Source organism: Phyllobates terribilis, unplaced genomic scaffold (genome assembly GCF_046119375.1).
Source record: "Phyllobates terribilis strain yellow unplaced genomic scaffold, ASM4611937v1 Scaffold_5__5_contigs__length_657084704, whole genome shotgun sequence".
Classification (NCBI taxonomy): Eukaryota; Metazoa; Chordata; class Amphibia; order Anura; family Dendrobatidae; genus Phyllobates; species Phyllobates terribilis.
Window position 1 is genome coordinate 86,141,594 of NW_027362765.1, and position 72,089 is coordinate 86,213,682.

Here is a 72,089-nt window from a genome sequence, read left to right on the forward strand (position 1 = left end):
GGGACTCCTGGCATAGCTCCTGGCGGGGACCTGGTCTACACTATATGATAAGTATGCACTAAACTCCAAATCCCTCCATTACCCCACCCCCTCCTTGTTGGGCCATGGAAAAATGATCTTGCTTCAAGCCGGTCCCTGGTGCAAAAAAGGTTGGGGACCACTGGTCTATATAATTCTTTATGCAGTTTGATGCTACAATATGTTTGTTAATGCATTTTTTATTTTTATGGGTTTTCATTGTGTATAATGATGTCGACTCATTTCCTATGTGTTATCCTATATATTGTGTTCAGGCTTGGACTGGCCCACAGGAGAACAGGAGAATCCTCCGGTGGGCCACCACCCTCTTATATGAGCTGTACTTGGCACAATATACTTGAATCACTATGTACAGACAAAGGCAGCATCTTATTCATTTAACAATCTACCCAGTTCATTGTTATATAAATGTGTAATTAAGGATAATGTCACATTTGCATGTAGTTAAAAAGTGGGGCCCTGGAGTTGGTTCGGTAAACCGCGCGCCTACCGGCGCGCGCATTTTGAAGCTTTTTTTTAAGCTTTTTTCACTGTTTTCAGAACATTAACAATAAGAACATGGAAGAGTCCAGGAGCCATTTGGTGAGCTGCATATCCTGCTACATGTTCACAGACTTGCCAGTGGAAAAGCCAAACTTCACATGCCAGAAATGCAAGCTTGTGTCCCTGTTGGAGGAAAAGTTGCGAAATCTAGAAGAGAGGTTAACTACCTTGAAAATCATTAAGGAAGGTGAAGAGTTCTTAGACAGAGCAGAATTATCTCTTCATGATTCAGAAAGAGAAGAAATTCGAACTGCACCTGAGGAAACAGAGGAATGGAAGCATGTGACCCACAGAAGCAGGAGGATCGAGAGGCAGTCAGCACCCATACTGCTCAGGAACCAGTACCAGGCTCTCACGCAGGAGAACCATGAAGAAATATAGCAAAATAAGACTTTGCCAGCAATGAATAACCTTGTAAGCCCTCAGAATCCTCCTGGATGGAGAAAGAAGAATGTTGTGAAGAAAAAACGGAGAGTGGTGGTCATGGGGGATTCCCTGTTAAGAGGAACAGAGGCCGCTATCTGCAGACCAGACATAACCTCAAGAGAAATGTGCTGTCTTCCAGGAGCAAAAATTAAAGATGTGTCTGACAGGATATCAAGACTCTTCAGACCTACAGATCACTACCCATTCCTGCTAATACATGTGGGGACAAATGACACCGCAAGAAAGGACCTGGAAACCATCTGCAGTGACTTTGAAGACTTAGGCAAGAAAGTGAAAGAATTGGGAGCGCAGGTGGTCTTCTCATCCATCCTCCCAGTGGATGGCCATGGAACAATGAGGTGGAATAAGATTCTACAGGTGAACAACTGGCTACGTCGATGGTGCCGTCAACAAGGATTTGGATTTCTGGATCACGGAATGAATTACCTATACGATGGACTACTTGCTAGAGATGGGGTGCACCTTACGAAGACTGGAAAACATGTATTTGGAAGTCGCCTTGCTACACTCATCAGAAGAGCTTTAAACTAGAACAATGTGGGAAGGGAAGCAAAAGGCCAGAAAAAGCCATACAGCTGACAAATACTATTGAGATCTCTGCTACTGGAAGTGGAAAGGAAGAACAAAGACAAAACAATTTAAATAATAAAAATATGGGAGGAAGAGAAACCAATCACAAACTAAAATGTTTTTATACAAATGCACAAAGCATGGGCAACAAACAAGGAGAATTGGAACTACTAATGCAGGAAAAGGAATATGATGTCATTGGAATCACTGAAACTTGGTGGGACGATACATATGATTGGAATAAAAGGCTAAAAGGATACAACTTATTTGCAAGAAACAGACTTGATAAACGAGGAGGAGGTGTTGCATTGTATGTTAGAAAAGCGTATATCTGCACAGAGATTGAAGCTTCAGAGACTGGGAGTTCTGTGGAAACTGTTTGGGTAAGAATACAAGGAGAGAACAACGGAAAGGACACCATTGTAGGCATTTACTACAGGCCACCTGGGCAAGCTGAAGATATGGATGAACTCTTTATGTATCAAATGACCAAGTTCTCCAAAAAATATGACGTAGTGGTCATGGGAGATTTCAACTATCCAGACATTTGTTGGGAATCTCTCTCAAGTAAAACTAACAGGTCAAGCAAATTCTTATCCTCTCTTGCTGACAACTTTATCTTCCAAAAGGTAGGGGAGAAAACAAGGGGATCTGCTACTTTGGATCTAATCCTTATACACAGGTAGGAAATGGTTGAGGAGGTAAAGGTGGCTGGGACCCTAGGAGGCAGCGATCATGCTATTATAGAATTTTGGATAACTAGAGGAGGAAGACATGTGAAGACTCAAACTTCAAGGTTAGATTTTAGAAAGGCAGATTTTAAGAGACTCAGAAAGAGAATAGGAGGGATCCAATGGCTGGATGTCCTTAAGGACAAAAATGTCCAGGAAGGATGGGAAATTTTTAAAAATGAGATTCTCAAAGCACAATCGTTAACAATCCCGAAAAGTAGGAAGAATGGGAAGCATTTAAGGAAACCAGGATGGATGAACACAGAACTTAAACACATGCTAAAAAGAAAGAAAGAAATGTTTATTAAATGGAAAGAGGGAGGCATATCTAAAGAAGATTATAATGCAGTCTGCAGATCCTGCAGGGCACGTATCAGGTTAGCTAAAGCTGACAATGAATTAAGGCTTGCAAGAGATGTCAAAAGCAATAAAAAAGGATTTTGGGGGTATGTCAAAAGTAAAAGAAAAGTCAAAGATACTATAGGATTTTTACAGGATGAAAATGGAGAAATGGTAAGAGAGGATGTTGAGAAGGCCGAACTTTTTAATTCCTATTTTGCATCTGTTTTCTCTCAGAAAGAAAATGTAACATCAACTGATCTTCACTGTCCTTTTAAAGGAATAGAGGAATCCAAGTTATCTGTAAACAGAAAGATTGTGAGGGAATATTTAGCTAACATAAATGAGTTCAAGTCTCCAGGTCCAGATGAATTACACCCCAGAGTACTGAAGGAGATCGTAGAAGAAATTTTAGAACCACTCTCCATAATCCTTGAAAATTCTTGGAGAACAGGAGAAGTCCCAGAAGACTGGAGAAGAGCAAATGTTGTTCCTATCTTCAAAAAGGGGAAGAAGGTGGACCCAGGGAACTATAGGCCGGTGAGTCTGACTTCTATACCAGGAAAGATCTTTGAACAAATTATTAAACAACATGTATGTAAGTACATGGATAAGAATGAAGTGATTAACCAGAGTCAGCATGGGTTTGTAACTAACAAGTCATGTCAGACTAACTTAATTTCCTTCTATGACAGAATCACTGACTGGGTGGAGCAGGGAAATGCTGTAGATATAGTATATCTTGACTTCAGCAAAGCATTTGACAAAGTATCTCACACCATCCTTATTGAAAAAATGACCAAGTATGCAATGGACCAGGCAACTGTTAGGTGGATTCATAACTGGCTTAGTGATCGGACTCAAAGGGTGGTTGTAAATGGCTTCACATCCAGCTGGATGAATGTCTCAAGTGGGGTACCACAGGGCTCCGTCCTGGGACCTGTATTGTTCAACATCTTTATCAATGATTTAGATGAAGGAATTGAGGGTAAACTGATTAAATTTGCTGATGACACAAAGCTAGGAGGGATAGCTAATACTAGAGAAGAGAGAGAAAGGATTCAAAAAGACCTAAATAAACTGGAGCAGTGGGCAGCAACCAACAGAATGGTTTTTAACAGGGAAAAATGCAAAGTACTACATCTAGGCAATAAAAATGAAAAAAGCATATACAGAATGGGAGGAATAGAGCTAAGCAACAGTACATGTGAAAAAGACTTAGGTATACTAATAGATCATAGACTGAACATGAGTCAACAGTGTGATGCAGCAGCAAAAAAGGCAAATACAATTCTGGGATGTATTAACAGAAGCATACAGTCTAGATCACGTGAAGTCATTATCGGTCTTTACTCCTCTTTGGTCAGACCTCATCTGGAATACTGTGTACAGTTTTGGGCACCACATTTTAAAAAAGACATAGACAAACTGGAGCAAGTTCAGAGAAGAGCGACCAGAATGGTGACTGGTCTGCAAACCATGTCCTATGAGGAACGGTTGCAGGATTTGGGAATGTTTAGCTTGCAAAAAAGAAGACTGAGAGGAGACTTAATAGCTGTCTACAAATATGTCAAGGGCTGTCACATTGTAGAAGGATCATCTTTATTCTCATTTGCACAAGGAAAGACTAGAAGCAATGGGATGAAACTAAATGGGAGGAGACACAGATTAGATTTTAGAAAAAACTTTTTGACAGTTAGGGTGATTAATGAGTGGAACAGGCTGCCACGAGAGGTGGTGAGTTCCCCTTCAATGGACGTCTTCAAACAGAGGCTGGACAGACATCTGTCTGAGATGATCTAGTGAATCCTGCTTTGAGCAGGGGGTTGGACCAGATGACCCAGGAGGTCCCTTCCAACTTTACCATTCTATGATTCTATGATTCTATGATTCTATGGTTACTGGTGGGCCCTTGGCATTCCAGTCCGACACTGATTGTATTGTAAAAGTTTTCGGTTCCATTATTAATGAAAGCCTGGGATGGGCTGAAACATCTAATTGGATCTCTATGTGTGGGCTGGACAAAAAGCTGTTCATTTAATATGTGAGTGCCCGGACCTTCCTTATACACTGTGTCCACTAGTGGGCTGGGACCCATATGTAAACCTTTTGGGTTGAGGGGTCTTATGGAGCACCTATACCTAAAGTACTTTTAGGACTTCCATAGCTAAGAAATGTATAGGGTTAGGGAGATTGTTTGGTTACAGCACCTATCGGGGTATTGTGGGGTGCAGTATTTGGGCTATTATGTACCTACTTTCCATCTCTAAATGCTGTAGGGCAGGAGAAAGTCCCAGACTAAATTCCACAGCAGTATGTTAAACTGTGTTATGACACGCAGAAGAATCAAGAAGGAAAGTGAAAGCAGCGTCATACAACACTTAAAACTCTAAGGACTTCTGAACACAAACCAGTCTGATGACGGCATTTTACCCCCTGCAGAGCTCCCGTGTAATCCTGCACTGTGCAACGGACCCCACGAGGGAGAAGTAAATCCCACGTCCTCTCGCCTGCCCTGGTCACACATCTCAGGTAAGTTACAAATGTAATGCAACATTGCAATGGAGGACACTAAACCTGCAGAGTGATTAGTTACAGCTCAATATGAGTGGTATGATCAGACCATGTTCCTCTATGGTCAGACACAGCCATTACACAGTACACAAAAGGGGCACATTTATAAGATTATCTCAGCACAGGAACATTTTTTTAACACATTCAATTGTGGAACTAATTTTTATTCCAAAATCTATTGATTAAAACGAACTTTGCACATGGGGAAACCCCTAAGAGTTTTTACAGGCTTGAGACAAAAGTCTGCAGTCACTCTATATTATGACAGCGCGCCGAGCAATTTGCATAGTTGCGGTAACGTGCCAACTAGATATGCTCGGCCTCTTTTAATAGAAGTGCATTGAGAGAAACAGGATATGTCTAGTTGGTGCTATCCGCAAATATGCAAATCACATGCATGCAGTCACGTGATTGTTCACTCGCAACAGAAAAACTGGGGAATCCTGACAGTGTGCACACAAAATGCTGTCACAATTCAGAAGTCTGCAGTCATTTAGCGTGTCTGCAGACTTTTGTGTCAAAACTGGACAACCCTGTTAAGCCTAGTAATGATGCATGAATCCATCACTCATCCAATATATATACAGTCCTGTAAGTATTTGATACACTGCCGATTTTGCAAGTTTTCCCACCATCAAAGAATGGAGAGGTCTGTAATTATTATTGTAGGTACACTTCAACTGTGAGAGACAGAATCTAAAAAAATCCAGAAAATCACATTGTATGACTTTTACATAATTAATTTGCATTTGATTCCATGAAATAAGTATTTAATATAATAGAGCAACTTAATATGTGGTGCAGAAACCTTTGTTTGCAATAACAGAGGTCAGATGTTTCCTGCAGTTCTTGACCAAGTTTGCTCACACTTCTCCAGATCTTTCAGTTTTCGGGGCTGTCTCTGAGCAACATTGAGTTTCATCTCCCTCCAAAGATTTTCTATTGGGTTCAAGCCTGGAGACTTCTTATGGAGCCACTCCTTAGTTGCCCTGGCTATGTGTTTCTGGTCATTATCATGCTGGAAGACCCAGTCACGACCCATCTTCAATGCTCTTACTGAGGGAAGGAGGTTTGTTGGAAACAATCTTGCAATATATGACCCCATCTATCCTTCCTTCAATACGGTGCAGTCGTGCTGTCCCCTTTGCAGAAAAGCACCCCCAAAGTATGATGTTTCCCCCACCATGCTTCACCGTTGGGACGGTGTTCTTGGGGTTGTACTTATCCTTCTTCTTCCTCCAAACACAGTGAGTGGAGTTGGTACCAAAATGTTCTATTTTGGTCTCATCTAACCACATGACCTTCTCCCATGCCTCCTCTGGATCATCTAGATGGTCATTGGTGAACTTCAAACTGGGCTGGACATGGGCTGGCATGAGCAGGGGGACCTTGCGCGCCATGCAGGATTTTAATCCATGACGGCGCAGTGTGTTACTGCAAAATCAGCAGTGTATCAAATACATATTTTACCCACTGCATATATGTTTAACATAGATGCATTTAGCTCATTCTTTTTCTCTCTGGTATCTCAACAATTTTATACTAAGGAACATATAATACATTGTATAAGCTTCCATTAAAGACTCCATCAGCAAAATAGTGAGTGGAGCTCTGGAGTATAATACAGGATATAACTCAGGATCAGTACGGGATAAATAATGTAATATATGTACACAGTGATTGCACCAGCAGAATAGTGAGTGCTGCTCTGGGGTATAATACAGGATGTAATTCAGGATCAGTACTGGATAAGTAATGTAATGCATGTACACAGTGACTCCACCAGCAGAATAGTGAGTGCAGCTCTGGGATATAATACAGGATGTAACTCAGGATCATTTCAGGATAAGTAATGTAATGTATGTACACAGTGACTCCACCAGCAGAATAGTGAGAGCAGCTCTGGAGTATAATACAGGATGTAACTCAGGATCAGTACAGGATAAGTAATGTAATGTATGTACACAGTGACTCCACCAGCAGAATAGTGAGTGCAGCTCTGGAGTATAATACAGGATGTAACTCAGGATCAGTACAGGATAAGTAATGTAATGTATGTACACAGTGACTGCACCAGCAGAATAGTGAGTGCAGCTCTGGAATATAATACAGGAGGTAACTCAGGATCATTTCAGGATAAGTAATGTAATGTATGTACACAGTGACTGCACCAGCAGAATAGTGAGTGCAGCTCTGGAATATAATACAGGAGGTAACTCAGGATCAGTACTGGATAAGTAATGTAATGTATGTACACAGTGACTGCACAAGCAGAATAGTGAGTACAGCTCTGGAGTATAATACAGGATGTAACTCAGGATCAGTACAGGATAAGTAATATAATGTATGTACACACTGAGTGCACCAGCAGAATAGTGAGTGCAGCTCTGGAGTATAATACAGGATGTAACTCAGGATCAGTACAGGATAAGTAATGTAATGTATGTACACAGTGACTGCACCAGCAGAATAGTGAGTGCAGCTCTGGAGTATAATACAGGATGTAACTCAGGATCAGTACAGGATAAGTAATGTAATGCATGTACACAGTGACTGCACCAGCAGAATAATGAGTGCAGCTCTGGGGTATAATACAGGAGGTAACTCAGAACCAGTACTAGATAAGTAATGTAATGTATGTACACAGTGACTGCACCAGCAGAATAATAAGTGTAGCTCTGGAGTATAATACAGGATGTAACTCCGGATCAGTACAGGATAAGTAATGTAATGTATGTACACAGTGACTCCACCAGCAGAATAGTGAGTGCAGCTCTGGGGTATAATACAGGATGTAACTCAGGATCAGTACAGGATAAGTAATGTAATGTATGTACACAGTGACCGCACCAGCAGAATAGTGAGTGCAGCTCTGGGGTATAATACAGGCTGTAACTCAGGATCAGTACAGGATAAGTAATGTAATGTATGTACACAGTGACTGCACCAGCAGAATAATGAGTGCAGCTCTGGAGTATAATAGAGGATGTAGCTCAGGATCAGTACAGGATAAGTAATGTAATGTATGTACACAGTGACTCCACCAGCAGAATAGTGAGTGCAGCTCTGGGGTATAATACAGGATGTAACTCAGGATCAGTACAGGATAAGTAATGTAATGTATGTACACAGTGACTCCACCAGCAGAATAGTGAGTGCAGCTCTGGGATATAATACAGGATGTAACTCAGGATCATTTCAGGATAAGTAATGTAATGTATGTACACAGTGACTGCACCAGCAGAATAGTGAGTGCAGCTCTGGAGTATAATACAGGATGTAACTCAGGATCAGTACAGGATAAGTAATGTAATGCATGTACACAGTGACTGCACCAGTAGAATAATGAGTGCAGCTCTGGGGTATAATACAGGAGGTAACTCAGAACCAGTACTAGATAAGTAATGTAATGTATGTACACAGTGACTGCACCAGCAGAATAATGAATGTAGCTCTGGAGTATAATACAGGATGTAACTCAGGATCAGTACAGGATAAGTAATGTAATGTATGTACACAGTGACTCCACCAGCAGAATAGTGAGTGCAGCTCTGGGGTATAATACAGGATGTAACTCAGGATCAGTACAGGATAAGTAATGTAATGTATGAACACAGTGACTGCACCAGCTGAATAGTGAGTGCAGCTCTGGAGTATAATACAGGATGTAACTCAGGATCAGTACAGGATAAGTAATGTAATGCATGTACACAGTGACTGCACCAGCAGAATAATGAGTGCAGCTCTGGGGTATAATACAGGAGGTAACTCAGAACCAGTACTAGATAAGTAATGTAATGTATGTACACAGTGACTGCACCAGCAGAATAATGAGTGCAGCTCTGGAGTATAATACTGGATGTAACTCAGGATCAGTACAGGATCAGTATTGCAATGTATGTACACAGTGATTCCACCAGCAGAATAGTGAGTGCAGCTCTGGGGTATAATACTAACTGTAACTCAGGATCAGTAATGTAATATGATAAAAAAGTGAGTTATGCCCCTATACAGATCATGTGAACCATATTAAAGGTCCCACAGTCCAAAATGGCTACTAGTTGAGCCCCTGGAAACCCTGATATAGATTATACTGCAGTTAGAATCAAAAGTCCAAAGACTATAATTACCTTACCATGATAATAGTCTTCTTGAAATGTTAAAGGTAAAGGTAAAATGTATACAAGTCTGTACTTCTCTACATAGTTGCAGCTCTGGTCCATATAATATTGTTTGCACAGTGTGAATAGTAAGATAATATTTCCTGAGTAGAACGTGCCGTACTGTACAGCCCTAATTATATTTATATTATGGCTCGTAGCCGTAGGGCGTTAAATCAGTATACAATATCAAAATAATATTCCACAAAGTGACACAATACTCCAGTGCACTAAATAAAACTGCCATTTGATGTTCAGTGCTTTGCAATACATAGATATAATATTACAACCCGCAAATTAAAAAGTCATTCAACCCCCAAATTTCTCTGCCATTTAACTCTCTTAATAATGATGGTGATAAGCGTCCACCAATAACACTGTCATACTATGTACAAATAATACTTCATACATCTCCAAATTTATATGCAGTGGTGGCCAAAAGTATTGGCACCCCTGCAATTCTGTCAGATAATACTCAGTTTCTTCCTGAAAATGATTGCAATCACAAATTCTTTGGTATTATTCTCTTCATTTAATTTGCTTGCAAGGAAAAAATACAAAAGAGAATGAAGCAAAAATCAAATCATTGATCATTTCACACAAACTCCAAAAATGGGCCAGACAAAAGTATTGGCACCCTCAGCCTAATACTTGGTTGCACAACCTTTAGCCAAAATAACTGCAAACAACCGCTTCCGGTAACCATCAATGAGTTTCTTACAATGCTCTGCTGGAATTGTAGACCATTCTTCTTTAGCAAACTGCTCCAGGTCCCTGATATTTGAAGGGTGCCTTCTCCAAACTGCCATTTTGAGATCTCTCCACAGGTGTTCTATGGGATTCAGGTCTGGACTCATTGCTGTCCACCTTAGAAGTCTCCAGTGCTTTCTCTCAAACCATTTTATAGTGCTTTTGGAAGTGTGTTTTGGGTCATTGTCCTGCTGGAAGACCCATGACCTCTGAGGGAGACCCAGCTTTCTCACACTGGGCCCTACATTATGCTGCAAAATTTGTTGGTAGTCTTCAGACTTCATAATGCCATGCACACGGTCAAGCAGTCCAGTGCCAGAGGCAACAAAGCAACCCCAAAACATCAGGGAACCTCCGCCATGTTTGACTGTAGGGACCGTGTTCTTTTCTTTGAATGCCTCTTTTTTTTCCTGTACACTCTATGTTGATGCTTTTTCCCAAAAAGCTCTACTTTTGTCTCATCTGACCAGAGAACATTGTTCCAAAACGTTTTAGGCTTTCTCAGGTAAGTTTTGGGAAACTCCAGCCTGGCTTTTTTATGTCTCAGGGTAAGAAGTGGGGTCTTCCTGGGTATCCTACCATACAGTCCCTTTTCATTCAGACGCTGACGGATAGTATGGGTTGACACTGTTGTACCCTCGGACTGCAGGGCAGCTTGAACTTGTTTGGATGTTAGTCGAGGTTCTTTATCCACCATCCGCACAATCTTGTGTTGAAATCTCTCGTCAATTTTTCTTTTCCGTCCACATCTAGGGAGGTTAGCCACAGTGCGATGGGCTTTAAACTTCTTGATGACACTGCGCACAGAAGACACAGGAACATTCAGGTCTTTGGAGATGGACTTGTAGCCTTGAGATTGCTCATGCTTCCTCACAATTTGGTTTCTCAAGTCCTCAGACAGTTCTTTGGTCTTCTTTCTTTTCTCCATGCTCAATGTGGTACACACAAGGACACTGGACAGAGGTTGAGTCAACTTTAATCCATGTTAACTGGCTGCAAGTGTGATTTAGTTATTGCCAACACCTGTTAGGTGCCACAGGTAAGTTACAGGTGCTGTTAATTACACGAATTAGAGAAGCATCACATGATTTTTCAAACAGTGCCAATACTTTTGTCCACCCCCTTTTTTAGGTTTGGTGTGGAATTATATCCAATTTGGCTTTAGGACAATTCTTTTTGTGTTTTTTCATTGAAGACAAATTAAATGAAGATAATAATACCAAAGAATTTGTGATTGCAATCATTTTCAGGAAGAAACTGAGTATTATCTGACAGAATTGCAGGGGTGCCAATACTTTTGGCCACCACTGTAGGCATGCAACCACCAAATAATTCTGTCATATATTACTCAACTTCTACAACCGTTTCCTTTCCTAAATGCTGTAGAGTACCCAAATAATATAATCTGCAAGTAATACCAACATATGTTACTCAAATGTTATAATTTCCAAATAATATAGTTATATAATATCTAAATAACACAGTCATACTCAGCGCTCAAACAATATGATACATTGACCGAATATTAACGATATAGTATTATCTCTATCATTCCATGATCCTACATTCTGTTGCTGCTTGTGTCATAACATTTAAATGTCCTGTGAACCTTGTCTACCTTTATGTGGGCACCTAGGGGAACTTTTGTATATGTAATTTTTGCCACTTTGGGTAGTTTCAATGTGTGGGAGGATCGTTATAATTGACAAGACTTGTCCTTCATCCATATTCAACACTCATTGGAAGCTCTTTGTAGATAGATCATCACATTCACTAAACTAACTGCATTGATGGTCAACCACTGAACCAGCAGGAGGTAAGGGTTTACAGATGAGCTAAGACATAGTCAACTTTGACTAGCGTCAAGTATGAATATTGATTTCTAGGAAACTTCTTGTCCTTTCACTGAGTTTGCAATGGATGAGATTCATGATGGTGACCACCACTTCCCCAACTGAGTGTAGAGTTCACAAACTCCACTTTCCTCGAGACTATTTCTACTTTTTTTTCCTTAGAATCTAGTAAGGTGTCAATAATCAATCATTTTTACTGCTTAGTTAGTTTCTCATACTCAGTGAAACCCTCTATCGAGAGAAATCAAGATACCCAAAAGATATATATATTTTTGCAATTAGTAGCTGAAACAGTAACACAGATAATCATTGTCAATAAATTTATACCAGACTCCCATGACCCAGAAAAAACTGTGCTAAAGTAAACTATATTGAGGCTACCACACCTTTAGTAAATATCTGGCACGTTTTACAGGAAAAGGTATGAATGGGCAAAAATGAGATATTGTAATAGGCAGATAGTAAATAAAAACAGGAGCAAAGAAAACAAGCTGAAGGAATAAGAAATAGAAAATTGGTTATTACTATAATTGGTGCCAAGTTGCCAACACCTTTAGTAAATATCTTGCAGTTATTCTAAGAAAAGATGGACACAGAGGGGAAGAATGGTGAAGAAATGGTGATAGTTCTTAAATACAAAAGCAAAACAAGGCTGGTTTATACTACTGGTTAAACCGTGGTGTGAAAGTCTAAAGACGCTATCCTGATGATGAATACACCTTTACTAAATATCTGACAGATCTTCTGAGAAAGAGTAAGTGCGGTTGAAGATGAGATATGTGAGAAGTGGTAAATAAATATAATAGCAAAATGAAACAAGATGAAGTCATAATGAATAATGGTTATTAATATAACAGGTGCCAAGTTGCCAACACCTTAAGTAAATATTCTGCAGGTTTTCAAAGAAAAAATGGGCACAGGCAAGGAGATGGCACTGAGTAATAAGCAGATTTTTACTTGGCACCTGCTGTATCTCTATTAGAAATAATTAGCAAAGGTGTAACTTAAAGCTCTGGGGCACCAGAGCAGAGTCTGTGAAGGGGCCCTCAAAGTCCTATGCCACGGTATAATTAACTTACATGACTCAGATATACTCGGTTGTGAAAGCCTAGAGAGGCTATAATAATGATGACACACCTTTACAAGATATTTGATGGATTTTCCAAGAAAAAGTAGGAACTGGCAGAAACGAGATACGGTGACAGGTGGTAACAGATGCAACGAGAAACAGGCTCAATGCATAGAATAATGGTTACATGCTTTCCATCTTTTAGATGAAACAAGTCAATATCACAGAATCTAAAGCGCCTTGCTAGGAATTGTGGTTGGCTACGACCCCAACATGTCTATTCTCTGCTCCCTTTTGGCACCCGCACATCACTTCGAATTGACTCGCATCACTGCTAATACTTGTACTTAATTGACTGAACATGGACTGGACCTAAAGATTAGTAATTGATATTTCCTGATTTAAAGGGGGCCAATTTGCCAGCTTCTAAAAATTTACACTAATTGTATAATAAAAACTCAATGCGAGATGGAAAATTAGCAATAGTCATTAATTTACAACACCCTACATCCTAACAAAAGGCTAGCTGAAGGGTATACTTGGCACCATGGTACAAAGGTAGCCATCACATCCAAGTACGGGTACTAATATAAATGGTGCCAAGTCAAACATTAGCCACTTATAAATCGGCTACCAATATGTGATTGGATAGATGTGTTCTTGATGACAGTTTCTTAAGGCACAGATGGCGCTGACTACTAAGTCGTTTTTTTCTTGGCACCTTCTGTATCTTTGTTATAATGTATCCATAGAAGAGTAACTGGAAGATGCGATAGTAGACAACCCAAGTATTATAGAGGGGAGCTCTGTTACACATTTTATATTGGGGTTCCTGGAGTTTTAAGGTTCTTTATTTTTATAAAAGTAGATAATGTATGAAAGTTTATGTGCCTATCAATGTAACAATAAAGATATGATTGCAAACCTATATAATAGGTGACACATTAATGGAGTAAATGTCACAACTAGGACACATAAATAAACATGGGGACTGAGACGTGGTAAAAGTCTAAACAGGTTGTGTAGGTGACCTGACAGATGTACTCACGTATGGTGAGGCAATAAGTGAAAGCTTACTCAGCTGTATGGGGAGGTAATAAATCCCAGCATGTACCGTAAATAAATAACACAAAGTACTTTCCCCTTCGCTGAGTTTCCTCATCGGAATGATCAGTTGCTGAAATCAGCTTTTCCTTTTATTATGTTGTGTATGAGAATGAGAGTTTGCCCTTTGGCTTATTAAATTGTAATTCGTAAGAACTGTTTTTTCTTTTTTTTTAAGATGACTCATTCATACACTCACAAACTCGTGAAGATGTAATGTAGGTAACTCAGGTCTAATTCTTAGTTTAACGTATTGACTCTTTTAACCCCTTCCCTCAGTGGCCAATTTTCGCTTTCATTTTTTTCTTCTCCTGCTTCCAATTCTTGCAAGAGCCAAGTTTTTGGTTTTTTTTCATTGACATAATAGTACAAGAGCTTGGAAATCATGGAAAAAAGTGAGGTGGAACAGTGTAAAAAAAAAAAAAAGGAGTTTCAGCATTGTTCCTCGGGTTTTATTTTTAGGGCGTTCACTGTTCATTATAAATCATTTCAGGTCAGCTTGATTGAAGTATGATCATTTTTATTCCAGTGGTGAAAAAAAAAAAATCAGAAATGTATAAATGGAAAAACAAGAAAAACTGTTTTGTGTCGCCAACTTCTAAGACCCATAACTTTTTTTTCCACTGCGGGGGCTTGCTTTTAGTATGGGCGTGTTGTAGTTTTTATTCGCACAATTTTAACATACATACAGTATAATTGTTTGATCACGTTTTAGAGCATTTTTGAGGCACTGCAATCGAAAAAATAGCAATTCTGGCTTTTCAATTTTTTCTTTCCTTTATGGCTTAAGTAATTTTATATTTTGAAACACTGGACTTTAAGGGAATCTGTCAGCAGGTTTTTGCTGTGTAATCTGAGAGCAGCATAATATAGGGACAAATACTCTGATTCCAGTGATGTGTCACTTATTGGGCTGCTTGGTGGAGTTTTGATAGAATCCCTGTTTTCTCTGATGCAGATCTAGCAGAGCTCTGAATGCTGAGCTCTGTATAACTCCACCCACACCACTGATTGGCACCTTTTGTGTACACTGTGCATAGACAGAAAACTGCCAATCAGTTGTGAGGGCGGGGTTACACAGAGCAGGACGACTATACAGTACAAGACAACTGTGATAATCTCCTGCTGATAAAACACTGATTTTTTTTGAACCTACAGCAAGCAGCCTTTTAAGTGACACATCGCTGGAATCGGTCTCTGTCTCTACATCATGCTGTTCTGTTTACATAGCAAAAATCTGGTACAGATTCAGTTTAGTGATACCGCTTTACTGAAGATTTTCATCTTTTATTTATTCATTTAATTTCTTTGTTTGTGGATGGGGAAAAGAGGGGTGATCCATTATATATATATATATATATATATCTATATATATATATAGAGAGATTTTTTTTTTATTTCTTTTTACTTTTCCTTTTATTGTTCTAGTCCCTAAAAGGACTGCATTTGATTATTGTACTATATACTGCAATGCCTAAGTATACAAATAACAATCTCCTATGAAGCCCACAGCAATCAGCACATTATCACACGGAAGGTAAAATATTGGAGCAATATCTTAATGTTACCGTATGAACATGTTTGAAGAGTAAGTGAGGTAAACAGCATTATATTTTCTCCCCTCCCCCACAAACGTGACAATCTGTCCGCAACAACAAAACTTGTCAGACGGCGTCGGACTAATCTGTTTACACAACTCCATTTTACAAATTAGGGGAAACTTAGAAAAATATACTTCCCCATAATACTGTACATAGATAGATATATAGATAGATAGATAGATAGATAGATAGATAGATAGATAGATAGATAGATAGATTGTATTGCCAAAGTTTTTACCATCCAAAGTCCTGGATCCCTACACCGATCAGTAATCATAGAATTGTACCCATTCTCTGCTACTAATTAAAGCGATATGTACTTTCCATTGAAATCTCAAACCCCCATACACATTAGACTAAAGTCAGCCGATCCCACTGATATCAGTGGGTCCAGACGACGACTTTATTCTAAAATGTATGTATGTCGACTGTGAGGAATGGCCCCAGAGAGATCCGGCATAATCCCACCGCTGCCACCAATTTGTCAGGGACGACACCGGCGAGATCATACAATATCTCACCCCTGCCACCACTTTGTCAGGGATTCGCACACACAGACAATCCGGATTACTCACTACGTAATTATCAGCAAGCGAGCAGTGAGTGTATGGAATACACACCTCCGAATTCCAACGCATGGAATATGTTTATATGCCCCCCTACAATCAATGCCAGTTTCACGATAACCCAATTAATAGTATTCGCTGCCACCACCGATCAGCTTTGGCCGATCGGAAGCCTTATAGGTAGCGTGTGGCTTCAGGGGAGGAACGATTACAGAGCACAAGAAACAGACTATTACATTTTATATTTAATCCAAAAGGAGGCAGTGTTTCTGAAAAATATACAAAAAGTTTTACAACGGGGGACAATACCATACAGAATATACAGTTACACCAAAAAAATGGGTTAATAGAAGAACTTACTAGACAGATCGCAGAGACGATTCAGTTTAGCTGGAGGGGAGGCGCTCCAATGGACAGCTATGGAACGGGACTCCCGGCATTAGTATAGACCCATCTTCAGCTGGATCTTTTATGCCGAAGGGGGGCCCTGCCCACACACTCCCCCCTTGATGACCTTACATGGGCTGATCTTCAATCTTCATAGTTTTATTGAAATCTCTAATTTCCGCAATAACTTTTCGCGAGTTGAAGTTAGCAAGTGATACCATATTTTTTATTGTGAATTTACCTTTCTTTATAGACTAGACATGACATAACTGCCATTGGTTATCTCTGCCCTTAGAGGTTACAGCTCACCCGTAGGGCTCTCAGATAAGGAAAAATATGCATACTGTTCCCTAGCTAACCCTGCCGCTAAAAATATGTGTCCCATCGCAATCGGAATTATAGAAACTCTGGTATTCCATATTTCATTATGGTGGCTAGGCGTCTAGTGAGCAAAAGGAGTTTGCACATGAGGATGACCCGGCTATTGTATGGAGTGTGATACAATTCCTTTGAAGCTTAAACAAGCTGTTTCCTCTTTACTCAGGTGTCTATTCATCACCCATGTCTCTCCATTTGGTATGGTTATTAGCCTGGACACTTGAGTTAGTGGCTCCTGCTGTTTGCATAGAAGCCACTTCTTAGAGTGTTAGCTCTAATTCTTTGACAAATGGTATAGAGGAGGGGGGGGAGTGAAAGGGATTTCAGAGGGAGAGAGAGATTCTTAATGTTTTCTATGACATTGACTCTCACCCAACAGATGAGATATCGAAGGAGAGATGTTTCCAGCCTGTTGGATTTGCAGAAGGCAGATTCTTTTTGTTCTCTGGGCGATAAGCCACTGCTATTAAACAAAGAAGCCTTCAGCCAAGCCAAGTGTTTCTGTTTATGGGGATACTTCAGAGAGATATCTGTTTCTCTGACAGTTATCTAAAGTGTATGGGGGCTTTAAGGTTCACAGTAATGCCACCACCCCCCCCCCCGTACAGTTACAACAGCAGGGCCTTCTCATATTCTCTACTACAATCAACTACACAACACTGTCTCCTCAAAAACAATACAAAGTTAAAGATGTGCATAACAATAATGAATAATTGACGACTATTCACTGACCTGACTAGCTATTATAATATTGTGCCTTATGTACAGAAATATATTGTACATAACACTGCCCCTATTTGCAAAAATGTGTAAGAATATAATTACTATAATAATGCTCCTATGTACAGGCACAAAACTTCTATAATACTGTCCCTATGTACTAGAATATAACTACTATAATACTGCTCCTATGTACAAGAATATAACTACTATAATACTGCCCCTATGTACAAGAATATAACTACTATAATACTGCCCCTATGTATAAGAATATAACTACTATAATACTGCCTCCTATGTAGAAGAATATATCTACTATAATACTGTTCCTATGTACAAGAATATATCTTCTATAGCACTGCCCCATGTACGAGAATATAACTACTATAATACTGCCCCCTATATTCAAGAATATAACTACTATAATACTGCCCCTATATATAAGAATATATCTAATATAACACTGCCCCATCTACTATAATACTGCTCTTATTTACAAAAATATAACTACTATAATACTGCCCCTATGTACAAGAATATAACTACTATAATACTGCTCTTATTTACAAGAATATAACTACTATAATACTGACCCCTGTATACAAGAATATAACTACTATAATACTGACCCCTATATGCAAGAATATAACTACTATAATACTGCCCCTATGTACAAAAATATAACTACTATAATACTGCTCTTATTTACAAGAATATAACTACTAAATACTGCCCCCTATATTCAATAATATAACTACTATAATACTGACCCCTATATACAAGAATATAACTACTATAATACTGTCCCCTGTGTACATGAATATAACTACTATAATACTGCCTCCTATGTAGAAGAATATATCTACTATAATACTGTTCCTATGTACAAGAATATAACTACTATAATACTGACCCCTATATACAAGAATATAACGACTATAATACTGCCCCTATGTACAAGAATATAACGACTATAATACTGCTTCTATATACAAGAATATAATTACAATAATACCGCCTCTATGTACAAGAATATAACTACTTTACTACTGCCCCTATGTACAAGAATATCACTACTATAATAATGCCCCTATGTACAAGAATATAACTAGTATAATACTGCCACTATGTACAAGAATATAACTACTATAATACTGCCTCCAATGTACATGAATATAACTACTATAATACTGCCCCCTATGTACAAGAATATAACTACTATAATACTGCTCCCTATGTACAAGAATATAACTACTATAATATTTGTATGCTAAAGACTAGGAGGTAGTTGTTAAAATTATGCTCCTATGCCATTGGGGCTGTAATCTAGTTAATTTATTCTTGTCCATAGAGCAGTATGATATAAAATGAGAATAGAATTTACCTACTTGAAATTATCTTTTCCTGTAGTCAAGAGAGCAACACACAAAGGATTAAGTCTGGGCATGGCCCTTTTGGATAGAAAACAGAACTATTAGCAATGCAAATTAATAAATAATAGTAATAGCATTTAACACTTTATGCAAGAAAATAAGATACCTGACGCCACCGGGCTATGATCAGCATTAATACATTTATTTAAGGAGTGAAAGTTGCCTTGCATTTGAACTACAGGAAAAGGAAATTTCAGGCAGGTAGCTATTCTTTCTGGACATCCTTGAGACAGCAAACAAAGGGAATTGAGAAGCAATCAGACACTTAAAGGGAGGAACAGGAACCAGGTTTTCAGCTTTGTTTTGTGACAGACAGAACATTCGACAGACTTGATGTTCAGCCAGTAGTGTTTGAGAAAGGTAAGTGGAGTCAACCAAATTGCTTCTTAACAAATCTGGTCCAAAAATGGATTAGTAGAAAGTTCAAGTGGAACACATAGAATGGGTCGTAATCAGAAGAACAGAATATGAGCCACCTAAGCCAATATAAATTTGCTGGATTTTTTTTTTTTTTTGGGACCCAGGTATTGAAGGACTAGACTAGAGCATTTATTTTCCAGAAACTGGCCAACTTCTTCTGAAATATAAGTACTAGTTACTACTCTCTTCCCATCCACAAGATGAACATCCTGATCTTGAGGGTCAGAGCAATCTGAATTAAGAACTGGAAAAATAATTTCATGATCCAAAGAAAGATAAGAAGACACTTTTGGCAAGAATGAAGTCACAGTTTTTCACACGAGAGGAAAAGGAACTTTAAGATCTCTAAAATAAGGGGCTTTAAATATTAGTGCGTGCAACTCACACATCTTGAGATGATTTCCATCAAAAATGCTGCCTTCCAAGAAAGCTATCTAAAGCCAGCTTCTTCCGAAGTTTTAAATGGAGGCAGGAGAAGCCATTTGAAAATGACTGATAAATGCTACAAAGGAGCTGGAGAATGAATAGACAAAGTTATGAATGGATTTAAAAAGTTTTCCTGACCAAAGAGTAAAAGGAAAAATTTCCTTGAAATGCAGAGGAAATTTAAAAAAAGTTATCTTTAAGAGTATTATATTTAACTTCTTTATTAGGTCCTTCTTTAAGTAATTGAAGAGCATTAGGCATCTTAGGTGAGGACATTTTCTTGGCAGGAAACACCAGGAAGAAAAGATCCCTTGAATTCTAGTATACTCTTTAGTGGTGGAGGAACAATGATCAGCAAGAATGGTGGAAATTGATTCTACTGAGAAGCTTAGGTTGATTAACCTCCTCCTTTCAGTTTCCAGACTGAGAGCCAAAGATTGACTATGCCTGGATGAAGAAAATTCTGGGGTATTAGGAGATCTGGCTGCACCGCCACTGATAATTTTCCTTCAAAAGATCTAACAAAGGAAAGCCCTACATGGTCAAAAAATAGCACTTAGCATGGCTGCTGTCATTTCCTTCTTGATTTTCTGCAGAATCTTTGGAATCAGAAAAAATGGAGGAAACAGATATATGAACCAGTTGGTCCAATCAATGATTAGACCGTCTAGGGCTATAGACTTATCCAATTTTTAGAGAGAGCAACAACGTGGAAGTTGACTGCTGAGTTTGGTTGCAAAACAATCCATGGAAGGAGAACTCATCTTGGAGGTGATGAAAAAGATCTCTTTGTTCAGGGTCTACTCTCTTGGTTTGATTACATCCCAACTCATCCAGTCCTCTCTCATATTGAAAAACCCATTTGATATGGGCTGTCTTCAGAGAGATTAGATTCTTCTCTACTCAAGATAGTAATAGAGCACATTCCCTGGCTAGTGTTTTGTTCCTTCTCCCCTCCTTACTTGTTCAGGTAGAAGTAGTGTAACATACCTGGCGGCGTCCTTGCATAGTGGTCCATCTCCCACTGTGCAAGAGTGCGCACTTGATCTCCTGTCCAGAATGTCTCTCTGGCTTCCCTCCTTGCTGTCTGTTTGTCTGTTTTGGCTGCATAGGGCGACGCCCGCTGAACTTCCTGTTTCTTGTACCTGCTGCGGACACGCCCCTGTTGCACCTTCAGCCTATTGCTGTCCATCTTTGGGTATTTATACCACCTTCTTCCTCAAGATGGCGCCTGAGCATTGTTTCTTGTCAGTTGGCTTTTTGTCTCTGACATGCCAGGTCCTATCCTGTTTTCCTGCCTGGTTTCCAGTTCTGTGTCTGAACTGTGGTCTGTTCTTGTGAACACGCTTCTTGCCTGTTCTTTCGCCTTCTAGGGGCCGTATTCCTAGATCTGCCTGTCTGTGCCCTGCGGTATCTGTTCCCGTCTGAACAGAGTCCTGTTTGTGTCTCTGCCTTGCGGTATCTGTTCCCGTCTGAACAGAGTCCTGTTTGTGTCCCTGCCTTGCGGTATCTGTTCCCGTCTGAACAGAGTCCTGTTTGTGTTCCTGCCTTGCGGTATCTGTTCCCGTCTGAACAGAGTCCTGTTTGTGTTCCTGCCTTGCTGTCTCTGTTCCCGTTCCTCTGTTCCCTGTTGTCTGTGCCTCGTTTCTACTTTAACCTTGTCTCCCTTTTCCCGCTATGTCTGTTTTCTGCGTCTTTCTGCAGAGTCTGAACCCGCTCCTAAATTCCTTCTCGTCGTCTCTGTACCTCTGTTGTGAATTTAGTGTACGCTCGCTACTTCTATGTAAGTACTGTGCATGCTTCTGGTTCTGCCTTTCCTTCTCCGTCTGTTCTTTGTGAACAGAGTCCTATCCCCTTGCCTTGTTTACTACTCTGCGGTGTCCGCTCTGCTCCTGCTTAGCTTGCCGCTCTTGCGGTTTCTGCTCTGCTCCTGCCTTGTTTACCGCTCTGCGGTGTCCGCTCTGCTCCTGCTTAGCTTGCCGCTCTTGCGGTTTCTGCTCTGCTCCTGCCTTGTTTACTGCTCTGCGGTGTCCGCTCTGCTCCTGCTTAGCTTGCCGCTCTTGCGGTTTCTGCTCTGCTCCTGCCTTGTTTACCACTCTGCGGTGTCCGCTCTGCTCCTGCTTAGCTTGCCGCTCTTGCGGTTTCTGCTCTGCTCCTGCCTTGTTTACCGCTCTGCGGTGTCCGCTCTGCTCCTGCTTAGCTTGCCGCTCTTGCGGTTTCTGCTCTGCTCCTGCCTTGTTTACCGCTCTGCGGTGTCCGCTCTGCTCCTGCTTAGCTTGCCACTCTTGCGGTTTCTGCTCTGCTCCTGCCTTGTTTACCGCTCTACGGTGTCCGCTCTGCTCCTGCTTAGCTTGCCGCTCTTGCGGTTCCTGCTCTGCTCCTGCCTTGTTTACCGCTCTGCGGTGTCCGCTCTGCTCCAGCTTAGCTTGCCGCTCTTGCGGTTTCTGCTCTGCTCCTGCCTTGTTTACCGCTCTGCGGTGTCCGCTCTGCTCCTGCCTTGTTTACCGCTCTGCGGTGTCCGCTCTGCTCCTGCCTTGCTTTCCGCTCCTGCGGTTTCTGCTCTGCTCTTATCTTGCTTACTGCTTCTGCGGTTTCCGCCCTGCCCTGCTTCTGCCCGCTGCTCCGGCAGTCCTGTCCTGCCCTGCTTGTGCTCGCTGCTCCTGCAGCCCCGTCCTGCTCTGTTCTTGCCCACCGCTTCGGGCGTTCCCTCTCTGCTGTGGTTGTCTACCGCATCTGCGGTTCTGTGACCCAGTCTGTACTGGGTCTTAACCTCTCTGTCTCTGTGCTCCAGCCCGTCCTTTCGGCCAGTACCTCCCTGCCTGCATACTCGCCTGTATCCACCCATCTGCATACCTGCCGTGTTTGCTTACATCCACCAGTCTGTGCCAGCCTAACCTGCCTGTTCCAGTAATCCCAGTGTGGGTCAACCCCCGTGTCCGGAGTTTGACCTGGAGTAGCACCTGGTCCCTCTGCCCGGTTTCTCCCTGGTGCACTGGCGTTGTATGCCGTCGTGCCACCTTGGTCGGATCGGCCAGATACTTAGTCACGCCCCTCCAGGCACTCTCCGGTCCATGGTCCAGTGGAACCACAACACCCGCACACGCCAGTCAGTCCGGGCGTGTGCATAACAGCATGCTCAGGCCATGGTTCCCGTTGAGCCCCACGGCCTTCGCTCTCTGAGAAGTTTTCCAGCGAATACATGCATTAAAATAAATAAATAAATTTTTTTTTTTTTCCTTTAGCTGAGTTCCAGACGAATTACGCACCCGTCCAGATGGATCTATCTGCTCTCGTTCCTGCGGAACCGCTACGTTATTATGAGGATCCAAGACAAAGTCGTGCATTTGTGGAGCAATGCATGCTACACTTCAAGTTCTACCCTCTATGTTTTCCCACCGATCGGGTTAAGGTGGCATTCATTATGTCTTACCTGGCGGGTGATGCCTTGGAATGGATCAACCCCCTATATGAAACACAGGATCTGATCCTCCTGGACCTAATGGCCTTCCTGGTGGCCTTTCTAATGGTCTTCGATGATCCTAACCCGGAGGCTCCTGCTGAAGCTTCACTTCCCAATATCCCGGAGCAGCCCCAATGGGTAATGTGTGTGGGTAGCGCAATAGTCCTCCAGCCCAATGAGACTACTGCCCACCCAGAATCCTCACAGGGTGACTACGCTTTCCGGAATACTTCTCCCAACCTCAAGAGGCAGTCCAGACGTGCTAGACGTAGAGGCAAGCCGTCACGCCAGGGTCTGTCCTCCCTGAGACCTCCTGACCCCAACCTTGATGTCCCTACTGAAGCTTCATCTCCCTGTATCCCGGAGAAGCCCCAACGGGTAATGTGCGTGGGTAGTGCACCAGTTCTCCTGCCCGAAGAGACTTCTGCCCATCCAGACTCCACACAGGAGAACTTCCTGCACCAGGCATCAGATGGTTCACCCACTTTAACCGGTGTGCATGTCCAAGGATGCTCCAAAGCTGTGGTTACCTCAGAGTCTGTGCACCTCTACTACCTGGCGGAGGACCCCCTGTTGCCTCCTGAATCCTCCGGGATACCACTCGATGACAAATGGAGAGAGACTTCTCTACACCCGGTACTCGATACTTTGTCCGCTTCGTCCTGTGAGCCTGACAATGGGTACCCCAAAGTGGTAGTTACCCCCGAGTGTCTACACCCCTCCGACCAGGCGGAGGACCTCCAGTTGTCTCCTGAACCCTTCGGGGTGCTACCTGGTAGCGAAAGGACAGAGACTCTCCTATACTCTGTACCTGATACCTCGCTCGCTTCGTCCAGTGAGTCCAACCTAGTGTACTCCGAAGCAGAGGTTACTCCCGAGTCTCTACACCCCTCCGACCAGGCAGAGGACCTCCAGTTGTCTCCAGAATCCTTCGGGGTGCTACCTGGTGGTGAATGGACAGAGACTTTCCTATATCCTGGATCTGATACCTCGCTTGCTTCGTCCAGTGAGTCCGACCTAGTGTACTCTGAAGCAGAGGTTACCCGTGAGTCTCTACACCCCTCTGACCAGGCGGAGGACCGCCAGTTGTCTCCAGAACCCTTCGGGGTGCCACCTGGTGGTGAATGGACAGAGACTTTCCTATACTCGGTACCAGATACCTCGCCTGCTTCGTCCAGTGAGTCCGACCTAGTGTACTCTGAAGCAGAGGTTACCCGTGAGTCTCTACACCCCTCTGACCCGGCGGAGGACCTCCAGTTGTTTCCTGAATCCTCCGGGGTACCACCAGATAACAAAGAAACAGTGACTTTTCCTCATTATGTACCTGATAACCCGTCTATTTCTTCCTGTGAGCTTGACAAGATGTACCTCGAAGCAGAGATTACCCCCAAGTCTCTGTCCCCCTCCAACCCGGTGGAGGACTTCCAGTTGTCTCCTGTACCCTCTGGGGTGCCACCTGAAAATATGTGGAGAGAGACTTCCTTGTGTGCTGTTCCTGGTACTCCACCCGTTTCGTCTGTTGCTAAGGGTGGCTGGATGGGAGGTAGCATCCTAGCTACCCAGAGGAGACCAGTTTTTCCGGTGGACAGTGGAAGTGATCTCTTCGAAGTGAAGAATTGGCCCTCGAATTCCCTGCGGAAGATTCTGGCAGGCCTGAAGAAGAGGGGGCGTAAGGGGGGGGGGTACTGTAACATACCTGGCGGCGTCCTTGCATAGTGGTCCATCTCCCACTGTGCAAGAGCGCGCACTTGATCTCCTGTCCAGAATGTCTCTCTGGCTTCCCTCCTTGCTGTCTGTTTGTCTGTTTTGGCTGCATAGGGCGACGCCCGCTGAACTTCCTGTTTCTTGTACCTGCTGCGGACACGCCCCTGTTGCACCTTCAGCCTATTGCTGTCCATCTTTGGGTATTTATACCACCTTCTTCCTCAAGATGGCGCCTGAGCATTGTTTCTTGTCAGTTGGCTTTTTGTCTCTGATATGCCAGGTCCTATCCTGTTTTCCTGCCTGGTTTCCAGTTCTGTGTCTGAACTGTGGTCTGTTCTTGTGAACACGCTTCTTGCCTGTTCTTTCGCCTTCTAGGGGCCGTATTCCTAGATCTGCCTGTCTGTGCCTTGCGGTATCTGTTCCCGTCTGAACAGAGTCCTGTTTGTGTCTCTGCCTTGCGGTATCTGTTCCCGTCTGAACAGAGTCCTGTTTGTGTCCCTGCCTTGCGGTATCTGTTCCCGTCTGAACAGAGTCCTGTTTGTGTTCCTGCCTTGCGGTATCTGTTCCCGTCTGAACAGAGTCCTGTTTGTGTTCCTGCCTTGCTGTCTCTGTTCCCGTTCCTCTGTTCCCTGTTGTCTGTGCCTCGTTTCTACTTTAACCTTGTCTCCCTTTTCCCTCTATGTCTGTTTTCTGCGTCTTTCTGCAGAGTCTGAACCCGCTCCTAAATTCCTTCTCGTCGTCTCTGTACCTCTGTTGTGAATTTAGTGTACGCTCGCTACTTCTATGTAAGTACTGTGCGTGCTTCTGGTTCTGCCTTTCCTTCTCCGTCTGTTCTTTGTGAACAGAGTCCTATCCCCTTGCCTTGTTTACCGCTCTGCGGTGTCCGCTCTGCTCCTGCTTAGCTTGCCGCTCTTGCGGTTTCTGCTCTGCTCCTGCCTTGTTTACCGCTCTGCGGTGTCCGCTCTGCTCCTGCTTAGCTTGCCGCTCTTGCGGTTTCTGCTCTGCTCCTGCCTTGTTTACCGCTCTGCGGTGTCCGCTCTGCTCCAGCTTAGCTTGCCGCTCTTGCGGTTTCTGCTCTGCTCCTGCCTTGTTTACCACTCTGCGGTGTCCGCTCTGCTCCTGCTTAGCTTGCCGCTCTTGCGGTTTCTGCTCTGCTCCTGCCTTGTTTACTGCTCTGCGGTGTCCGCTCTGCTCCTGCTTAGCTTGCCGCTCTTGCGGTTTCTGCTCTGCTCCTGCCTTGTTTACCGCTCTGCGGTGTCCGCTCTGCTCCTGCTTAGCTTGCCGCTCTTGCGGTTTCTGCTCTGCTCCTGCCTTGTTTACCGCTCTACGGTGTCCGCTCTGCTCCTGCTTAGCTTGCCGCTCTTGCGGTTTCTGCTCCTGCCTTGTTTACCGCTCTGCGGTGTCCGCTCTGCTCCAGCTTAGCTTGCCGCTCTTGCGGTTTCTGCTCTGCTCCTGCCTTGTTTACCGCTCTGCGGTGTCCGCTCTGCTCCTGCTTAGCTTACCGCTCTTGCGGTTTCTGCTCTGCTCCTGCCTTGTTTACCGCTCTGCGGTGTCCGCTCTGCTCCTGCCTTGCTTGCCGCTCCTGCGGTTTCTGCTCTGCTCTTATCTTGCTTACTGCTTCTGCGGTTTCCGCCCTGCCCTGCTTCTGCTCGCTGCTCAGGCAGTCCTGTCCTGCCCTGCTTGTGCTCGCTGCTCCTGCAGCCCCGTCCTGCTCTGTTCTTGCCCACCGCTTCGGGCGTTCCCTCTCTGCTGTGGTTGTCTACCGCATCTGCGGTTCTGTGACCCAGTCTGTACTGGGTCTTAACCTCTCTGTCTCTGTGCTCCAGCCCGTCCTTTCGGCCAGTACCTCCCTGCCTGCATACTCGCCTGTATCCACCCATCTGCATACCTGCCATGTTTGCTTACATCCACCAGTCTGTGCCAGCCTAACCTGCCTGTTCCAGTAATCCCAGTGTGGGTCAACCCCCGTGTCCGGAGTTTGACCTGGAGTAGCACCTGGTCCCTCTGCCCGGTTTCTCCCTGGTGCACTGGCGTCGTATGCCGTCGTGCCACCTTGGTCGGATCGGCCAGATACTTAGTCACGCCCCTCCAGGCACTCTCCGGTCCATGGTCCAGTGGAACCACAACACCCGCACACGCCAGTCAGTCCGGGCGTGTGCATAACAAGTAGGCAGATAGATTGTCCATTTATACTAGGACCCTCTTGTTTGTAACTAATAGCCTAAAAGAGATGCAAGCCAGTCTAATTGCTCCAAGTTGTTTGAGATGCAAGTAGATGGATAGATCTTCTTGTTTCCATTTCTGCTATACCCATTTGGTACCTACAGTACATGGGCACCCCAGCCTCAGTTTGACTCATATCTCGTGAGGATTACTGGAGTTGAGGACTGAAGATGATTCCGAACCTTGAAATCTAGCTTTAGCCACCATGTAAGATAATCTTATAATGGGATCACATTATCAAATCCAGGACAAAAGGGTAATCAGACTGTTGAAGAATATTAACCTGAAGTTTCCTGACATGAGCTTACAGGACAGCATTTATGAAAGATGTTAATATCCCCAGTAGCTTCATAGCTGATTTTACTGACAGATATGGGTGACGATTACATTCTTCACTGCTGTTTTCAGAGTCAGAATTCTGTCTGGAGACAAAGAAAATCATATCTACAGAATATATGATGGACCTCAAAAATCTTAATTTGGTACATGGAAGATATTGTGACTTTTCACAGTTCTCCAGAATTTCATGCTGGTTCAGAAGAGATAAGCTGAGAGACTGATGCTGCAATGTATGGCTCTTCAATGATGCTGTGACACTGAGACATCAATGTGCCACTGAGTCACTACTCACGGAAAAGTCATGAGAAGGATAGTTAAGAGATCCAGCTTCAGATACCAAGAGAGCTTGTCATAAACAGACTAAGGCGTAATCAGGTCATAGTCTGAGGTCAGAATTCCAGGAAGGTAGCGGATCAAGACAAAAAGGCTAGGCAAACAGATGGTCAAAGGTAAGGTCCAAGATCGGGCATCAAAAGGTCAGAAATAGAGCACTGGAAAACAAGGTACACACACACCACTGAGCTAAGGTTATGACCGGCAATTCTTAGTTACTGACTGTCACGGGTGTGTCGGAGGTGACGGACAGTCGCCCTGCGGTGGGTTGCAGGAGATCTCTACGTTTAGCATTGCAGACAGCTTCTTACATAAGAGGCTATATTTAGGACCCAGGGGCTACCTCCCTCTGGTTAATTAGCTCTCGTGCCTGGGTGTATAAATACCTGGTGTGTCTGAGAGGGAGGTGCCGGCTATATTCTGTTCCACTTGAAGCATAGCAGGAGTTGTATATTGTCCTCTCTGGAGCTGGAGGCCGTGTGCATATCTGGAGTTCATCTACAACTAAGCTATTATTCCCTTGTGTCGTTTACCCCTGTTGTCTATAGAGTTTTGTGGAGGTTGACTAGTGCTCATCTCCTTCCTTCCTTAGCCGTAGCCTTACGTCAGGGTCAGTAGGGCGAGGCACGCGTGCGGCGATTGCTGAGGAGGCAATATAGGGACATTAGTTGAGACAGGGTGACGCTAGTCCAGACTAGGAGATCTCCACTTCCCCCTTTCCCTAGTGTCTGGGCACCCCTTCCTTTTTCCCTCTGTGTTGCACTAGTCTCTCCCACAACGGGCGTGACACTGACAGCCAGCTAAATAGGCAGATAATCACCCAGAATAGGTGACACCTGGGAGAAACCCAGCACGCCCCTGCCCTGATTGGCGGTTGGACTGTCACTCACAATACTGACAGGTCAGCACGACCCTGATCCTATAGGGCAGCTGAGCTGTCACTCACTGAATCCAGGACACAGTGAGTGGTGGAATCTTAACAGATGCTATGAGGAGCCAGTCATTCAGGTATGGAATAAGAAAGACTTTCTTCAGACATAGTACTGCAGTCAGGACCACTATCACTTTGTTGAAGACCTTGTGGAGAGATGACAGCCCCATTATCTCTGTAATAACAGGAAAGCTTTCATTTCTCTTTTTGTTAACAACAGTCCCACTCACAACAATTCCTTGGAATTAGCTGTTTCAGGCAGTGTAGATGACGCGCCCCTGGGCCTGTGTCGCGCTGCGTTGCGCACGCGGGAGCTTACCCGGAGCCGGATCTCTTGAGGGTTGTAGTCTCGTGGCGGTGACCTGGTCCGTGCCCAGGGAGTCAAACTGAGCGGCGATGTATCAGCGGTAGATGTTGTACGACTATGCCACCCGTTGAATGCAGCTATGGAGCTGCCGCTGCAGGACAGTCCGCTGAGGCCGGTGGATGGATGGTGCAGCGTAGATGGTATAACCCCCAACGGGAGGGGTATGGCCTCAGGGCAGCAGATGTGGATGATGGGGGTAGCAGGAACCACTCGGAGACGGTACGGTGTAGTTCAGGGTCTTTACTGGTGACAACGATAGACCCTCCCGGAGTACTGGCTAGCGATTGGGGCCTGGTCAGTCCTTGAGCAGATGGGATCTCCCCTGGCCAGGCGGAGTTGTAGGCCTCCCAAACTGACTGTACTCTTCTGGCTACCTTGCTAGAAGCGGGTATAAGTAGCCCACGTCCCTGAGTGTACCGTGTGGTGCTCACCCGTATGGCCGGTGACTCGGGGCCTTCTGGTAGCTTCCGCTCCACGACGGCGGTGCTGGTCCCATGCGTGTGACCGTGCCTTCGGGTTTCTTGGCCAGAGGACCTGAAATCCCCTGCCTGACGGATTCTGCTGCTGGGTAGGAGTTAGTCCCCACAGCCTCGGACTCCGGGTCCGGTAAGAAATCTTCTCAGTCAGGGCGAGCTCTGCAGCTGCCAGCCCCTGACTCCTTGTAACACTGCTCCCACAGAGCTCCTGATGTTTCTTCCTTTGCTGCTCTCTTCTCTACTCCTGGCATGGCCCAGGAGCTGGGCCCAGCCGGAGCCACAGCTCCCTGTCAGCCCTCCTGGCTCAACTCTCCCTCTGAACTCTCTAACCCTGCCTCAGCCCCAGGTTTATATAGGGGAAGTTCTTCCCCTCCCAGGACTGGGCAGGAGGTGTGGCATGCATAGGATTCCTGACCAAAGGACCTCCCACCTGCTCTCAGACATAATATTGCATTACTGTGGAAACCAGACCCCTGGGGTGCCACATAGACAAAGTGGGGACTATTACTTATATAGCAGGAGCTCAAAAGCATTTATCCCATCTAAGGTATCATAGAGAAAATCGTGGTTTAGAGTGAAATTCCTAATTCACAGCTATTAGTCAAAGAAGAGATCACCTTTAAAAGGCAACCATTAATATGTATACATTGGGGAAGAATTTGCAAGGAAATGTGTTGGTGAAGTATTATCCGCTATAATATGGTTTATATTATCAAGTGTCTCATGCAAGGTCAAAGAATAAAGTGCTATCTAAAAACAAAAGTCAATAAAACTTACAATCCCACTTTTTACATTAGCACATTTATCAATTTTATTTACTTAGAACAAGTTTCACAGTAAACAGAGCTGAAAGGTAAATCCACCTATAAAGTGTACTAATAGTTATAGGCTGTATATAGCCTTGGATCACTGTGTACATACATTACATTACTTATCCTGTACTGATCCTGAGTTACATGCTGTATAATACTCCAGAGCTGCACTCACTATTCTGCTGGTGCAGTCACTGTGTACATACATAACATTACTTATCCTGTACTGATCCTGAGTTACATCCTGTATTATACTCCAGAGCTGCACTCACTATTCTGCTGGTGGAGTCACTGTGTACATACATTACATTACTTATCCTGTACTGATCCTGAGTTACATCCTGTATTATACCCCAGAACTGCACTTACTATTCTGCTGGTGCAGTCACTGTGTACATACACTACATTAATTATCCTGCACTGATCCTGAGTTACATCCTGTATTATACTCCAGAGCTGCACTCACTATTCTGCTGGTGCAGTCACTGTGTACATACATTACATTACTTATCCTGTACTGATCCTGAGTTACATCCTGTATTATACTCCAGAGCTGCACTCACTATTCTGCTGGTCGAGTCACTGTGTACATACATTACATTACTTATCCTGTACTGATCCTGAGTTACATCCTGTATTATACTCCAGAGCTGCACTCACTATTCTGCTGGTGCAGTCACTATGTACATACATTACATTACTTATCCTGTACTGATCCTGAGTTACATCCTGTATTATACTCCAGAGCTGCACTCACTATTCTGCTGGTGCAGTCACTGTGTACATACATTACATTACTTATCCTGTACTGATCCTGAGTTACATCCTCTATTATACTCCAGAGCTGCACTCACTATTCTGCTGGTGCAGTCACTGTGTACATACATTACATTACTTATCCTGTACTGATCCTGAGTTACATCCTGTATTATACTCCAGAGCTGCACTCACTATTCTGCTGGTGCAGTCACTGTGTACATACATTACATTACTTATCCTGTACTGATCCTGAGTTACATCCTCTATTATACTCCGGAGCTGCACTCACTATTCTGCTGGTGCAGTCACTGTGTACATACATTACATTACTGATCCTGAGCTACATCCTGTATTATACCCCAGAGCTGCACTCACTATCCTGCTGGTGGAGTCACTGTATGCATACATTACATTACTTATCCTGTACTGATCCTGAGTTATATCCAGTATTATACTCCAGAGCAGCACTCACTATTCTGCTGGTGCAGTCACTGTGTACATACATTACATTACTTATCCTGTACTGATCCTGAGTTACATCCTATATTATACTCCAGAGCTTCACTCACTATTCTGTTGGTGCAGTCACCAACACCAGCAGAGTCAAGCTTCACCAATAAGTGATTGATATATGTGGAGACATGTTCAAAGTTACAATAACAACATAGATCACTATGAAAATAGGTCATGTTTGTAGCATCTTTGAAAAGCACATTCACACCAGGTTATAACCTGCCTTACACACCTAATGATTGCGGTTAATGATTGCAGTTATAGCCATGGCTTATGGAAATAGGTAGAAATTGGTAAATAGGCAACTTGTTCTCTTCCAAGATGGTGCATTCTCATACAAAGGCTTTGCTATAAATGTCACCTATGGGACCCGCACCTGTCTGAATGAAGAGGTGGCCGCGCATGATCTCAGTATGTCTGAATTTTTCAGTCCTTCTATCGTTTCCTTGTGTACCCTGTTGGGTATTTACCCAGATCCCATTGGGCCCCATCTAATTCCAATGAGATCTGGAGCTCGCCAAGGTTTGTCATGTGCTGATGTTCTTATATATTTACTCATTGTACAAGTCTAGTCCCAGTTAGAGTTGGTGTGAATCGATTCGCACGTCCCAGTCCATCGGCCACAAAGGAGGTCAATGAACACTGGACAGGAGAGGGAGAACCACCTCTTATCTGTCTGTACATGGCTCTTCTTTTGATTACCCAGCCTTAGTACAACATCACATGTGCTTACTGCTACTAAATTGACGTCGCACCAGGCCGGCTAATCAAAAGAAGAGTCACAGATGTCGTTAACTAAGAGGTTGTTCTCCTGCTCCCATCCAGCGGCCACTGTCATTTATCATGACCAATGGACTGGGACGTGCTAATAGAATTAACGCCAACTCTACTCCCAGTCTATGGGTTTTGGTCTGTGCAGCATCGCTGAATCTTTTTGGGGGGGCTTTTTGTTCCTTTGCAGGTCCTTGCCTACAAATCAAAAAACATCTGGAATGTTTTGGGATCCAACAAGATCACTTCTGCTGCTGATTATCATCCATGGAGTATGCTGCGGTGGTTGTAAGTATGCTTCTGTGAAACACTTATAGAAAGGGTAGAGGTTGGAGCTGTATGTGATGCAAGGAAGCTAAAGGGAACTAATTGTGTATCTGGTGCATAACGGAACCATGGAACAAGCCAAGGGTAATGCTTGAGTTACCATATTATGGTAATGGTGCAAATATGTGATAATATTAGACCCTATGCAAGGTGACATGAGGAAATTTTGGTATAGTAACCCCAGGAGTGCTGATCCTCTGTGTTACTGTCACGCATGGTGTGGGAAAGACTAAGTGCAACATGGAGGGAAGAGGGGGAGGAAGCCCAAACACTAGGGAAAGGGGGAGTGGAGTTCCCACGGCAGATCTAATATCACCCTGCCTACCCTACCATCCCTGTATAGGGTCCACACCCATCACCGAGCAGGACCCTAAGCCCTGGATGTCCCTAGAGCTTAGCCCTAGATACGGAGGTGGAGGGGTGAGCACTGGTCAGGCCCCACTACAAACTAAAGACAACAAGGTAGACAAACAAAGGGGATAAACTTAGCTTGAGCAGACATCAGAGGAGTAATGCCAACTGTCCTAGAAGGGCACCAGAGAAGAAGCTAGCTGACTGCTAGAGCTTCAAGCCTGCCCAAAGATACATAGAAGTATCACCGGCGATTCCCTGGAGCAAACTGAGTGTTTTTAACTCCCAGGCAAGGGTGTGTTAATCAGCAGCAGGATGGAGGTCGTCGCTGGGTCCTAAAGGAAGAAGGATTAAGAAGGCGTCTGTAATGTCAAGTACAGTGACCTTCTACAGCCAGATCCAGAGTGACTGCCTATTACACCTGACAGACCTGTGACAGTAACTAATAACATAGAGGATCAGTATCAATGCTGATCGATGTTTCAGTTTTTCAGTGGGTCCTGAAACATTGCCAACCAGAACCCAACCCTGTCTTTGGGAGGAGCAAAAAATTCTAAATGTGATTGTGACAAAGCTTTAACATGTCTTATGCATTGACTTACAGTGTACCCACCTATAGGAGGCATTAGAGAGACAGTTTTCATTCTTTTTTTTCAGAATGGAGTGAATCACATTAGGCAGGCAATGTGGCAAATGAGGAACCTTAAAGCTTCAGATAAGGTTTTTATTAGTGCCCACACATTTCGGCACCACACCGGTGCCTTTCTATTTGGCTTTTTGACCTTGAGAAAGGTACCAGTCCAGCACCAAATCGCATTGGTACTAATAAATACTCTATCTGAAGCTCCAAGGCTCCTCAGCCCGTCTAACATGATTCTCTGCATTCTGGTAAGTACACATCTGGAAGATATCTCCTCCAGCCACAGAGCTTAAACACTTACATCTGTTATGTGGTGGCTGCTTAAAGGGAACCTATTATATTAAAAACACATGCACTTTACAAACACCAAATTTAAGAGCTAAATACACTGAAAAGTTTGATATATATATTTTGTGGGAACAGGTTTGGCTAAATTGGTCATAAAGGTATTTAAATTTCCGGTATTAGGATTCCAGTTGATGCTCAGTCACTGAGTAGGACCGCCCACCGGACTCCTAAGCTGTGAATTAGCAGATATTTAAATTAATAAGTTACTAGTTCTACTGAATAATTTTCCACAAAGACATATATCCGTCTGCTCAGCTCCTGCTGCTCAGTAATTTGTTGCCTGAAAACCGGACTGCAATTTAAACAGGATAGATTATCATTTCTAACCATTAGGTCATTAATGTTTCTCCTCCTTCTCCTTTTTTCTAGTATTTGAAGCCAGTTGCAGTAATGAGATTTGTCCATGTGGGGAATACGTGACCATCACTTGTAATGTGACGCACAAACTTGAGAAAATTACAATGCAAAATAGTGAGAATTATGTTGTCCTTCAATGGGATTTGCTTACAAAGAAAAATCAGACCACAAAAGATCGAAAATTTGCCGTTAACTATACACAAGATAAAGTAATGGTGACCATCTCCAAAGTTAGATTTTCTGATGAATATGTATATTGGCTGCATCTGGAATCAATTAACTCCAGTAATTCCTTAAATCTCATAAACATCACTGTTTCTGGTAAGAATCCTATTTTTTTTACTCTCAAAATAAGAGCAACTTGTCTGCCAGGACGTAATGACCTTTTAACAGGACATATTAGAAAGTGCTGTCCCCAATAGAAAAGCTGACAATGTCCATGAGCATTTGGTGCTTGTACATAAGTACCAGCCAAGTCTAGAGAGTTCACTCACACTATGAGAATGGAACTATTCGGCTCCTCTCTAGACCTCAGATCAGCTATTATCTCCTGTTCTCTAGTAGGTCTCGACTTTGGGGCTGGCGAACTCAAACCCATCCCTAACCGGACAGTGACCTCTAGCAATAACAGACCTCTCACCAGTTCCCTCATGGTATCAAGACCCAGGTCTCTCTCTTTGCGTAGTATCGCTCGGACACTATGGATCTCCAGGACAGCAAACACCTAAGGCAAATCATGAAGTCTCACTGCATACACACACTTGGTGTAAGCACATTTGTAATGGACTTTTCCCCTGCTCTTTCCTACCAGCATTGTGAGGCAGATCTCGTCACCACAATGCTTACCATTAATGTCTCTTCGCTTGCATGGTCACCTGTCACTCCCACATGCAATAAGAGCCGGGTTTGGTGGCTCTACTGAGCATAGTGGTCTACTAAGACCTTGCACTCAAGGCCTACAAAGGTGCACAAAAAGCTGTGGTAACACTATAAGCAAACATGATTGCAGGGGACTTCGGTGGGGTATTTGTCGACTTCAGATCTCCTCTATTTTATTGGGAGCCTCCTGGATGTTTTTTTAATTTTCTTAGAATGGGGGAAAATGTAAAGCTTACTCCCTTAACATCATTGGCACTACTCTAGTGCAAATTATCTTACATGTCATTCATTGGTTTCCTTTTTCTTCCCAGATAAATGTAAACTAGAGATTTTTCAAAACAATAATACAAACGAGCTTATATGTGAAGCAGAGGGTATGGAACAGAATGCAACCATATACTGGATGGATAATCATACACATGTCTACCAGTCGACCAGAAGAGAAAAACTGTCTAAAGATAAGTTACGGATTTATTTGAATTTGACTAAGGAGATGAAGAACATAGAAATATGTTGTGTTGTCTCACACCAAAAAGATGTTATATATGAAGAGAATAAGACATGCCTTGGAGAAACGCCTGGAAAAGGTGAGAAGACATAAGGAACTAGAGCCAGACATACATTTCATGATTTCCTATGTGATACACTATGGTGTCCAAGCAGTGTCATCCAAGTGATATATTGTACAATTAGTGGTGTCACAGACTGTCTGAGCAAATAATACCATACAGTGCTTGAATATCTACATACAGTGCAAAATAACTATACCAAACAGTACCTACAGTTATATGCAAAATAGCAGTGTGGTTAAAACAACTGAGAAAAAGCTAAATCCTCATAATAGCATTTATTTCCATATACACAAAGGCACTGGGAGCTACACATTCAATACCAAATGAAAACATGAACAAATATCAATTTTTTAGCTGAAAATGAAGACAAAGGAATAATAGGCTGCTCAAAAATAGCACTATCTGCATTTTCATTTCCAAACTCGAATATTTACAGTATAAACTGAAATTTGTTTCCAGACTAAGCTGTTCTGTTAATAACTGAACTAAAATTTAGTTGCATAACCTTTATTTCTGGTAACTGCTTTACATCTCTGTGGCATGCAGTCAACTACCATCTGACACCTGCGAACAGATATGTCAGCCCAAGCTGACAGGACTACATTCCACAGTTCTTTTGAATTTTTAGGTTTTGTATCAAAAACTGCATTATTGATGTCACTCAACAAATTCTTAATCTGATTGAAGTCTGGGGATTGGACTGGAATCTTCATAACATCAATCTTGTTGGTCCCGAACAAGTATGTTGCCCGCTTTCTGGTGTGTTTGGGGTCGTTGTCTTGCTGAAACACCCATTTCAAGGGCATTTCTTCTTCAGCATACTGCAACATGACCGCTTCCAGTATTTTGATATATTCAATCTAGTCCATGGTGCCTGGTATGCGATAAATGGGCCCAACTCCATATTATGAGAAACATCCCCAAACCATCATGCTTGCTCCTCCATGTTTTACAGTCTTCACAGTGTACAGTGGCTTGAATTCGGTATTTATGGGTCATCTCAAAAACTGTCTGTGGCATTAGACCCAATAAGAACAATCTTGCTCTCACTGTCGTTAGAATGTTGTGCCACTTCTCTTTTAGGCCAGGCAATTAATTTTTTGGCAAACTGTAACCTTTTCAAAACATCTTTTTTTCAGCAATGTTACTTTATGAGGGTTTCCTGCTAATAGTTTGGCTTCATGTAGGGGACTTCTGATGGTTGCAGGACTCACAAGTAACTGAAGATCTTCTTTGATCTCCCTGGGACTGTTCATTGGATGCTTTTTTTGCAATTCTTGTGATTGTATGATGTATATGAATGTTAGTATTTCTTTTCCTACCATGTGTTTTGGGTTATGTTTGCCATTTTAAAGCATTGGAAATCATTTTAGCTGAGTGGCCAAGTATTTTCTCCACTTTTTTTATGTTTTCCCCTCTCCAATCAACTTCTTGATCAAAGTTCTTTCTCCTTCGGTACAATGTCTGGAACAATCCATTTTATTCACTGAGCAAGGGCTAAAACCAGCAAGTGCAACATTTTGCTGCCCTCCTTCTTTAAAAAGGGCCATAATTAACACCTAGTGTCCTTAAAGCACCCTCTCTACAGACAATGTGCAACACAAAAACAAGTATAAAATGAAATACATATAAATCAGAGGATGAGGCACATGCCTATGAACGGGTTCACACAGTCACACAGTAAAGACGGAGGAAAATAAATAAGAAGAACCAAAAAAATACAAACAGAAGACAAGGAAACCTCCCAGACCCTAAACATAAAAGAAAGGGAAGGGTGCTGGGGAGGAAGACTTAGAAATAAAAAGAAGGAAAAGCAACAGTGCTTAACCAGGAAGAATAATCTCTAGCTGAGGAGCTGTAAGTCCAAACACCATCTACCTTGAAGTATAGTCAGCACAGATGGCAGGTTCAAGGTAAGTATAAATAGCCCCTCCCAAGAAGTGATAGGGCAGAACCAAATAGGGAAGTGAGAGACACCTGAATAGAAGCAAACCAAAGAAAGGAAAGAAAAGACAAAAGAACCATCAGCCGTTGGACAGACACCAAACAGGCTGTGGCTCAGCAGAATGGGAAACTGTGCAGCAAGAAGTCACCGGATTGAGTCCTGAAAACAAGTCATGAGATAAACACATTAGTGATGTTAGACTGCTATTATTTTGCACATAACTAAGTATAAACATACTACAGTATGGTGCCCAAATAATAGTGCCATACACTGGACAAATAAGACTCCGATACATCGGTCTAAATTAAAAAATGCTAAATATTAACACCACCTGTATACACTGCACAGTGCTTGGCATCATAAGTAACAGTATTACACTACCATACAGTACTCAAGAAGTACCAATAGAGAACAAATAACCATATCAAATAGTCACTATTAAGACCACTGGACTATAGTGAATGAAAAATGTTATAAACAAACTGAACCTTTCTTTTCAGAAACACCACAATCAAAAAGTTTATCAGAAAAACAATCCCTAACAAACAGCAAGAATTTTATTGCCTCAGTAGTCGCCATATTTCTAGTTGTTGCTTTGGTCGCTGCTGCACTTGGTTACTTGATAAAAAGTCGAAATAAGATGGATATCAGAGGTAAATATATTCTACATTTTACAAAATTTTGAAATGTTCCAAACTTTTATACTAATAAACTTTCATTGATTTTAAGAGATTTTCTATAGTAGTTATGGACTTCCTTTACGTAAGGACATCAGTACCTGATTGATGGTGGTTTAATTTCCGACATCCAGGGCCAATTAGATATTGATTTAAAAGAAAAAAAAAACATGTTGAAAGATGTAAAATTCACTACAAAAATACACATTTTTTACCTGCTTTATTATCACTATTATGTATCACTTACAAGGTATTTTAATTCCTTCTAGTTCGTTTTCTTTCACAAGCACCACTCATGGGAGAAGGAGAGTACAGATAACAAACTTTCACCCCTCAAAGAACAAGTGGGGTTAAAAAGAGCCCCCTATACTAAGTTATGCACATATATTGCAGATACATAAATTTCTCAAAACCCATATAACTAAGAAAAAACAACTGGATGAGCCTTTTACCAAATTGACATATGTGGATGACTGAAAAACTTAAATTTAACTAGACATTTTTAAACTTATGGGAAAAAGTTTTTAAAGATTCATTAAAAGAATTATAATCAATGTCTCTGGTGGTGTGGAAAGATGATAAGATATGAGTTTGGGTATGCCAAAATTAAATTCTAAAAACCTACATTTAGCATCTTACCTCTTTTACATAGGATACGTCATGGTGTTTGCCTGATTGCTGCTGGTCCAGCTACAATAAACAGCTAATTTTGTAAGGATAAACCAGACATGGATTCTACAGTGGCCAAAGTAGTAATACATGACCCCATTTTTGATGTCCAAAACCAAATGCCTCATGTTTTGGAGAATTCTTCAAAAGATCCTTCAAACCATGAAGAACACCTGTCAAGAAAGGGGATCATTGAAAAATATGCTTATAAGTGATTAATGACTCTATGGCAGAATATTCTGTGTCACCCATAAGGCAGCTCGGGTTTCCTCTCACTTGCCTAATGATATGTTCCTTTCTTTTTAAACAGATATACCTGGAGAAGAGAACACAACCATACCACCATTACTGCCACCACAAACTGTTTAATGGAGATAAACTGTGATGAATCAAAGGAGAAATGTGGTTACTCTAAGAAAACACTATGTGTGACCAGAAAATGCCCGTGATACACTGGACTAAAGAAGAAATGCATAGGACTGGTGATCCTAAATGGTGTAACCTATGTCCATGAAACATCTCTACATTTTGTAAAAAACATATTTTCCATTTGCCATCTCATAATGTCACCTTCATCGACCCTCTTTAGCGACACGATGGTTTAAATGGGTTGTCTGGTGAAAACAAGTTATTGCCTATCCCTAGGATGTTGATTGTTTGGGGTCTGAAGCTGAGAAGCACATTAATTGGTAGAACGGGGAAATTTTATCCCTGTTAGAATTAAGTAGCAGTGCGACCTTGTGCTCCATCCATTCCTTACGGGGCTGCCATTGCTGAGCTTGCTTTTTTTACGACTGCCCCATAGAGAATGAATGGTATCATGGTCGGACATCTGACCTGATTTTGAAATGAAGATAAAATTTCCCTGCTGGGAATAAAATTTCCCCATTGGGGATAAAAGTTACATAGCATAGTGGTGCATGCATCAAATTAATGTGAAGTATTGCATGATGATGCCTTAATTTTGTATTAGTTTTCATATTTGGCAATACATCTAGTGTCTGCTGGTCAGTAGGTGCCTGCAGTATCATAAGTCATAAGCCAAAATTAGAGAATATTGCCTAAATTACGTAGTGTATACAGTATCTTAACGTCATTAAGTGGTTTTATAAACCAAAGTGATGATATCACTATTTTTCATGTAATACAATAGTGAAAACAATATTTTTTATATTAATATTACCGTATTTTTCGGACCATAAGATGCACTTTTTTTCCTCCAAATTATGGGGGAAAATGGGGGTGCGTCTTATGGTCCGAATGTACTGTTTTGTGATGTGGGGGCGGCTGGGGCTGCGGCAGCGGAGGGGGGCTGCGGCAGCTGGGGCGGCGATGGAACCGTGTTACCAAGTAACGAGGGGCTGCGGCAGCGGAGGGGGGCTGCGGCAGCTGGGGCGGCGATGGAACCATGTTATCAAGTAACGAGGGGCGGCAGCAGCATGTTTGTGGGCGCAGCCATGAATTCACTATGGCTAGACATCAGGAGGTGGGCGGTTCCTGGTCCAGATCGCGCTCTGCAGTGACCTTACTAGGAGGCAGGGCTGGGGCAACACAGAACAGTACAGCACGCAGTCATCACCGGCCCTGCCTCTTTGTAACGTCACTGCAGCGTGCGATCTGGACCAGGGACCGCCCACCTCCTGATGTCTAGCGTGGCCATAGTGAATTCATGGCTGCACCCACAAACATACTGCTGCCGCCGCTCGTTACTGGGTAACACCGTTCCATCGCTGCCCCAGCTGCCACAGCCCCCTCCGCTGCCACAGCCCCAGCCGCCCACAAACATGCTGCTGCCACCGCTCGTTACTGGGTAACACCGCTCCATCGCTGCCACAGCCACAGCTCCCTCCTGCCACAGCCCCCTCCGCTCATACAGCCACAGCCCGCTCCGCTCATACAGCCACAGCCCCCTGCTGCCACAGCCACAGCCCCCTCCTGCTACAGCCCCCTCCTGCCACGGCCCCCTCCCGCTGCCACAACCCCAGCCGCCTTCGCAGCCGCAGCCCCAGCTGCCTCCGCTGCCTCAGCCCCAGCCGCCTCCGCAGCCCCCAGCCAGGGTGACCCCGCTCCCTGCCTATTGTGGGTTCAGAATAAGAGGCAAGCAAGTTTTTTTTTTTACTATTTTCCACCTCTAAAACCTGGGTGCGTCTTATGGTCCGGTGCGTCTTATAGTCCGAAAAATACGGTAAATAATGTGAACGTGAAAGGGTGTTGTCTTGGGCTTTCGTCTCATCATGTAAATGGGGGAGCTGCATAAACCTGTTATTGTAGCCAACCGCAGCCAACAAGTATGTATAATAGGACCTACAGATAAGCCTTCCCTAACTTGTTTGTAAACCTGCAATATCCAGAGATGCATGCCCTGAAATACGTCCAACGGATGGTATCTATCAGCCGTCCATCACCCAAAAGCTCTCGTGTTATAAAAAGATAGATGTACATCTGATGAATGCCTCTACAGGACGCCATTTGTCCACCATTGTCCTCCCACAGGTTCCCATGTAAAAAAAAAAAAGCATATACTGTATATTAATGTATATATTTTTTATTGAATGGGGTAAGATAGTATCAAGTCAAATTGTATGACTTTGCAAAATATAAGAAATGTTAAGGACAGACTCATCTGTAAATTATGTAATAGGACAATGTAATTTTCCCACTGTAAATAACCCAGAACATTTGGAGATGGTAGCATTCATAGGACATATAAGTATAGAAATCCAAGATGTGAATTTTTGTATAAAAAAGTAGTCTATAAAACAGTAATTTATATATACAGCTCTGGCAAAAATTAAGAGACCACTGAACAGTTTTCTATTGGAAAGTATGGAAAGATTGGTGGAAAGCATGCCAAGACGCATGAGAGCTGTGATTAAAAATCATGCTTAGTCCACCAAATATTGATTTCTGAACCAAATTTTTAGCTTTGAATTTTGGAGACATGTTGTCAGTAGTTTATAGACTAAAACAACAATGTACATTTACTCAAAAATATACCTATAAGAGAGAGAAAAATCAGAGAGAATGAAAATTTTTCAGTAGTCTCTTAATTTTTGCCAGAGCTGTATATATATATATATATATATATATATATATATATATATATATATATATATATATGCTGTATATGTATGAAAAATGTAAATAAATTGGAATAACCTATCCAAAAATAAATCAAATATATAAAGACGGGTTTTTCAAAAATCAACACGTCAATGGTTAACATAGGACTCACATTTATATGTATATATACCGTATAGTGAATGTGTAGAATCAAGCAAAGGCTTTGTATATATTTTTCTACTGAATATGAGTTGAATAAAATGAAATATTTTATATGTCTCCATTTTTCTTCCTTCTCACATTTCCTTAAAATTGATGGTGGCGAGGGGTGGGCATACCATTGATGCAACCTCTCCAGCTGCTTGGGCGCCCAATAAGCTAGGGGGTTCACTTTCAACTTACAAGTAGTTTCGTACTATCAATTTGATTGTACATAAGTGAAGGAGCTAATAAACTTAATGATTACTGTCTGGAAGATGCTTTGTAATCCTATCACGTGTCTATTCTCCCACTGTGGGCGCCCCGGGTGAGTAAAGTTTTGCTTTTTGATCATGTGCCCCTTTCCCAGCACTCCAAAATGTCACTGATTATGTAATTGTTCCTCATCAGGCTGAACAGCACCCCAGACCTGAAATTCACATGTTACATCTTCTCTCTGTGACACAAAGTTAAAAGTTATGGGGGGCAAAAGAAGCAGAGTTTATGTAAATCCCACTCAAAATTGGGTGGTTTTGGTCTAGTCCTGGTAACAGGTCTTAAAAGGACTTAAAGAAGTTGTCCACTACTTTTAGATTGATGCCCTACTTGTAGGATAGGGCATCAATGTATGATCGGCCAGGGTCCCGCACGTGGAACCTCCGCCGATCAGCTGTTATCGGTGCTGGCGGTGCTTGGCCGTCCATCTGTAGTGGCCGCCGCTGGGTACTGTACATCCGCATTCAATTGAATAGGAGGCAGATGTGCAGTAACAAGCGCCGGCCACTACAACTTGACAGCCAAGCACCGCAGGTAAGGACTTCTGGCTGGCGGGTGCTGCCGCCAGCACCGATAACAGCTGATCGGCTTGGGTGCCACGTGCAGGACCCCGGGTGATCATACATTGATGCCCTATCCTTTGGATAGGGCATCAATGTGAAAGTAGTGGACATCTCCTTTAAACACCTCTAGTTTAACCAATAATCTTGCATTGTTGACCTACATAAAGGTAACACAACTTCATGAGGCAGTAGACGCTCATAAATACTTTACACTTTAGATTGATGTTGGATAAATATGTTTGGAATGGGGAGAGGGAAGGAAGATGCTGCTAGACCTCTAGTCACGATTTATCTCCCCTGAGAACAAATGGATGTCATGCTAAAATAGAATGGCTCAATTCTTCTTTTGCTCAATCAATCTGCCATCAGGGAAAAGTTGGGACATTACCATACACATTAGACAGGCGGTCTGTCCTGCTATAATTGCTTAGCTCTGCCCCCAGCATTCGAATGTACTGGAAAGGCTCCCGACTGTGCCTAGTGCAGCAGCATGCATGTCACAGGCAATGTGCAAAGCTCAGCCTACTGTAGGGAGGGTTAAAGACTGGTTGACAAAGGCCTAATATACTTTACGGAAAACACAGGACTATACCTAAGATAGAAACAGAATGAGCAAAAACCGTGCTGTAAATAAGTAAAAAGTAACAGTACATATAAATAACATAGGGTACTTAATAAACACTGTTTTTGATCAAAAAAAATGTAAAAGCTATCCCACCGCGACAAGGTGTACCCCAATTGGGACAGTCCTATAATATCTTTAATATTAAAACCCTACTATGTGTCAAAAATGACCTCAATGTGAATAAGAGTGTAACGGGTCTGGGAGGCGGAACCTCTGAGCTACTATACAAGGGGGCGGTCCTTGTAAGGGAGCGGGTGGCGACCAGGGAAGACGGGCAGGAAGTCACAGCAGGTGACCGGGACAGTCTCTGAGTGAACGGGCTGGAGGTCACGGCAAGTGACCGGGGCAGTCTCTGGATGAACGGGCAGATGGTCACGGCAAGTGACCGGGGCAGTCTCTGAATGAACGGGCAGATGGTCACGGCAAGTGACCGAGGTAGTCTCTGAATGAACGGGCAGATGGTCACGGCAAGTGACCGGGGCAGTCTCTGGATGAACGGGCAGATGGTCACGGCAAGTGACCGGGGCAGTCTCTGGGTAAAGGGTTGGTACGACCTGTGGCGGCTGATGATAGACGTGAGCTCCCAGGTGAGCTGGCGAGAGTCTCTGGATGAACGGATGGTCACAGCATGTGACGGCGGAGCCTCCAGGAAGACCAACAGACAGGCGGCAGATGAGCGCTCCCAGGTGAGCGGGCAGAAGTCACTGGACAGGCAGGTGGTCACAGCACGTGACGGCAGAGCCTCCAGGTAGGCTAGCAGACAGGCAGCAGATGAGCGCTCCCAGGTGAGCGGGCAGGAGTCTCTGGACAGGCAGGTGGTCACAGCACGTGACGGCGGAGCCTCCAGGTAGGCTAGCAGGCAGGTAGCAGATGTGCGCTCCCAGGTGAGCGGGCAAGCTGGTCCATAGACAGACTGACAGGAGTTGGAAGGCAGACCGTCGGACCTCAGGCAAGCAGGCAGGTGGCTGATGTGCGCTCCCAGGTGAGCGGAAAGGCTGGTCCTTAGACAGACTGACAGGAGTAGTAAGGCAGACCGTCGGACCTCAGACTAGCAGGCAGGTAGCAGATAATCAGGCAGGAACAAGACAGCAAGCTGGCAGGAATCTGGCAGGTATCTGGCAGGTAACTGGCAACGGGACCTGAGGGCTGAAGCAGAGTAGTGAACAGTGCAACAACATTGCTCGGGCACCTCCATCTTGGAGGAGGTGCCTTATATATGGTGAAGTCCTCCGGCCATTGGCCGGGGACTCCTTAGGACGGCGCGCGCGGCCCCTTTAAGAGGGAGGGAGAGCGCGCGCGCGCGCCCTAAGCACAGTGGCCGGGAAGGAGCGCGCGCTGCCAGCAGAGCGGGAGGAGGACGCCGGGCACGGAGCAGAGAGGTGAGGGGAACAGCAGAGGGCAGGGACGCCGGCGCTACAGTACCCCCCCCTTTAGGCCCCCCCTTTTTTAGGCCAGACAGAAATTTAGCTAGGATAAGAGGGGCATGGATGTTCTCCCGGGGCTCCCACGTTCTCTCCTCAGGACCAAACCCCTTCCAATCTACTAGAAAAAAGGTCTTTCCTCTTACCCTTTTGGTGGCAAGAATGTTCTCTACCTCAAACTCGTCCTCAGCAGAAACCGGAGGAGGAGGCGTACCTGTAGACTTGGAAAAAGAGTTAAGTACCACAGGTTTGAGGAGAGATACATGGAAGGAGTTAGGGATCCGTAAGTTGGCCGGGAGTTTCAATTTATAGGCCACCGGGTTGATCTGACTGATGACCTCCAGAGGACCGATGAACCGAGGCCCTAACTTGTAAGAAGGTATCTTGAGTCGGACATATTTAGATGAGAGCCAGACTTTATCTCCAGGACGAAATTGTGGAGGATCCAGGCGTTTTTTGTCAGCGTGTCTTTTCATCCGTTCGGACGACTGAAGGAGTGCGGATCGGGTACTCTCCCAAATGGAGGAAAATTTGCTAACGAGAGATTCCGCAGCCGGGTTGTCCACAGAGGTGGAGACAGGAAAAGGAATCCGAGGATGCTGACCGAAGACTACAAAAAACGGGGATTTGGAGGAGGATTCGCTCTCGTGATTGTTATAAGAGAACTCGGCCCAAGGTAGGAGATCCACCCAGTCTGAATGATGGGCATTAACGAAGTGCCGGAGGTAACTGGTCAGGTTCTGATTGATCCGCTCCACTTGACCATTGGACTGTGGGTGGTAAGCGGAAGAGAAGTCCAGGGTGACGTCTAGCAGTTTACAAGTGGCTCTCCAGAAACGTGAGGTGAACTGTACCCCATGATCCGACACGATGTGGAGGGGCAGGCCATGAAGACGGAAGATGTGGCGGATAAAGTCTTTAGCCAGCTCGGGTGCAGACGGGAGGGCTGGGAGGGGAATAAAGTGAGCCATCTTGGAAAAGCGATCAGCGACCACCCAAATGACCGTACAACCGGCGGAGACGGGGAGATCAGTTATGAAGTCCATAGCAATATGCTGCCAGGGGGCAGCAGGCACAGGAAGCGGAAGGAGGCGACCGGCTGGCAGGTGTCTCGGGACTTTGTTGCGGGCGCAGGACACACAGGCAGAAACAAAGTCTATTACGTCCTTGTGCAGGGTAGGCCACCAGTAGTGCCGGGCAATAAGCTGGAGGGTCTTTTTCTGACCGGCGTGGCCAGCTAGTTTAGACGAATGGCCCCAGTGTAGGATCTTCTTCCGATCAGGTACTGAAACAAACGTCTTACCGGGAGGGAGACGATTTAGACTCACGGGAGCCACCTGCATTACTCTGGCGGGATCGATGATATGTTTAGGTTCTTCCTCGAGATCGGACACCAGAAAGGATCGGGACAAGGCGTCTGCTTTGACGTTTTTGTCAGCCGGGTGAAAATGAAGAACAAAATCAAAGCGAGCAAAAAACAAGGACCACCGGGCTTGGCGCGGGTTAAGTCTCTGGGCATGCTGGAGGTAAGCCAAGTTCTTGTGGTCAGTGTAAATTATTACCGGGTGAAGAGCCCCCTCGAGTAGGTAACGCCACTCCTCCAACGCCAGCTTGATGGCCAATAACTCTCGGTCTCCTATGGAATAGTTGCGCTCAGAAGAGGAGAAGAGTTTGGAGAAGAAGCCACAAGTTACCATTCTCCCGGAAGATGATTTTTGAGTAAGTACCGCTCCGGCTCCAGAGGAGGAGGCGTCAACTTCCAGGAAGAACTGCTTGTTGCCGTCCGGGCGATGCAGCACCGGGGCGGAAGAGAAGGCCTGTTTTAGGGAAAGAAAGGCCTCCTCTGCTTCGGGCGGCCACTCTTTGGGATTAGTACCCTTACGGGTGAGCGCGGAAATTGGGGCAGTCCGGGAAGAGAAGTGTGGTATGAAGAGTCGGTAGTAGTTAGCGAAGCCCAGGAATCGCTGAATGGCCTTCAACCCCTCCAGTCGAGGCCATTTCTCGATGGCAGACAGTTTCTCTGGATCCATTCGTAGGCCGGTCTGAGAAATAATGTAGCCCAAAAACGGAAGCGAGGTCTGCTCAAAGAGGCACTTCTCGTATTTAGCGAAGAGGTGATTCTGCCTGAGCCTGAGCAGGACCTGACGAACGTCCCTCCGGTGAGTCTGGAGATCCGGAGAGAAGACCAAGATGTCGTCCAGGTACACCACTACGCAGGAGTAGAGAAGGTCCCGGAAGATGTCATTGACCAACTCTTGAAAGATGGCAGGAGCGTTACAGAGACCAAAGGGCATTACCAGATATTCATAGTGGCCGTCCCGGGTGTTGAATGCCGTCTTCCATTCATCCCCCTGACGGATACGAACCAGGTTGTATGCCCCACGGAGGTCCAGTTTGGTGAAGATTCTAGCCCCCCTCAGACGATCAAATAACTCCGGAATGAGCGGAAGGGGGTACTTATTCTTCACCGTGATCTGATTAAGGCCTCTATAGTCTATACAGGGACGGAGAGAGCCGTCCTTCTTTTTGACGAAAAAGAAGCCTGCTCCCGCCGGGGAGGTAGATTTCCGGATGAATCCCCTGGCCAGATTCTCCTCAATATATTCGGACATCGACCGGGTCTCAGCAGCGGATAATGGATAAATACGCCCACGGGGAGGAGTAGTACCAGGTAACAGGTCGATAGGGCAGTCGTATGGTCTATGAGGGGGTAGTGTCTCCGCTTCCTTTTTATTAAAGACATCAGCATAAGACCAATAAGGAATCGGAAGTCCAGGTAGATTAGCTGGGGTAGGAGAAGGACGGACGGGATGGACGGGAACCAGACAGGTCTTATGGCAGTCCTGTCCCCAGCGAAGGACTTCTCCGGTCTGCCAGTCAAGCACGGGTGCATGTCTCTGGAGCCAAGGTAGGCCTAGCAAGAGGGCGTGGGAGAGTCCAGGCAGTACATGAAAGGAGATACTCTCAGAATGTAGCATTCCCACCTGCAGAGTAATGGATTCGGTGATGAGTTGGATGGGGCGTGGTAAGAGACCCCCATCCACGGCAGCAACAGACAAGGGTACGGCCAGAGGTTTGGTGGGGATGCGGTATTTCTCTACCAGGGACTGTGAAATAAGATTCCCGGCTGCTCCAGAGTCAAGTTGGGCTAGTTCGAAATAACGGTTCTCCCCGCAGACGATTGAGACTGACAGCAGCAGAGATGGAGAGGATTTATTCTTGTCTAGGTCGACCTCTCTGAGCGAACCTAGACACAGACGTTTCCCGACCTCTCCAGGCAGGCACGGATCCGGTGCTCCTTACTGCCACAGTAGAAGCAGCTCCCCTCGGCACGGCGTAAGTCCTGACGGGTTTTGACCATCTTGGTCTGGTCGACCTGCATAGGCTCAGGAGAGTGTACCTGGGTAGAGACGGAGGGAGTGACGGGTTTCTGAAAAGTAGGAGCTAGACGTGGTAACCTCCTCTCACGGGTGACCTCTTTGGCACGCTCCTGAAACCGTAGGTCAATCCGGGTGGCAAGAGTTATTAGGTCATCGAGAGTGGTAGGGATGTCCCGACCGGCAAGTTCATCTTTAATACGGCCGGACAGACCCTCCCAGAAGACGGATACCAGAGCGTCGTTATCCCAGGCCAGCTCCGAGGCAAGGGTACGGAACCGTATGGCATATTGGCCCACGGTGAGACTTCCCTGACGGAGGCGTAGCAGTGATGATGCGGATGAGGTCTTCCGTCCGGGTTCGTCGAAGACTTTCCGGAAAGCCGTGAGAAAAGCAGGCAAGTTGGACACCAGGGGGTCTCCTCTCTCCCATAGAGGATTTAGCCAGGCCAGGGCCTCCCCGGTGAGATGGGACATGATGAATGCAATTTTGGCTCGGTCAGAGTTAAACTGGTGGGACAATAGTTCAAAGTGCAGGGTGCACTGATTTATGAAGCCCCGAGCCTGGGCGGAGTCGCCTCCGAAGCGAGGAGGTGCAGAAAGCCGGGGTCTGGGGTAGGATACCATGGTATTAGTGGGCAGCGGAGCTGCCGGATTGCGAGTCATGGCACTGGCGGAGGTTGCTGGCGGAGCAGTCAGAGTGTCCAGGCGAGAATTGACATTCCGCAGGTGACCCAGGATGGACTCCTGTTGGGACCTTTGATGGGACAGTTCATGACACAGGTCCGAGAGCGAGGGAGCTTGGGTGCCACCGGGTTCCATGGCCCGAGCAAACTGTAACGGGTCTGGGAGGCGGAACCTCTGAGCTACTATACAAGGGGGCGGTCCTTGTAAGGGAGCGGGTGGCGACCAGGGAAGACGGGCAGGAAGTCACAGCAGGTGACCGGGACAGTCTCTGAGTGAACGGGCTGGAGGTCACGGCAAGTGACCGGGGCAGTCTCTGGATGAACGGGCAGATGGTCACGGCAAGTGACCGGGGCAGTCTCTGAATGAACGGGCAGATGGTCACGGCAAGTGACCGGGGCAGTCTCTGGATGAACGGGCAGATGGTCACGGCAAGTGACCGGGGCAGTCTCTGGGTAAAGGGTTGGTACGACCTGTGGCGGCTGATGATAGACGTGAGCTCCCAGGTGAGCTGGCGAGAGTCTCTGGATGAACGGATGGTCACAGCATGTGACGGCGGAGCCTCCAGGAAGACCAACAGACAGGCGGCAGATGAGCGCTCCCAGGTGAGCGGGCAGAAGTCACTGGACAGGCAGGTGGTCACAGCACGTGACGGCAGAGCCTCCAGGTAGGCTAGCAGACAGGCAGCAGATGAGCGCTCCCAGGTGAGCGGGCAGGAGTCTCTGGACAGGCAGGTGGTCACAGCACGTGACGGCGGAGCCTCCAGGTAGGCTAGCAGGCAGGTAGCAGATGTGCGCTCCCAGGTGAGCGGGCAAGCTGGTCCATAGACAGACTGACAGGAGTTGGAAGGCAGACCGTCGGACCTCAGGCAAGCAGGCAGGTGGCTGATGTGCGCTCCCAGGTGAGCGGACAGGCTGGTCCTTAGACAGACTGACAGGAGTAGTAAGGCAGACCGTCGGACCTCAGACTAGCAGGCAGGTAGCAGATAATCATGCAGGAACAAGACAGCAAGCTGGCAGGAATCTGGCAGGTATCTGGCAGGTAACTGGCAACGGGACCTGAGGGCTGAAGCAGAGTAGTGAACAGTGCAACAACATTGCTCGGGCACCTCCATTTTGGAGGAGGTGCCTTATATATGGTGAAGTCCTCCGGCCATTGGCCAGGGACTCCTTAGGACGGCGCGCGCGGCCCCTTTAAGAGGGAGGGAGAGCGCGCGCGCGCCCTAAGCACAGTGGCCGGGAAGGAGAGCGCGCTGCCAGCAGAGCGGGAGGAGGACGCCGGGCACGGAGCAGAGAGGTGAGGGGAAGAGCGTCCCTGCCTAGCAGAGGGCAGGGACGCCGGCGCTACAAAGAGCAGAGCAGGATCGGAGCCCGACTGTGGATACCCAGCCATGGGAAGCTACTTTATATAGATGCAATGCCCAGCTCAAAGAAAGGGAGACTACGCCCTTGTTTGTACTGTGTACAAGAACCTAAAGCAAAACCCCCCAAAAATGAGCAGGAGCAGAAGTTGGTATGCATGCAATGTACAGGATCATGTTCACACCTTGTCGCGTTGGAATGGCTTTTATGAATTTTTGCTCAAAAACCGTGTTCAGTAAGTATCCTATGTTATTTATATGCACTATTGCTTTTTAGTTAGAGCAGGGTTTTTGCTCATTTTGTTTCTATCTTAGGATTTATTTGTTTAATAGCCAGTGTGAACATGCTCCTACATATTGCATATGACGCGCCCCCTGGGCCTGTGCTGTGCAGGGGGATACCCGGAGCCGGATCGCTGGGGGTTGTAGTCTCAGTGTGGCGGTGACCCGGTCCGTGCCCAGGGCGGTCAAACCAGTGGCAATCTTAAGTAATAACAATGTCCGACTACGCCACCCGTGGATTGCGGTCAGTGGGGACTGCCGCTGCGCTGCAGACCGCTGAGGCTGATGTTGTTTGCGCAGCCGAGTATGGGATAACTCCCCACGGGAGAAGTATTGCCTCAGGGCAGCTTGTGTGGATGATGGGAGTGATGGTGTGTGCGTCCCAGGACTGATGGTGCTGGTGCGGCGATGAAACACAGAGACGTGTGGTGCAGTTCAGGGTCTTTACTGATGGTATAACACAGACCCTCCCGGGAGTACTGGTTAGCAGTAGGGGCCTGGTCAGTCTGTGAGCAAGCAGGATCTCCCCTGGCCAGGTGGAGTTGTAGGCCTCCCCGACTATCTGCACTCTTTCCTGGCTACCTTGCTCTATGCGGGTAAAAGTAGCCCATGTCCCTGAGTATACCGTGTGGTGCTCACCCGTATGGCCGGTGACTTGGGGCCTTCCGTTAGCCTCCGCTTCACGATGGCGGTGCTGGTCCCTTGCTTGTGACCGTGCCTTCGGGTTTCTAAGGCCAGAGGACATGGAATCCCCTGCCGGTTGGATTCTGCTGCTGGACCTGGATGTCCCCACAGCCTCGGACTCCGTGTCCGGGTTTAGTGTCTTCAGCCAAGGCGAGCTTTCTAGCTTCCAGCCTCTGGCACTCGCTCCTGCTCCTACAGAGCTCCTGTTGTCACTTTCCCTGTGTCTGCTGTCCTCCAGACCAGACTCTGTCTCTGTTTGGGACTTCACTCACTAATCCCGCCCCAGACCCAGTTTATAAGTGCAGATTCCTCCACTCCCAGGTCTGGGTGGGCCGTGTTGCATGCTTAGGGCTCCTGACCAGAGAAACCTCCCACTTGCTCTCAGACATAACATCTCTATTACTGTGGTAACCAGACCCCTGGGGTGCCACATTCCCCCCTAGTAAATTTTAGTACTCCGGGACTAAACACATTTTTTAAAGAAACATAAATACAGGGTATAACAATAACACACTAACATATTTACAAGAAGCTTTAGTTCTTTAAAGGTCACGGCGTGTCCGCAACCGGGTGTCCATATCACCCAAGGTGAAGTTTTAAGCGAAGTAGGGGACCTGTCCAAAGCAAACCCCTTGCGTTGGCCCTGGGCGTGGCTGCAAGGCTGAAGCTAGCTACTTTGGGCCGCAAGTAGGCCACGCCAGACAGGTTTTCTCTTCTGCGGCCGTCTTCGCAAGAGGCACCAAGGTGCAACTATCTACAAAACTGTGCCGGTTATCCAGTGTCCATAACCTGTTAGTCCAAATAAATCTGCAGGGTAACTGAGAAACATAATTAATAACAGGCAACAACAAAAACCATAAACAGTTAACAGATAAATTCACAGTGCATTAGTTATATTCTCCAGCGAGCGGGCATCTGACCTCTAGTGACTCTAGTGGACCTACGGAGCTCACTAACTGGTCCTGCACTACAGGGTGCAGGAGGTGTTATGGGCAAGCTGGGCAACTGTCTGCGCACTCTTTGGCTCACTAGGGCCACGGCAGGCTCACTACTAGCAGAGGGTTGATTCTCCTGTGCTGCTGGTGTGGACTCTTCTGCCTCCTGGGCCGGCTGCTCTTCCAGCTCTACCTGGTCTTCTGTAGGCACTTGAGGGGCTGGCTGGAGAAAGGTGAGGACGGGCATCACGATAGCGTTGTGTACTTGTGTCCAGGACCGGGGAAAGTCTCCGAGTACGGTGGTGATCATTTCCTCCTTTTCCTCTACAGGTTGAGGGTCTTCCTGATCTTCATCCGTGCTTTGCAACTTCTCGGGGCACTTTTTCAGGTGGTCTCTGGAGACAGTGGCTGTGGTCTCTCCTCCATCCTTGCTGATGACGTATACCTTTGAATTATTGTGGCTTGAGGGCAGTACGGTGTACGGGTCCTTTTCCCACTGGTCGTCCAACTTATGGAGCCGCCTTTTTCTTTTCAAGACCTGCTCTCCAGGTACCAGGGGAACAGCGGGAGCATGTTGGTTATAAGTCCTCTCCTGCCTTTCTCTTGATTGACAGAGACTTCGCTCGACGCTCTCCTGTACTTTCCGGTACTGCTGCTGCCGTTCTGTATCCCAGTCTGCTTCTGGCGAGGTGTCCTCGGGTGTCAGGACTCCCATATCCAGGTCAACAGGCAGCTTACCAGGTCTTGCTCGCATTAGGTAAGCCGGGGTACAGTTGGTGGAACCTACTGGGATGTGGTTGTACAGGTCCACCAGATCGGGCAGTTTCTCAGGCCACAGACTGCGTTCTTCCAGGGGCAATGTTTTTAGCAGATCTATCACCACCTGGTTCATCTTCTCGCAGAGTCCATTGGTTTGGGGGTGATAGGGCGTTGTTCTTATCTTCTTGCAGCCATACAGGTTGCAGAACTCCTGGAAGACCTCCGCTTCGAAGGCTGGTCCTTGGTCCGTCAGCACTTGGTCCGGGTACCCGTGTGGGCGGCAGAAGTGCAGCTGGAAGGCTCTGGCTGCTGTTTGTGCTGTTAAGTCTTTGACGGAGACCACCACTAGGAATCGGGAGTAGTGATCCACGATGGTTAGGGCGTAGACATACCCGCTTCTGCTTGGAGCCAGTTTAACATGGTCCAGAGCGACCAGTTCCAGCGGCTGCCTGGTGATGATGGGCTGCAGGGGAGTCCTCTGGCTGGCACGGTCCCTTCTTCTTAGATTGCACGGGCCACAGTCTCTACACCACCTCTCAATGGCTCCTCTCATGCCTATCCAGTTGAACCGTTCACGCAGCAGGAACTCCAGCTTCTTCCATCCGAAATGCCTGCCCCATTGTGGTAGGCCTCCAGCACCATAGCTGCGTCCCGTCTCGGTACCACCACCTGCCAGATCAGCTCATGTGTCCGGGAATTGACCATTCTGCGGCACAACTTCTCCTTGTAGAGGAACAGTCTGCTCTTCTCGGTCCACAGTTGCTTGGTCTCTTCTGGAGCGTCTGGGTCCAGGCGGGTGTCAGCCTGGGTCAGCATCTCCTTCACCAGACGGACTGCGGGGTCACTGTCTTGCGTCTCCGCCCAGTTGTAGTGGGGCAAGGGGTTGAACGTAGCGGATCGCTGGCCCCTCACACGGTGGGAATACTGGGTAATCCCATGACAGTGAAACGCAGGGAGTTCGATCTCTTCCAATTCTTCTGGATCCCCCCCTTCGTCCGGTAGGTTTGGCATCCTGGACAGGGCATCCGCATTGGTATTGGAGCGTCCTGCCCGGTACTTGATCGTGAACTCAAAATTGGACAGGCGGGCCATCCATCTCTGCTCCAGGGCACCCAGTCTTGCAGTGTCCAGGTGTGTCAACGGGTTGTTGTCCGTGTACACGGTGAACCTGGAAGAGGCAAGGTAATGCTTGAAACGTTCGGTTACTGCCCACACCACTGCCAGTAACTCTAGCTTGAACGAGCTGTAATTCTCAGGGTTTCTTTCCGTGGGTCGCAGTTTTCGGCTGGCGTAAGCAATTACCCGTTCTCTCCCCTGCTGGATCTGGGACTGTGCGGCTCCTAGCCCGATGTTGCTTGCGTCCGTGTGGAGGATAAAGGGCTGGCTGTAATCAGGGTACGCCAGGATTTCATCCCTCGTGAGGGCCATCTTCAGCTGGCGGAAGGACTCTTCTTCCAGCTTTTCCCATTTGAAGGGTGGCTTCTGGTTTTTGGCCTTCCTGGACTGGCCTATCAGGAGGTCCTGCATAGGAGCTGCCTTCTTGGTAAAACCGGGAATGAATCTTCGGTAGTAGCCTACCAACCCGAGGAACTGCCGCACTTCCTTTATGCTGGATGGTCTTGGCCAGTCCTTAATCACGGTGATCTTGTCAGGGTCGGGGGCTACTCCATCAGCACTCACCACGTGTCCCAGGTACTGTACCTTTGGCTTCAGTAGATGACACTTCGAGGGTTTTACCTTTAGGCCATAGTTTGTCAGGGCTTCAAACACTTCTGCCAGGTGTTCCAGATGGTCCTCATAGGTCTTGGAATAGACGATGACGTCGTCCAGGTATAATAGGACCGTCTCGAAGTTCCGGTGTCCCAGACAGCATTCCATCAACCGTTGGAAGGTTCCTGGTGCGTTGCAGAGCCCGAACGGCATATAGTTAAATTCGCTGAGTCCCATCGGGGTGGTGAATGCGGTCTTCTCCCGGTCCGCCTCTGCTACAGGAACCTGCCAGTACCCGCTAGTGAGGTCCAAAGTAGAGAAGAAGTTAGCAGATTTTAATGCAGCTAAGGACTCTTCTATCCTTGGTAATGGGTACGCATCTTTGTGTGTGATACGGTTGACCTTCCTGTAGTCTACACACATTCTCAAGGTGTTGTCTTTCTTTTTCACTAAGACTAGTGGAGCTGCCCAGGGGCTACAGCTGTCCCTAATTACCCCAGCCTCCTTCATGTCTTTTAGCATCCCCTTGATAGTGTGCAGGGGGTACGGGTCGGTATCTCTCCTTTATGGGAGGATGGTCTCCCGTGGGGATGTGATGTTCTACCCCCTTTACTCACCCGAAGTCTAGCGGGTGTTTACTAAACACTCTCTCGTACTCTTGAACCACCCGATAGACTCCCTGTTTTTGGTGTGAGGGAGTGGAGTCAGTACCCAAATGCAGTTGCTGACACCAGTCCCCCAGTGGTTTCTTATAGCCGTTACCTTCCTCTGGTTGAGATGGAGGCAAGGGTTCCACGGCCTGTACAGAATTCTGGTTTATGGTGAACAATTTGGCTAGCGTGGCATACCGGGGCAGGTATACTTCTCTCTCCCCGATATTGATGATGCGGACGGGCACCCTCCCATGGCGTACATCGACCACACCCCGTGCTGTCAAAATGGTGGGCCTACTGTCTGAGTAGACTGGTTCTACCATTGCTTGGTAGTCTCTACCTCTTAGACCAATAGCTGCCCGGCACCAAATCATCATCTCACTTTTCGGGGGCATGGCAATAGGGAACGGGTCACACATTCTCACGCTACCTATCTCACCACCAGATAGTTCCACTTGTTGCCGCTTCATCAGTGCCCGGATCTCTTTCTGGAGCACACGCTGCTGGCTGGAACTGGCGTTCTTGGCAACCTATTGCAAAATAAGAATCACCTCTGCAAGACAGTTTTCAATTACGTTAGTACCTAGGGTTATTTTTGGGTGACTCTCGCGACGGTCAATGTCCACAATGATAAGTCCTTGTGCCGGCAGTTCAACTTTACCGACCTTGATGGTCATTTCCTTAAATCCTATCTGTGGCACGGGCTGACCATTGCTGGCGATAATGCTCAGGTCGTCATCTGAGTAGCGGGTTATGTCCGAGTCATTCCAGTACCGCTTGAAGAGCACGTACGGGATGGTGGTGACCTGTGACCCGGTGTCTAGTAGGGCACTCATAAGAATGCCATCCAGTACTACAGGCAAGACTGGACGTCCCCCTACGTATTTGTCATGCCAGTTCGATGGGCCTGATGATCTTATGCCTGGGGGTTGGCCCTCTACCCCAGGTTGTGCCCGTTTAAATGACAGTACCTTGCCATATGTCCGGGTTGATTGCAGCGGCGGCAGATGGGTCGTCCGTCCTCGTTGTATCTGTCGCTGGGTCTTCCTCTGGCCGGTGGGGTCCTCCTCAGTCGGCGCCACGGGACGTCCTCCGGTCCGGATGCCAGCTGGATCTTTTCTGGAGAAGAGACCTGTAAAGACTGCACAGTTCTGGTTAGCGCGGCAACACTCTTAGTCAGCTCTTGGACCTGATGGTGCAGGTCTGTTGCCGGGTTATTGTTCAAAGCCTGTGCATCAGCTCCCACAGGCCATGCAGACCAGGGCGCCGCGTCCTGGTGATAAGTGATAGCAGGGCGCCAGTGGGTCACAGCGCCACCTGGTGCTGGTTCTCGGAGCACCCGGATGGCTCTGTCCTTGAACTGTGCAAAGTCCAGGTCAGGGTCCTGTAAAGCCATTGCCCGCAACTGGGTTCGGTGGGCATTGCACAGTAGACCCTCAATAAATTGTTCGGTCAGCAGCTTGTTTTCATTTCCCACGCTGTCAGGGTCTGCCTGCTTAATGGCTCTCAGGGCCTCTTGTAGGTTTAGAGCATAGTCTCTTATACTTTCATGCGCCCGTTGTTTGCACCCGTAAAATCTGAGCTTTATTTCGGCTGAGGTGCGGGTATCAAATGTGTTTTTTCCGCTGGGCTAGTATCTCTCTGACAGTCCTCTTCTTCCCAGGTGACCAGGACTTTACCTCCCTTTGGGCTGCCCCGATTAACTGGGCCACCAGAATGCTCACGTTTTGCTCTTCTGTGAGGGGGTATACCTGGAAGAGGCTATCAAGTCTTTCCCTAAAGTCACTCAGGGTATGTGACTCCCCTGAGTACTGGGGTAGCCAGGTTGCCCCCGGGATATAGGGCATGGTGAATGGCATGACCGCTGCAGCGGTTGCACTGGTGGCCGGTGTGGCGGTGGAGCTCCCCTCGGTGTCCGACATCCTCCTTCCCCCCTAGTGGACCGTGGCCTACCTTGCGATGCTCTTCTTCTGTAGGCCGCGGCTCCGCAGTCGATCGTCGGGGTTGAGGACCTGGCGTCGCGCTCCGATGACGTCAGCGTCGCTCTTCCTTCCTTCCAGGACCTTACGCATCGTCAGAGCGTGGGGCGGAGCTTTGGATCTCGCGCACTTTCGGCGTCCACGCCCCTCTTCTTCCCGTCCCAAAGATGGCGTCCGAAGGCGGGAAGCAGCTGCGGATGGCGGGAAGAAGGCAGAAGACGACGGGAAGAAGGCAGAAGACGGCGGGAAACGGTCCAAGATGGCGTCTGATGGCGGGAATCGGCTCCGGATGGCGGGAAACGACTCCTGACGGCGGGAAACTTCACCACAGGTAAGTTCAAAAGTCTTTTTCAGGCACGCAGTACCCGGTGGTTGCGGGCACGAAATCCTGCCGACTACGCCAAAGTTGACGCGCCCCCTGGGCCTGTGCTGTGCAGGGGGATACCCGGAGCCGGATCGCTGGGGGTTGTAGTCTCAGTGTGGCGGTGACCCGGTCCGTGCCCAGGGCGGTCAAACCAGTGGCAGTCTTAAGTAATAACAATGTCCGACTACGCCACCCGTGGATTGCGGTCAGTGGGGACCGCCGTTGCGCTGCAGACCGCTGAGGCTGATGTTGTTTGCGCAGCCGAGTATGGGATAACTCCCCACGGGAGAAGTATTGCCTCAGGGCAGCTTGTGTGGATGATGGGAGTGATGGTGTGTGCGTCCCAGGACTGATGGTGCTGGTGCGGCGATGAAACACAGAGACGTGTGGTGCAGTTCAGGGTCTTTACTGATGGTATAACACAGACCCTCCCGGGAGTACTGGTTAGCAGTAGGGGCCTGGTCAGTCTGTGAGCAAGCAGGATCTCCCCTGGCCAGGTGGAGTTGTAGGCCTCCCCGACTATCTGCACTCTTTCCTGGCTACCTTGCTCTATGCCGGTAAAAGTAGCCCACGTCCCTGAGTATACCGTGTGGTGCTCACCCGTATGGCCGGTGACTTGGGGCCTTCCGTTAGCCTCCGCTACACGATGGCGGTGCTGGTCCCTTGCTTGTGACCGTGCCTTCGGGTTTCTAAGGCCAGAGGACATGGAATCCCCTGCCGGTTGGATTCTGCTGCTGGACCTGGATGTCCCCACAGCCTCGGACTCCATGTCCGGGTTTAGTGTCTTCAGCCAAGGCGAGCTTTCTAGCTTCCAGCCTCTGCCACTCGCTCCTGCTCCTACAGAGCTCCTGTTGTCATTTTCCCTGTGTCTGCTGTCCTCCAGACCAGACTCTGTCTCTGTTTGGGACTTCACTCACTAATCCCGCCCCAGACCCAGTTTATAAGGGCAGATTCCTCCCCTCCCAGGTCTGGGTGGGCCGTGTTGCATGCTTAGGGCTCCTGACCAGAGAAACCTCCCACTTGCTCTCAGACATAATATCTCTATTACTGTGGTAACCAGACCCCTGGGGTGCCACACATACATACATATTGCATGCAGTATTTAAAATAGTGAAATCACAGTGACCTGTTAGAGGCCAGAGATATGAATACATAAGCAGAGCACCACATAAAGCCCCTCCACAAAGACCCCCCCGAAGCACGAGCATCTCATTATGGCAGAAATTAAAATAAAGATTATAAAAGAACCACGGGACGGATTTCATCAACAAAGGTATCATATTATTCAGTGGAACGGCGCCCACCTGACAGTGTATGTGGTTTACTAAGCACAATCCTGCTGACAGGTGCACTTTAAAGGGGTTTTCCCAAGAACAAAGTTAATTTTAATCAATAGATGTTTGAATAATAATAATACAGAGCAGCGGCGGCACCGCCCCCGTTTATGAAACTGAATGCTGCCGGGGAGAATAAAGTTAATTACCTCCCCACAGCGTTCGGCTATGTGCAGGCACCAGGTATGTTAGTAACACTATTAATCTGCAGATTAAGCCCATATCTGCCAGATAATAGATAAATGGATAGGTCGATAGATAGATAGATAATAGATAGCTATATAGATATATAGGAGATTCAAACAGGAGAACAACTTGCAAGTGGCCACTTGAAGTAGCTTTTCTCATGATTGCATACACCTGGCTATGAAGTTCAAAGCTCAATGAGGTTACAAAACCAAAAAAAGTGCTTTAGTAAGTCAGTAAAAAGTAGGTAGGAGTATTTAAAACAAGAAAATGATAAGGGTGCCCATACTTATGCACCTGTCAAATTTTGTTTGAATGCAGATTGCACATTTTCTGTTAGTACAATAAACCTCATTTCAAGGCAGAAACATTACTGTGTCCAACAGTTATTACATATATCAAACTGAAACAGCTGTTGCAAAAACACCAATTTTTATAAAACATTAAGCTTAAGATTAATAGGGGTGCCCAAACTTTTTCATATAACTGTATTTGACTGGAAAATTACAATGACTGCAATTCATATAGGTAATTTGGGAAAATCTGAGAAAATATTATTTGCATAATAATTTGGAACACGGTGTAGATAATAGAATAATAGATAAATAGATAGATATACAGATAGGTATAAATATGCGATATATATAATCCGTGCTTTGCGTGTCTACCTTACTGTTCATGTCATTTAGTAATAAATTAGTAAATTTCTGGGGAGAAAATGGCGTGGGGTCCCCGAAATTTTATTAACCAGAAGAGGGAAAGTGGACAGCTGGGGGGGATGTTTTTAGCCTGGGAAGGGGGTAATACCCATGGAGCTTCCCACACTACTAATATCAACCCCCAGCTTAATACTTAGCCTTTACTGGGTATTAAAATGGGGGACCCCCCAAAAAAATGACATGGGGCCCCCCTATTTTAACAGCTAGCAAAGGCTATGCAGACAGCATGGGGGCTGATATTAATAGCCTAGGAAGGGGCCATAAATATTGGCCCCCTCCGAGGCTAGAAACAGGAGCCTTCAGTCATCCCAGAAATGGCGCATCCATAGGATGCGTCAATTCTGCACTTAGCTTCGCTCTGCCCACTGCCCTGTAGCTGTGGCAGTGGAGTTATAGGGTTGCGGTTGATGTCAGCTTACAGCTTATAATGCCAGCTGACATCAAGCCCAGGTTAGTAAAGGAGAGGCATCTATAAGACACCCCCATTACTAACCCCAGAGTGAGGGTGAAATGTGAAATAAAGACATCCACACACAGAATAAAATACTTTATTTGAAATACAGACACCTTTATTGTTCTAAATTAATCCATACTTACCGTCACATCCATTCCACCTGAAGCCATTGTCACCTGCAATAAAAGTAAAATAATAAAGCAACCTCATTCTCACCTGTCCGCCGCAGTCCAAATATCGATAGTACCACGATGATCCCATGAACAGAAAGGGCCACATTGTAAAACGTGACCGCTCTGTTCATTTGCCGGCAATAGATTAAGCTTATTGCCTGCAAATGAGGTCAGCGCATGCGCGGTGAGTATTTTTCCTTGCTTGCGCTGACGTCAATGAGTTGAACTGAGTTCAAGCATGGGAAAATACTTACCACTCATGCGCTGGCCTCATTTGCCGGCAATAAGCTCAGTCTATTGCTGTCAAATGAACAGAGCGGTCACACTTTACAATGTGCCCGCTCTGTTCATGAGATCTTCGTGGGACCCTCGCTATTTGGACTGCAGCGGACAGGAGAGGATGAGGTTGCTTTATTATTTTACTTTTATAACAGGTGATCATGGGCTTTGGGGATTAGCTGTAAGGTGAGTATATGGTGTTTTTTTATTTTTTATTTTTTGCAGGGGCGGAGAACATCGGGGACAAGGTGTAGGTGAGTATAATGTGTTTTATTTCTATTTTAATATTTTTAATATTTCCTATGGCAGTAGGCGCCGGCTGATGGTAGTAGTAGTACCATCAACCGGCGCCTATGACCCGCTGTAAGCTTTTTACCGCGAATCACTGTCACAACTGTGGCATCATGCTAACACCTATCAGCATGATGCCACAGCGCTCTAACTGAGGTAATGCTATTACCGCCAATCAGAGCCTGTGTTTCCTGCGCTGTCACACAAATGACAGCTCGGCAAACACCCGAACCCGACCCCAAAAATTAACACGGACTTCCTACATCGATATCGACTACTCTTCAGGCACAGACCCCAAACTTTGATGTTCGGGTTTGCCCATCACTATCCACAACCTATTCGAGAAAAATCAGCGCTGCAAAAGTCAAATAGCGCTCCTTCCCTCCCAAGCCCTACCCTGTTGCCAAACATTACTATAAAGCCTTATATGGGTTTTTGCCACGTTCAGGAGAAATTGTGTAACAAATTATGGTGCCTTTACCCAAGTGCCCTTGTAAAAATGAAAAATCTGTGGCTAAAACATTATTTTAGTGATAATTAGTGAAATTATCATTAAATTTAGTGAATTTTTTTCCACCATCCAATCGTATAAAATTCTGCTTTACACCTGTTGTGTCAATATCCTCACTGCATACCTAGATGTATTCACTTAGGGGTGCAGTTTGTAAAATGGGGTCACTTATGGGGGGGACTTCTGCTGTGCTGAGACCTCAGGGGCCCTGCCAATGTGACATAGCACTCGCAAATCATTCCAGCAAAATCTGTACTCCAATATGGCACTCCTTCCCTTCTGAGCTTTAAACTGTGCCGGAAAAGTAGTTTCCGACCACATAGTATATTGACGTACTCAGGAAAAATTGCACAACAAATTGTATGATCCATTTTCTCCTGTTACCCTTGAGAAAGTGAAAAATTTGTGGCTAAGACAAAATTTTTATGGGAAAAATTAGATTTTTTTATTTTCACAGCTCAACTTAATAAAATTCTATGAAGCACCTGCGGGTACAAGGTGCTCACCACACCTCTGAATAAATTCCTTGAGGGGTGTAGTTTTCTAAATGTGGTGACTTGTGGGGTGTTTCCACTGTTTAAGCACATTAGGGGCTTTGCAAACGCAACATGGCGTCCGCTATCTATTCCTGCCAATTTTGCACTCCAAAAGTCTAATGGTGCTCCTTCCCTTCCAAGCCCTACTGTGCGCCCAAAAAGTATAGTTTTACACCACATATGGGGTATTGGCGTACTCAGGAGAAATTGCAAAATAAACTGTATAGTCTATTTTCTCATGTTACCCTTGTGAAAATGAAAAATTTGGGGCTAAAGCAACATTTTTGTAGGGAAAAATGTATTTTTTTCATTTTCACTGCTCAACGTTATACAATTTTGTGAAGCACTTGTGGGTTCAAAGAGCTCAGCACCCCTCTGGATAAATTCCTAAAGGGGTGTAGTTTCTAAAATGTGGTCACTTGTGGAGGGTTCCACTGTTTAGGCACATCAGAGGCTCTCCTAACGCGACATGATGTCTGCTACCTATTACAGACAATTTTTGCCAAAAGTCTAATGGCGCTCCTTCCCTTCCGAGCCCTGCATTGCCCCAAAACAGTAGTTTTCTATCAAATATTGGGTATCGACGTACTCAGGAGAAAATGCACAACAAACTGTATGATTCAATTTCTCCTGTTACCCTTGTAAAAATGCAAAATTTGATGCTAAATGAACATTTTGGTGGGAACAATTTAAATGTTCATTTTTTTCTTCCACATAGCTTTAATTCCTGTGAAGTGCCTAAAGGGTTAATAAACTTCTTGAATGTGGTTTTGAGCACTTTGAAGGGTTCAGTTTTTTAAAATGTCACTTTTGGATATTTTCTGTCACATAGGCCTCTCAATGTCACTAAACGTGACGTGGTCGCTAAAAAAAAAATGGTTTTGAAAATTGTGTTGAAAAAATGAGAAATTGCTGATAAACTTTTAACCCTTCTAACTTCTTAACAAAAAAAATAAAAAAATTACACTTCAGAAATGATGCAGATGTAAAGTAGACATGTGGTCAATGTTATTTATTATCTATTTTCTGTGGTATAACTATCTGGCTTAAGTGCATAAAAATTCAAAGTTTGAAAGTTGAGAAATTTTCTAATTTATTGTAAAATGTTTGATGTTTTCACAAATAAAGGCATATCATATTGACCAAAATTTACCACTACCATGTCACCAAAAAACAGTCTTAGAATCATAGAGATATGTTGAAGTGTTCCAGAGTTATTACCTCATAAAGTGACGCTGATCAGAATTGTAAAGTTTGGCCTGGTCAGTAAAGTGAAAACAGGCTTGGGGGTGAAGAGATTAATGTCCACTTAAAACGTAATGTGTAAAATCGAGAAAAAATTATTATACTCACCTCACTGCTCACTTCTTTAGCTCCTCTGCTCCTCAACGTCACCTGTCTGGTCCTCACTGCATCTTCTCATCACTGCTGTGAACACTGAATAACATCCTACTCATGCTAGCCAAGACTTCTGATTCTGATGATGACAAGGAGGGTTCTTCACAAGCCCACGAAAGGTCACAACTTCACGTGTGCATGTCACGGTTTCAGTTCTCACTGCAGTGATAATAAAATACACCAAGAACCAGACAGATGACGGAGGGGCCGGTGAATGAAGTATTTTTTTTAATTTTGGAACTTCTTGATGGCCCTTTACGGTTCCAAAAAATGTTGGACAGCAGCTGCATTTACCTGAATCTGTACTAAAGCGAATTACAAAAAATACACATTTTGTTGAATACGGATTTTTGTAATATTCAACTAGAATTCAATTCCACTGAAATATATTTGCTCATCTCTAGCTGTAATTCAACATTTATCCTTCAGCTGTCAAAAGTGACTTTCCTTTAGGACACACTATACCCAAGAGTCTCATTGACTTCTATTTAAATAAGGGGACTTTATCATGAGGCAAAACTATCAGGTCACCAAAATATATTAGTTTAATCTATAGAATGCTAAAACTCACACAATACAAAGAAAAAGTTTTAATTAAAAAAAAAAATTAAGTTTTTTTCAACAAGAAGGCAACGCATCACCAAAGATGAAGTTGTAAAGCTATAGTGACGCGCCCCCAGAGCCGTGGGGTACTTGGCAGTCGGACCTATGGATGCTGGTGGGGGATATCACGGTGGCTGGCCCGGTCCGTGGCCCAGGGCGGTCAACAAAAAGGGGAAATGTTATTTGTAAGAGGTTTGTAGTTTTAGGAAGTGTTCGTGACGCCACCTGTGGAATGCGGCCAAAAGAAGCCGCCGCTGCGGAGCAGTCCTCTGAAGCTGATATTACAGCAGCAGGGATGGTGTGGCTCTCCACAGGAAGAGCTCGCTCCAGGGCAGTGTAGATAGTGTTGGTTGCGCTGGGCGTTGTAGTGCAGGGGGAAAGATGGCACAGCTGAAATAATGGACGGAGGCAGTGTGGTGCAGTCATCTGAGTCTTTACTCACAGTTCTCATGTACGTTCCACTGATACACTGCACGGGTGCCAGCCTCCCACGTCGCGCTGCATTCACCAGACCGGGGATTCAGTTCTTCCTCAGGTAGATTAAAAGCACCTGACGGAACTCCGCTTTCTTGTTTTCCTCTCTAGACCGTCTTCACGCTGGGTCTTCTCGCTCCTGCCCTGCGCTTCCCCACTCTCAGTCCCGCTCGGGTGCTCTGAAGTCCCTCCTGTCTAACTGGAGTTCCCGGACCTGCTTGACCCTCACGGAGATTAGAATGAGGCTTTGGCAACTGAACTATAAAAGCCAGAAGCCTCCGGTTTTTCCAGCCAAGACCTGGAGTAACACGGCTGGTCCAGAGGCTGGTCCCCTTCTTGCGGCCTGATCCCTCTGTCTTCTGACAGATTCGGGGCGTACGGGTGCCGTCCTGTACTCGCCGTACCCCCTGGGATCCCTTCTGTAAAACAGAGCCTTCCTCCTCTGCTCCCCTCCTGGGCCTCTAGTGCTAGGCCCTAACTTGTGGAGCAGAGCTCCTAAAGAGACTCTGCTCCCAGACTGTCTGTCCTCTCTCACTCCTCTCACTCATCTGAGCTGCCACCCTAAGATGGCTTCCCTTTATATACCTCCTTCTATGGTGCTCCCCTAAACTGCTTCCTCCACCCACACCCACTACTGGTTCCCCCTACCTTTTGGTTCCCCCCACTCCAGCCAGGGACAGGGCTCAGCACTGTGCACATGCATCTTGCCCTTCCAGCCGGCCTGGAGCAGTGTAGCGTTGAATGCGGGAGTTGGGGTTCTGGGCAGCACTCCCTCCTTACCTGAGAGAAGGGGATACCACACCTCTGGGTGAGGTGCAGTACCTCTGTGGCGACTGAGCCCTCTGGGGCGCCACACTAGTGCAAGTCTCCTTCTTGTGTATCTCATATTCTGGTACTCAATCTCTCTGTACCCACCTACTGGATTAAAGGTGTTATTCACTTCTCGGACATCCTCTTCTTAAATATAAATTAGAATAATGCACTCCTATAATCTTTGCTCCACAATTTGGTTCATACCCCGTATATAATAGACATAGAACTTAGCACTCGTAGTAAATGAAGAAATACTGGGGATTTATTTAAAGGGAACCTGTCATTAGTCTTTCCATGGTTTCTTTGAAGAGATAGACATAAGAAATAAGGACTCAGAACACATGTGAGTGATCGCTTCTCGAAGTACTGGAGCTGGTGAACACCAGATGCTGCGTGAGTTTTTCTATCATCATACCCGAGAGCCAAAGTATGGTTCTGAAATGGAAAAGGGGAATGATTAGAAAATATAAAAAATAAGATGCACATTGACATAGGTACGTATAAAAACTAGAAAAGGGGAAAATAATATACATTTTTACTTCATATCATGCATTAATCAGAATGAATAGATACATAGCATAAGGTCATTTGATAGATGTGACAAAGACCCAAGTTAGATCAGTCACGATGTACAGACAAATGTATTAATAAACTAATAAACTGGCTTGAAAAAGGCTGTATCTAGCCGAAAAGTTGCCACAGCTCTTGCTGAGCTAATAAATCATCTATTTTTTGGAGTGCTGTTTCTACTATTTTTTTCATTAATAAACTATTATCCATTGAACAGAAAAGGATCTCATTAACCATGGAAAAGATAAGGTGTAACACAACTATAATGAGGAAGCTTATAGATCCAGTATATGTAACTAATCAAATACTGATTGTGGTTCTGATTTTGCACATTTGTAACACTCCATAACATGCTACATGGCTATGGTAATGATGTTGTGTGCTGTCTGACAAGACAAGGATTACTACATCCAGGGTTGGACTGGACCACCAGAGAACTGGAGAATCCTCCGATGAGCCCTGGCTTCTACTTCAGGGGAGTTCATAGTGCAAACCTTGCAGCTGCTATGGGACTCTTGAGTGGGGGAGAAAGGTGGGCCCTCTAGTGGGCCCAATGTTCTTCAGTCTGACACTGACTACATTTGTATATACAGTATGTTAGGCTATGTGCCCACGATGCAGAAATGAAGCAGAAAATTTCTGCAGCATTTCTGCATCTCCCTGGCAGAAAAAAACGCATGCAGATTGTGCATGCGTTTTTCCTGCAGAATACATGCGGATCCACATGCGGGTTCACATGCGTTTCCGCATGCAGATTGACAAGCGCTTTCCAGGCGATAGCATCACTTGGAAAGTGCTTGACAACTAGGTCACACTGTATAAATCCATGCAAACAGCATGGATTTATACAGTGTGAACCGTAAAAATAAAACAAATAAAGCTATACTCACCCCGGAGGCCCCGGCGTGGCTGCAGCGCTCGTTCCTGTCTGGTTCCCGGCTGCCGGCATATCGCGAGACAGAGCGGTGAAGGGCCTGCGGTCACATGACTGTGACGTCACCGAAGGTCCTTCAGCGCTGCTGGCATTCAGAGAGAAGACGCCGGACAGGTGAGTATAAACTTTATTTGTTATTTTATTCTTTTTTTACAGGTACAATGGTACCCAGGTCTGGATGAGAGTCTCCTCTCCTCCAGAACTGGGTACCATCCGCACATAGAGACGCATAGAAGCCGCTTGTACAAATGTACAGTCGCGGTTTCTATGCGTCTCAATGCAAGTCAATGGCGGGAGTTCCGCTGCGCTTCCGCAAAATTAAATGACATGCTGCGGATTTTTGTACGTAGCATAAACGCTGCGGAAAAATCCGCAGCATGTGCATAGAACTTGCGGAATCCCATTGGGGACCATGGGGTGCGGATTACCTAGCGTTTTACAAGCGTTTCTGCTGCGGAAATTCCGCAGCATAAACGCTTGAAAAACGCTACGTGGGCACACAGCCTTAGAAGCATTAAATGTCTGTATTTGGTAAAGGGTGTGGGAAGTTGACAGATGGGAGTCTGATCTTGGTGTGCGGTGTAATATATATAGATTCTGTAATCACGTGAAATACTTGTACAACACCTACTACATTATCAATACTCAAAGAGGTATCACTGTGTTTTTAGATGGTGTTATCCATAAGACAATTCAGTAATCTGAACAGTAGGCTTGTGCATCTCCTTACCTTGTGGAACTTCCTGCTCTTCTTTTGATTATCCAGTCTGACATGACATTGTGTGTCTATCACACAGCAATGATGATGTCGCGCCAGCCTGGCTGATCAAAAGATCACCTGGGAAAGTACAGAGCTACGCAGGTCTCCTATCCCGAGGGATGTTTTCTGCAATACTGTATTCACAAGAGGGCCAAGATGGCAACAACAAGACACGTCAGCAATCCTCTGGATGCCATGACAATTTGCAACCCATAATCACTGCGAGAGTGCATCACTGGATGTAGCAATAAGCACTCAATAGTGACCCCACTGCGATCACACCATTTAAGTGCAGCTGTCCATTTAATGGGAATCTGTCATGTAAGATAACACTGTTAACTTGCAGATATGGGGTTAGTCTGCCGGTTAATAGAGTCCTGACACAGTACGGGGTTGTTACTGAGAGCCCCTCTGTCGGAAGGACATGAACTTTATTCCTCCGGGGAGGCTCACTCTTTCAGTCAAAGGGGTGGCAGCAGCATGGTTTCAGTCACTGCTCTGAGCATAGAGAGAGGGGGCTGTAACCGCTCCACCGGCACTGACTGACAGCAGGCGAAGCAGTAGGGTTGGCTGTCAGTCAGTGCTGGAGGCGTGGTTACAGACGCCGCGCTCTCTATACACTGAGCGGTGACTGAAACCGTGCTGGCGCCACCCCTATGACTGAAAAAGTGAGCCTCCCAGGAGGAATAAAGTTATTTTCCTTCAAGCGGCGGGACTCTGAGTGACAGTATCACATGGTGTCCGAATGCTATTAACCTGCAGATTAACCCCATATCTGCAGATTAATAGTGTTATTTTACATGACAGCTACCTAGCTTTGATCTCTGCCATTAGAGGCAGATGAAAGCTGTATACCAGAGGCGTCATCAGCCCTATGTAAAGCAAACTTAGTTCAGAGCCCACTAAATACACCATGCTACATGAAGGATATCTACATCACAGAGTGTGAAGGGATTTGAAATTGAAGGTTAAGCTCAGGGTAATTTAAGAACAATTAAATAACATCTAAGAAAAATGTACTTATCAAAAATTGCTCATATTTTTAAACGATAATTTTCTTATTAAATATCATGCTATAATTACTTTGAAACTTGTCTGGTGAAAAGAGGTAGCTTACAACCACTTGAAAAAAACAAAAACCTGTCAACAAAATCTCCTTAACTATTTTTGATTATAATTAAAAAAAAATGTCACTGATGACTAAACTTAAAGTGAAGAAGAGAATAAAAATTATAGAGAAGATTCACAGGACCCCAGTCCAGCAGCCAGGTCAGTATTCCATGACCACTGGATGAGAGCCTTGTCTACCACCTCTTACCTGACGGCATCCATTTGATCACCGGTGGAGGGCTGCGGCATGATCCATACATTATGTTGAACCAGTTCAGTTAATTAACATAAGAGGCGGTTGGCAGGGCTCCCATCCAGCAGTCATAGAATACTGGCCTGGCTACTAGATCGTGGTCCTGAGAATCAATTTCCCAATCTCTTGAAGAAAGTGATAGATTAGCCACTTAAAAAAGCCCTAAAAGTCATATTAATAAAAAAGTTGTACATTTTTTTCCAATTCCACATCTTAGTGTGTAAGATTAAGGTATGTGGAAGATGGAACTGCACCAAGGCCTGGAGCCTGAGGTGATTCAAGACTCCAGAATTATAAAAGGTATCTGGAGGAGAAACCTGTTACAGATATTACATTTGTGCCCCATGATCTGCAAGTTATGTTTCTACCCTAATTATTCCCATGCTAACTCCATGGTTCTCTGGTCCATTTTACCCATCTTTAAGATGAGAGGGAGACTATCAACAATACAGTATAGTGCCCAGACACATGTCCATGATACCTAAAAACTGACCACAGTAGTCATGTTGATCTTATTGGTATTGAAATTGCCATTTCAAGAAATTGGTGAACCTGTCACATTTTGGATGTCGTTACTGGAAACCCCATGGCTGTGCCCACTATTTAGGCCACCGTTTTCTCCCTATTTTATGTTACCTCTGTGTCTTCTGCATCTCTTCAATGTGTAGTTGGACCTCAGGCACCATCTGATCACTGTGTACTCAGTTCCGTTGTTGCCTAGAATCAGGGGGTGCATCTTGTGCTTGTGGACCTTTGCCGAAATGCCGTACCCTGTATCTATGTGTGGAATGATCTGATTTTCCTGGAGTATATACAATTCTTACCTTCACAATTCCTGGATAAGCTCATCCTTGCTAATTTCTTGTCTCCAGAATTTGTTTCCAGAATGTGTCTCCAAAATGTGTTTCCAGAATTTTGTACCCCCCCGGGATTAGAAAAAAAATCTCAAAATATGTGTCCATGGGTTGTATGTGGTAGTGTAGCTGTGCTCAATCAATGTATCGTAAAGCAGCAATACCACAAAAAATGGAATGGGTGTGACAATATTTTTGAAAGAAAGCAGCCATGTTTCTCTACTCCTGATACTCTTGATCAACCCTTGAAACCATAATTTTCGATACATTTCTTAAGAATGATAATTGTATGGCTTTACTCAATGTGTTTTACATTTTGGCACCAAATTAATACTTCCTTTAAAAACATAATCCCTTTCTTTCAGCGGGCTGAATTTCCTAATAATTTAGAGGAATTCGTTCTAATACCAATTCTAGGAAACACTTTACTAATGAAGCATTCAATATCAATGAACAACTTCAATTTTTGAACAGTAAAATTCCAATAATCTGGCATCCTTGGGCATGATAAATAAAAATGCGTTCATACATACATAAATGTACACTTATATACACAATTATACACAACCACAATATATTACTCTGGAGTAAGAGATCCTCAGTGCAGCCAACATATACTGTATGTATATTCGTATACCCAATGCCATGGTCTATATTACTACTATAAATGATGGACATTGCATTGAGATGGAGATGTTGTCATAGGGATTTCAGTGCCAATGCACATGGGCCTGTGTGGTACATATCAGTTACTTCATCTTTTTTGTATGAGTAGCAACACTTGAAAAGCATAACATAATGAACCAAAATTTTGAATGTATGCCAATAATTAAGCATTATTTTATATAATAATGAGGTTTTGGACAATCCATCAATCACTAATTTACACAAGCAGCAGTAGTCAGGGCATCTCAAAATATCATTACATTATATGAGCCAGACAACTTTCTTATTTGTGGTACTGCTATGGGGGCTGAATATGCCCCCCCGCATTGCCAACCTATATCATAGGTAAAGGGAAGACATAAAGTAACAGCAATAATCCATTTTATAAATATTTAAAATGCATGATTATTTTATATAAAATATTTTGATTTTGGAGAAAGAGTCACTACTTTTAGGGAACGTCAAATGATTGGTCTTTATAAATAAACATGAATGCATAAATTCAGTATTATGCACAACTACAGGTATGCCTCATCAAGCATTCATTTGTGGAATCAATGGCCTTCAGAAAGTGTTTGCAACCATTTGGTATGTTTTGTACAAGTAGTGTTGGTACACAGCTCCATAGAGAGCTAAGCCCTATTCCTCAACTGATCAAAGCCAGAATATGGGAAGA

General features: G+C 45.2%; 1 protein-coding gene across 1 annotated transcript; it reads left to right on the forward strand.

Annotated features, from left to right (window-relative positions):
* Window positions 1-5,081: 5,081 nt before the first annotated feature.
* Window positions 5,082-40,982, forward strand: LOC141270891 (uncharacterized). The gene is made up of 5 exons (XM_073680987.1): window positions 5,082-5,201; window positions 34,834-35,142; window positions 36,012-36,287; window positions 38,718-38,870; window positions 39,874-40,982. Exons 2-5 carry the CDS (start codon window positions 34,926-34,928, stop codon window positions 39,930-39,932), a joined length of 705 nt encoding a protein of 234 aa, XP_073537088.1. The 5' UTR covers window positions 5,082-5,201; window positions 34,834-34,925; the 3' UTR covers window positions 39,933-40,982.
* Window positions 40,983-72,089: the final 31,107 nt, after the last annotated feature.

Coding starts and splice junctions, on each gene's coding strand:
- LOC141270891 (XM_073680987.1), top strand. CDS start 34,926: ATGCAAAATAGTGAGAATTATGTTGTCCTTCAATGGGATTTGCTTACA. Junction 35,143..36,011: donor CATAAACATCACTGTTTCTG/GTAAGAATCCTA, acceptor TTTTCTTCCCAG/ATAAATGTAAACTAGAGATT. Junction 36,288..38,717: donor TGGAGAAACGCCTGGAAAAG/GTGAGAAGACAT, acceptor CTTTCTTTTCAG/AAACACCACAATCAAAAAGT.